This window comes from Rosa chinensis, chromosome 5, assembly GCF_002994745.2.
Source record: "Rosa chinensis cultivar Old Blush chromosome 5, RchiOBHm-V2, whole genome shotgun sequence".
Lineage (NCBI taxonomy): Eukaryota > Viridiplantae > Streptophyta > Magnoliopsida > Rosales > Rosaceae > Rosa > Rosa chinensis.
The window spans coordinates 20,048,026-20,120,114 of record NC_037092.1 but is presented as its reverse complement, the minus strand read 5'-3'; the positions used below and the strand labels follow the sequence as shown (position 1 = coordinate 20,120,114).

The window sequence follows — 72,089 nt, the reverse complement described above, 5'->3', positions numbered from 1 at the left end:
TTGAGATTCTATGCATTGTAATCCTCTATATAAAGAGACCCCTATTATCAATGAGAATACACAGAAAATTTCTCTTAAATTCAGTTTCTCTACAACAATATTATGATTATCATATATGATGATTTCTTGTCAAAGTAAGAGGTTAAAACAGTAATTTTAATTTTAGCCGAGTTAAAATGTAATTGACCTTGGTAAAAGATGATAGAGTTGACCAAAGAGAGAGAAGAAAAATTTTACTCGGATGGAATTGAGAGAAAAGAATCCAGATTCCACACCCAATTACAAAACCCTGCGCCTAGTCACAGCAGTGATCAATCTTTTCTAACATTAGTAAACTTCATACCACATTCCAAATAGGTGTCTAGAGATGAAGAACATCACGAGAAAGCCAAAGACTGTAAACTTTGGAAGGACTCAAACTCGACTTGCCCGGAAGGTGTTCGACATAATGTTTCAGACAAGAAATGACCTTTTTTTTTTCCAACTGAAATTTCGAGGTAAAGAGAAAGGGGTAGCTTTGAAATTGAGGAGGGTAATTTATGAGTTGAAAAGAAAGTGGGCTCTGCCGGGTTGCATGTGCTGGAATTTTCTTGGCAATGTGAAGGCGGACAAGGTAAGGATGTTCCTCTATCTTTATCTGTATGATTACAAATGCATTTAGAGGTAGTAATTGTTTTGGAAAAAGTTTCTAGAAGCAGGAATGTTTGTTGTTTGTGAAGAGATTATGTTGATCTTGAATATAAGCATAATATGAGCACAGAGCATAAAATATCCTGAAGGATTAATTTTTGCATCCAACTCATTTGAGTTTTGGGGAAAACCGCCAATATTCAGCTAGTTAATGATGATCTTTTTTTTTTTTCCTTTGTTTTTTTCTTTTGAACAATTGATAATGATTCTAAAACTGTGAGTTTGAAGGGGTTTGTAAATGTAAAGGAGACAGCAGTACTATGCATATAGGTTAGTAGTGAAGTAGACCAAGTCACTAAACTAGCAAATTGTCTTGATTCCCTTCACTATTATTCAGTGTGCAAGGTTGCTCCACCTTAATTATGGAGCACTATGAAACTTTTAAGTATACAGATATTAGGATAAATTTTGTTTATTTTTGTTTTTTCATTACTTATTTGATTATTGGAAACAAGCAAAATAGCAAATATAGAATGCCTAGTTCTCAAATAAACTTAATCTGTAAAATGTATTAGTGACTTGTGGATTGGGTTAAGAAATTTCTTAATCAGTATGGTTTCTTGTTAGTCTAGTTTCCTGGAATATATGTGCACAGTATGGTTTCTTGTTAGTCTAGTTTGATTGATGAAGAATCAAAGTTTGGTCAGAGTAGATGAAGAAAGTTGATGAGGCAAGATCAAGATATAAGCTAGCTGAAAACACATTCGACTTGTTTGAGTGTTGGAAAAGCTACCAGTATTCAATTTAATTGAAAATCCAGTTGAGATTGTGTTCTAAACACTTGGGTTTGAGTGAGCTTCTAATTGTAATAAAGTCTTAACAAAATGTTCTATGGCTACAGTCTTTCAAAGTCTGAGTCAATGGCTAAGAGGTCCCAGACAAGTTACAGATGTCTCAAGTTAGGTGGTTGACACTTTAAAGCTGTACTATGCATCATAGCCAGTGAAGTGGACCAAACTTGCATTATCTTGATTCACTTCAGACTTCACTCTCGTGGACACTAATTAGTGTGTACAGTGCCTTGCTTCATTTTGAACAGTCGGTGAAAGCAATGATGGTGAACTCTGAATCGCTTACTTTTTGAATGATTGAGAGATATTTCACCGAAAGTGCTGGGAAATTTCCTCTGTGCTAGCTTTTTACTTCTGACTACTTTCCTGGAAAATGTATGCATAGTTTCTTATTTAGCGTTCATTCATTCCGGTGAAGAATAGAAGTTTATTCAAAATAGATGAACTAAGTTGCTGAGGGCAGAAAGAAAGCTGAAAAACTGATTGGGTAGTGTCCAGTGGCGGATCCAAGATCTGAGTTTTGTCTAGGCTAATTAGAACAACCACTATTTTGTTTTTTTGCATAAACCCAGACACTATCACCAAAACTCTAAAAAAAATTCTCTAATCTGCATCACAGAATGCACATCTTGGAATAAAAAATAATCACAACATAATCAGAAGCCAAAGAAAGCATCAAGAAATTCCAAAGCCCAACAAAAGCTTGACTGCTTGAGCTGAAAAACCAGTCCATGTTTGATGTTTCCGAACACCCACCAGAAAGAACAATTCTTAGGTTCACCCCTAGGGTGAACGAGCATATTCACCCCCATTGTTGATTAACATACATTTATTTAATAAATTTATAATCCAACGGTCCATATCTTAAATAAGGCTTTAAAGATCATCTCTGTAAAAAATCAATCGAATCAAAAATCGTTTAATTATCTAATTGAATCAAACAAATGGATGGTTCTAACAACACTTACTACTATTATGATGAACCGTCCATGTATTTCATAAAAATGAATAACTAAAAGGTCTTCAATTTGATTGGTTTTTTACAGAGTTAATCTTTGTATTACGTTATACAACATGAATGGTCGGATTTGAAAATTATAAAGTTATTATGCCTTAATCGACAATAGGGGTGAATATGCTCGTTCACCCTAGGGGTGAACCTAAGAATTATTCCACCAGAAATAGTGTACACAAACAAACCCAAAACCGATAGCCCCCAACTCACCAAGCAAAACCAATAGTAAGAGCAGTCCCAACAATCCCAATCGTCAACTTATACACAAAAGCCCAACTTACAATTACATCTGCCACTGGTAGCAAACAGAATCGGCAAGCTTCTCCTTCTGCAATTTCTTTAAGAAAACCCCATTGGGAAAAAACAGAGCAGGAAGAAGAACAGAGATGTATCAAAAATTCAAAACAGGAGAGATCGATAGAGTTTCATACCTTGTTTACGAGAAAGCGAAAGAAACATTGTTGCTTTGGAGATTCCTTAGTCTGCGTCGCAGACTGAGGCTACTGGACAACAAGGGGTGAGATTTTCCACAAGAAGGGAATTTGGGTGTGGATTGCTTGAGGCATTTCACTTTCAAAGATAAGTAGTGTGACGCTCCATCGAAAGAAAAATTGTTGCTTTGGAGATTCCTTGGTCTGTGTCGCAAATGGAGGCTACTGGACAACAAGGGGTGAGATTTTCCACAAGAAGGGAATTTGGGTGTGGATTGCTTGAGGCATTTCACTTTCGAGGATAAGTAGTGTGAGGCTCTTGTTGCTTTGCTTTGGAGATTCCTTGGTCTGCGTCGTAGACTGAGGCTACTAGACAACAAGGGTGAGATTTTCCACAAGAAGGGAATTTGGGTGTGGATTGCTTGAGGCATTTTGCTTTCGAAGATAAGTAGTGTGAGGCTCTTTGTTGCTTTGGAGATTCCTTGGTCTGCGTCGCAGACTGAGGCTACAAGGGGTGAGATTTTCCACAAAAAGAGAATTTGGGTGTGGATTGCTTGAGGCATTTCGCTTTCAAAGATAAGTAGTGTGAGGCTCTTGTTGCTTTGGAAATTCCTTGGTCTACGTCGCAGACTGAGGCTACTGGACAACAAGGGGTTAGATATTCCACAAGAAGGGAATTTGGGTTGGATTGTTTTAGTCATTTCGCTTTCAAAGATTAGTGTGAGGCTCCATCGAAACGCACAAATCTGACCTACTGAGTAGTGTGCGGCTGTGAGCTGCTATGGGAGACTGGAAATACACGCAACTTTTACAGATAATTTCCTTCTTCTTTGGACTGGTATGAGCTAAAGATACATATATATACCTAAGAGTTTTTGGCCTAAAATATTGTCTAGGCTTGAGCCCATATAGCCTTCTACATCCTTCTGCCCCTGGTAGTGTCTGTTGATACATTTGCTCGTCCAAGTTCTAACCAGGTTAGTACAACTGCAGAGAACGCTAGTTTTGCTGTGCAATTACTTTATCTGTTTTGTATTCTGAAGCTTTATATTCATCGGAAAGGTTTGCTTCTTTTGACTTGTTGATCTTCAGGCTATAATATGGCTGCTGCTTCTTCTTCTTCTGATATCATCCCTCGGGAGAAGTATGATGTATTTCTTAGTTTCAGAGGCGAGGACACCCGGAATACTTTTACCAGTCATCTTTATGCGGCTTTATGTCAAGAAAAAATCCTAACTTACAAAGATGATGAGGAACTGCAGAGAGGAGATGATATCTCACCTGCCCTTCTCAAAGCAATCAGCGAATCGAAGCTCTCGGTTATCATTTTCTCCAAAGACTATGCCTCTTCCACATGGTGTTTGGATGAACTTGTGCACATACTCCGATGCAGAGGTGAACAGTTTGTTATACCCATCTTCTACGGCATAGATCCATCACATGTACGCAAACAATCGGGGAGTTATGCAGATGCATTTGTTAAACATGAGGAGCGTTTCAAGGACACGATGGACAAGGTGCTCAGGTGGAGACATGCTTTGACAACAGCAGCCAATATATCTGGGTTTGATTCCGAAAAAATTAGGTAACTCAGTCATTAACTCATGCTTCCATTTGTGACTTCTATTATGGCTATGATTGTTACTCCATCACTTACTAACTACTTTGTCTTTCATTTGTATGTGGCAGACCCGATTCGGATTTAGTTAAGAGGGTGGTCAATGACATTTTGGTGAAATTGGATGGCAAATCGCAAAACGCAGGTGGTTTGGAGCGCTGGGTTGGAATGGACAAACACATAATTCAACTTGTTGAGTTATTATGCCTCAACTCACGGGACGTCCACATTGTAGGCATTTGGGGTATGGGTGGTATCGGTAAGACCACCATTGCTGATGTTGTATTTCACCGTCTCTCTTTTGAATTCGAAGCTTGTTGCTTTATTAATCATGTCAGGGAAGCATCAGAGACGAAACATGGACTACTATATGATTTGCGAAATGATCTTTTTCGTACTTTACTAAAGGATGAAAAAATACGCATAACCACCCCCTCTATCGGATCAAGTTTTATGAGAGAGAGGCTTCGCCGTACAAAGGCTCTCATTGTTCTTGATGATGTGAGTGAGTTTTCCCAATTAAAATTTTTAGCTGGAGGTGATTTCAATCTGTTTGGCCCTGGAAGTAGAATCCTTGTAACAACTAGAGATAAACGCATATTTAGGAAAGGTGTTGATGATGATAAGATATATGAGGTTCAGGAATTAGACGTTGATGAAGCTCTTGAGCTCTTTCATTTGAGAGCTAATGTCTCTTTCCCAGGTGATTACACAACTTTTGCAAAACAGGTGGTAGATTATGCTGGGGGCAATCCATTGGCTCTTACAACCTTGGGCTCCGTATTCTCTCATTGCTGGAGCAAAGAAGACTGGGAAGGTGAATTAGAAAAAGTGAAAAAAATTCCCAACCGAAATATCCAACAGGTATTGAGGTTGAGTTATGATAGATTAGAAGAAAATGAGCAGGATATATTTCTCGACATCGCATGTTACTATAAAGGAGAGGATATAGATTATACAGAAAGAATGTTAGATGCCTCTGGTTTCTGTGCGAATGCAGGGATAAGACTTCTCATTGATATGTCTCTCATATCCGTGGATAAATGTTCAAGATTCATTAAGATGCATGATTTGATACAAGAAATGGGTCATAAAATTATTCGTGATCAAGATGCTAAGAATCCCGGAAAACGCAGTAGATTGTGGACTGCAGATGATGTTTGTCGTGTACTGAAAGAAAATAGGGTAAGAACCAAATGCAGTCACGTTTTTTGAAAAAAAAAAAATTAATTGAAACTCATTTTCTTGTAACAAGTTAGATGCACGGTGGTATAGTTTTGAATAAAGTAATTTTTGTTCTCCACTGTATGCTCACTTATATTTTGCTATTAATTTTCAGGGAACCGAAGCAATTGAATGCTTAGGCATGAGCATGGACCACATTTCAGATCTTGACATAAAACCTTCAGCCTTCAAAAAGATGGTTAATCTAAGATTACTTAGGTTACAGTTTGAGCGTTACTCTTACTGGGACTCGAAGTCATGGGTCAACAAAGTTCACCTTCCTCAGGGTCTCAAGTGTCTTCCTCAAGCCCTTAGAATCCTGCACTGGGATGGCTACCCTTTGAATTCTCTGCCATCAAAGTTTCGTCCAGAGAATCTTGTTGAGCTTCATATGCAAGGCAGCCGACTTGAGCGACTTTGGGATAAAGGCCTGAAGGTTTGCTTAATTTAATTCTCGTGTATGAAAAATGGTGTGGAAAATATAAGGTTCAGTTAGGCTTGGTATTAATTGTCTTTGATTTGTTACAGATCAATCTTGGAAGCTTAAAACGCATGTATCTTCGTCTGTCCAAGCACCTGGCTGAGGTTCCAGATCTCTCTGAGAGTCCAAAACTCGAGAGCATTGATCTTGAACGTTGTACAAGTTTGGTTCAACTTCCTTCGTCTTTTCAGCATCTTGCCAAGCTTACTTGGCTGAGTCTGGATGACTGCTCCAATCTCAAAATTCTCCCAGAGATGCCAGGCAATCTGGAAGTCTTAAAATTGGATGGGACTGCAATAGAAGAATTGCCTTCATCAATTTGGTGTCTCGAGAAGCTCCGTTATTTGGGTCTTGGATCATGTAAAGAGCTTAAGAATATTCCAAGCAGCACTTGTAGGCTGAATTCGCTCCGATGTCTTCGTCTTCGTCTAAGTGGCTGCCTCTCTCTTGAGGAGCTACCTTCTGGGCTGACATCACTGGACTTGAGGGGTTGTGAGAGTCTTGGGTCTTTGCCTGTCGAGCTACCTTCCGGGCTGAAAGATCTGTTCTTGGGCTATTGCAAAAGTCTTGGGTCTTTGCCTGACGAGCTCCCTTCTGGGCTGACAACGCTGGACTTGATGGATTGTGAGAGTCTTGGGTCTTTGCCTGTCGAGCTCCCTTCTGGACTGAGCTATCTGTACATGAGAAATTGCAAGAGTCTGAAGTCTTTGCCTGTCGAGCTCCCTTCTGGGCTGAGGGAACTGAGCTTGAGGGGTTGCGAGAGTCTGGGGTCTTTGCCTGTCAAGCTCCCTTCTGGGGTGACATCACTGGACTTGAGGGGTTGTGAGAGTCTTGAGTCTTTACCGAAGCTGCCATGGCTTCTAATGGAGAAATGTTTATTTATAAATTGCGTGAAATTGGATCAGAGTGCATGGAGCAACATAATGGCTGATGCACAGCTTAGAGTTATGCAATGTGTACGTCCCCTCGGTGAATGGAATACGATTAAAGTCTCTTGTCCGGGAAATGAAATTCCAAAGTGGATGAGGTATCGACGTAAGGGACATAAGATAAATATCAAGCTTCCTCCTCATCCGTTTCGTCAAGGCTTCCTCGGTTACGCCCTATGCATTGTGGTTGCATTCAACAACTATACGCCGCCACCCATTAATATTGGACCTACCTACTTTATTTGTGGAACCCATCACAAAACTAACAATGGTCACAAAGATCGGTGCGACCTCGATATACGCCTACCAGATGATATAATTCTCAATTCAGATCATTGGTTCCTTTGGTATTTCTGCCCTAACTTTGTTCGATTTGGAAGTACAATCAATCGCGAGGATTGGGTGAAAGCATCCGAGGCCTCTTTTAACTTCATGTTGTACCAAGATACCGGTCCGAAAGAAATTCCCTTTGACCTCTCCACTGTGAGGGTGAAAAGGTGTGGAGTCTCCTTGATGTATGCCCAAGATTTTGAAAAATTAGTTAGAGGCATTGATGAAGATGTAGTTATGGAACCAAAACAAGTAGTTGAAGAAGAAGATATCATCATCAAAACTAAGAGACGACGCGACCATTCTGATCCCGGTGGAAGAGGAATTGCAATCTTCAAAGAAGAAGATGACAGCGAACTACTTTCCGAGACTAGTAAAAGGAAAATCAACATCATGTGAAATATTCACGTTCATATACCATTTTATGAGGTATGTACTCTGACGCTCACATTCATAGCTTTGTTTTACATTTTCTAGCTCTGCTTAGCTTATCCTCAGAACAACTTGGCTCTTGTTGTAGCTAAAGCATCTGGAATTTCAATTTCGATCCCCAACTTGATTTGTTTCTTTTTCTAGCTCTTTTCTGAATTAAGCTTTGTAATGTCATAAATTCTTAGTTAATGACGAGGAAAGAAATGCATATAGCAAGAGTACCAGAAGAATCTGGCAATGCGATTTTAGAATCTGACAGTGGCCGTTGCTCTTCCTATAACTTTTACTTATGATGGTTTATGCTGTAGATTTACTACAAGTTCATAAAGAACATGTATTGTTCGATTGCATAATTTTAAGAAGAGAAAATTAGATAAAAACCCAAAAAACAAAGCTCCTATTAAGAAAAACCCATCCCTATATTTTCTTTAATCTACACCCAATTCACATAAGTGAACATTCCTTAGAGCAAGTTCACCCGTTGGGTCACCTACTATTCACTGCTTTTTAGTGTATATTTTCATTCTCTGGGTCACGAAATACACTGTGTCCGTGACCCAGGGCACGAAATACACTGTGCAGGTCACCATGGTGACCCAGAACACTGTACAGGGTGACCCAGGGCACGAAATACACTGTGCTCGTGACCCAGAGGGTGAAATTAACACTAAAAAGCAGTGAATAGTGGGTGACCTGGTGAACTTGCTCTTATAGGTTTTAAATCTATAATTAAGATTTTTCACGTTTTTTAGTTTGACTTTTTTGCCCTTCTGATTGAATAAATAAAATATTCCATCAAATATAACTGTTGACTATTTTTTGAATTTAAATATTTAGAATTTAATACAATCAATTTGATCCTTGATTTTTCTCTTATTTAAAATGATTAATTGCCTTAATTATCCTATATTTCTTCCTTTCTGATGTGATCCATATATTTGCTATTTTTTAATAAATATGTTATATTCCCATTATATAAATATTTCTCTTTCTCGACATGATCAGATTCTGTTATATTCCTATTATATAAATATTTCTCTTTCTCGACATGATTAAACATCCTCTCATTAAGGTATGTTATTTTGCTTATCCGTTCTAATAGGTGTAGTTATACAATCATTCCATATTCATTAATTTTCTAAAATGATCGAGTTAATGTAATTAGCCCATGTAAAATGTACTTGATGTAGATTGATTGCTTTAAGATTTTTTTTTTCCGCCCCTACATTTTTCTCCACATAGGTGCCTGATTCTATGGGGTGGTCAAGGACCACATAATAGTTATGTGTAACTGTAGAGTTTGCTTAATATATAATTATCCCTTAATTTTGGCACATTGAATAATTTTGAATGTGCAAGAGTTTTTGCACTATAATTTAGCAAACTCATTATTATCATTCATTGTTTTACAATTGAAAATGAACTTTACAATATTAAGAAATTTATTTCTAATATCAAGGTAATTTAAATACACATTCTTTTTGAAGGAATAAGCCTAAAAATTTATTGAAATAGGGACAATGAGTACAACCGTAAATGATGTTCATCCAGTATTGAAATAAACAATTTTAAATTTGTTTTTACAATTGAAATATAAACTTTACATTTTCGAACCTAATATAAAGAACATTATTGATAGGAGCATAATTATGCGATAATTAACAACATAATTCCCATATTTACTTTGTTAGTTTATCTTATTTTATGGTTAATTTAGTTGTTTTTATGTTTATTAGGTTTTCCGAAGTAAGGAAAGAAATAAGAGCAAAAGGAAGGAGATATGTGCAATTGATGGAGAATTGTGGACTCTTGATGAATCAAGGAAGCTTAAGGCAATATGGAGAAAAAGATATTCAGCAATTAATTCTCTTGGCTGCTCCTATTGGATAGAAGGATGTCAATGAATCCTAAATCAATCAGAACATTAATCAAGGAGTTAGAGTCCCAAAAGGCAAGAAGGAAAGAGTTACAAACTGAATAAAATCTCTCCTTGGACATTCAAGAAAGGGGGATCTCACATACGAAGAAGCCTAGATGCACCAGAGCTCAAGAAGAAGCAAGACTGCAAAACCACACCAGAAACGATTGATCGCTGGAATTTCCGAGATCGATCGCTGATCCGTATTTTCCAATTTTCTGATTCTTGTTGTCTTCTTCTTTCTCGATGAACTCCTTTGTGTTTTTGATTCCCATTATGTGTAACTAAATTTATAGTAGTTAGGGGGCAGTTGAAGCGCCTAGACATGATCCACAACATGCTTTGACATTCAATTTGTTTTCCAATTAATAAAGTTGAGGTTTTGTTTACCGATTTCTCATTGATGAATTCTATGTTTGTATGCTTTGGAGGCCTACTTAGTATGCATGCTAGGGTTCTAATACTTTGATTGTTTGATGCCTGGATCAATAGTTGGATTCCTCAAATTGTCTAGAGAAGTAATTGGTAGTTTTCACTAGCAAGTAAACAAAATCCTAGGTTTAGCAAGGCTCTAAGTTATTTGCGATGCCTAGTGATTGCTCAAACTCTTTTCAGACTTAATCATCTCTGCATGTTTAATCTAATAAACGTACCTTTAAGTTGCATTGCTTGGGAATAGTCTAGGTGTAGAGCACTTCCTGCCTAGCGTACAAAGTAAGAAAGAGTAATAGGTTGTGTTCAAGCGTACCGAGCCAATCTGAGCGTCTTCAACTAAGTTAATTGGTAATAAATTGGACAAAGTGTGTTGTGTGTGATTGTTGGGGGTGGATACTTCCTTCCTAGCTAGTTTAATTAACTTGATCTCAACCATTCTCAAATCAGCTTTTCTTTATTTTACATTCTGTTCTCTGTTTTCACATATTTATTTAATATAGCAATTCAACTCCAAAATTCACCAAATTTTGTATACTGGACGCCTTGTGTGTCTAGTACGTGTCTGTAAATTTTCGTATTTTTCTGGGTTGTTTTGGTTAGATTCTTAGTTTGTTTTTCGACTGCTGTTCAGTAGGAACTGCAGTCACGTTTTGTGACTTTTGTTGAAGCTTTTAGTTTAACTTAATCCTCTGCAGGAGACCCTTATTTCCCTATATTACATCCTCTGCAGGAGACCCTTATTTCCCTACATTACAATCGACATATTTGCAGGAGAATAAGGAAAATCAATAGCTTTAAATTTAGCTATCAATTATAACACTTCATCCGTCATCTCGACTAGCACTTTGCAATGTAGTCTTCAAAAATCTCCCAACTACTAGTGCCCTGCATGTTGTGATTCCTCATACAATTGCAAATTACCTTCATAGATCTATTTCAAAGGTAAAACTCTATTAGGATTTACTTACACATATTCAAAATATATTATCTAAATGATAGGTATATTAATTGTCAATACTATAGGTTGTGGAATAAACAACCTATGATATAGAGTCACACAAATAATTTAAAACTACAAAAACAAACATCTAAATCATAGGTATTACATATTAAAGCAATCTAAGTATTTGGTAATTAGAAACAACGATTCTATTTTGAAGGAATGAAACTAAGTTCTGTACCAGATTCATAAATTGAAATTTCTAATTACTAAACATCCATCCAATTCAAGCTTTACACAAAATCAAGAGATTAACAAAGATATTATACTAAATAAATCTGATGAATAGGTAATTTGAATTACGAATATGATATATGTACCTATTTGAAAGAAAGTCTCTAAGCCATAAGCAAATGGTGAAATAAACCTCATGAATAGGTCGTTTGAAATCATCCTTCGAAATCATATGCAACTTTGTGAAAGGTCTCCACCCAAAGTGTTAATGTCTAAAAGTCTAGCGGTAGCTGAACTTTAGTTAACGCTGATCCGGCGGGCGGATCGATACCTTTGTTGTGAGTGGTTCCCGTTATCTGTCAAATAAAATACAATGGGCGTCAGAGGGAGACCGCGCCGGGCGGTCTTCAACTCTCCGATGCCTAAGTTAGTCAATGTATTTATGTTGACAAAGTAACAGTAGGTAAGTATTGAATGCGTAATAAATGAGGAGAGAGGAGAGAACCTTTTATTGGTGAGGAAGAGGATGATCTTCTCTTTGTTTTCGATGTGGGACTGATGTGCTTCAGTTCCCAGTTTCAGTAGCTTCTGATGCCATCTTGACACGGCGCGTGGCGGCGCGTTGGCGGTGCTTTGGGGTTGATCCGGGGCTCAGGCGGTAACCCGGCTAACTGTCTTTACGCCAGTCACTCATATGGTGGGCGTTGGTACCCCTGGTGGTACCATGAGCGTGGCTCATTATAGCTAATTATGCTTGCAAATGGACATGTATGTACAATAAGGCTGTCAATTTCGACACGACCCGATAACACGACTCGAAACCCGCAAGAAATAAAGCGGGTTGAACCCGCACGATTAAAAAGCGGGTCAGCCGTGGGTCAACCCGCCATGACCCATTTAATAAATGGGTCGGCCACGGGTCAACCCGCCAACACGAAGTGAACCCGTATAACCCGATTATGTTATACTTCTTGAAATTTTGGACATTGGGAGAATTTGATCATAGGATTAGACAATTTGAAATATTTTGCTTTATAATTATTGAATTTAAATATTTATGAATATATATATATATATAATTATTTATATTCTTCGTCTTGTGGAGTTTTTAATGAATTTAATCAATTTATGCATTTTTTTAGTTAAATGGGTCACATTGTTAACCCTTAAATGAGTCATTTTGTCTAACACGACACGATCTATTTGTTAAATAGGTCAAGCGGGTTGGAAACGGGTAACCCGTTTAATAAATAGGTTGGGTTTGGGTTTAGATTTCTGACACGATTATTAAATGGGTTGGGTTTGGGTTTGTATCTTGCGACACGACAAATGCCTTGACCCGACACGAACCCAACCCGACACGACCCATTGACAGCCCTAATGTACAAGTCCCCCAAATCCCCAGTCAAGGAGGGCAATCTTGGTTGGGGAGTTGATCGGCGGTTTGAAGCGTTTCTCCCGCTAGACTTTGCAGAAGCATAATTAGCGTCAGTGCGTTGTCAACCATGGAATTACTGAGCAAACGCTTTGTGCCCTTTCGGGTGGGCCCCTGCTAGGCCCCCCAGGGAGTCCCCCACTCCCCGGCTAAGATGGACCTCCGGCTGGTCGCTGTTATTGTTTGTTGAGGGGGAGCTGCACGGAGCAGAGGGTGTTGGGTTGCGAGCCCAATCTTAGCACCCAGGTGACGGGGGTCAACGTACCTGATCAGGGCTGTCGTAGACTGTTGACTAGTCCCCGTGTCCCGTAGGGACATTCTGACCGTAACCCCGCGTGGCGGCGTTGTCAGAGAGGCGTGGCCTCGGGATCCGCCGCTGGCGGAAGTCCCCCCGCTAGATGTAGCAGGAAGCAGCGTCAAGTAGACGTGCTTGGTGGTATTTTATTGAGCGGTGTTGCGCTGAATAAAGTACGCAACTTGTCAGATGAGAAAGGGGGTCAGCTAGCGGTGCGCTGTGTAGCGGAGGACGCCCCGTTTACCAAATGAGGAGAGAAGCTCCGCTGGCGGGGTTTCGCTCAGCGGAGACTCCGTCACTTGGAAGATGCAAGTGAGGATCCGCTGGCGGGGTTTCGCTCAGCGGAGACTCCGTCACTTGGGAGATGCAAGTGAGGATCCGCTGGCGGGGTTTCGCTCAGCGGAGACTCCGTCACTTGGGAGATGACAAGTGAGGATCCGCTGGCGGGGTTTCGCTCAGCGGAGACTCCGTCACTTGGGAGATGCAAGTGAGGATCCGCTGGCGGGGTTTCGCTCAGCGGAGACTCCGTCACTTGGGAGATGTAAGTGAGGATGGATCCGCTGAGCGGGGTTTTCGCTCAGCGGAGACTTGCCATGGTTGGGGGTTTACTTGTCAGGTGGTGACTTCCCTTGGAAGCTAAAGAATGATGACGGTTGACACGTGGCTAACTCTCAGAGGGTTAGCGTCTGGGGGCTTGTCTCCTAAGCCTAGCCGTCTTCTCGTCATTAATGCGAGTAATGATGGATTTCGTAACCGAGGCGACGCCTCGGCTAATCCAGGGAGTTAGTGAAGACGTGGGACACGTGTACGGTTGGTACGTGATGTCGTTTTGTAGCGGACGGCTCAGGATTACTTGATGTTGACATAAAAAGGGGGGAACTGAGCGAGTTTCGACATTTCTGGAAAATCTTCAAATCTGAGTTGCCTGCTTCGAGCCTTGTTCGTCTGCGAATTGCGAAGGAGATCCCCGGGTTTGCGTGGAGTAGTCGGACTGGAGGGGACGAAATCTGTCAGTGAAGACGAGCTGCACTCCAAAGTCTTCGACGTGAGGTTGGTATTTCGGATCCTCTTCCTGTTTCATTGAATCTGCAATGGTGGTTTCTGGGTTTTGGTATTTCTGTTAATGGTATGATATTGCTTCTGTGTTGTTCTCGGAGGGTGTAGGGAGAGATTTGAGGGAGGTTATGGTGTTTGACAGAAAGTTGGGGTTTTGGGTTTTGCTAGACGGTCTAATCTGGGTTGAGCGTGCGGTTGTTTTTGTTTTGGTATTTTTGTGGGTAGTTGTTCTTGGCATCTTTGGCTGTATCTGATGTGAGAGTAGGTTAGATCTGTATTTGTGCTAACTGATGTGGGTTTTAGGGTTTGGGATGGCCAACGTCATAGATATTTCGAGCAGTGAGGATTCCGGGTCTGACGTGTCGTTCAGCGTGGCGGATATGACCTTTATTGACTCGTTGCGTCCGTCTGCCCATGCAGGAACCTCACTGCCAGAACCGCTTGAAGTTGAGCCACTTCGGACCATCCCCTGGGAAATAGCTATGGATCGTGGTTCGCGTCCAGAGAGCTCTAGGGCGGGTGAGGTTGCTAGGCGCGACGAGCGCTTGGCGAGCAATAGTGCTGCTAGCGGCTCCGCTGGCGAAGGGGAAGCGCCGGGCCAAAACGTCGAGTCGGCTTGGTACCTCTCAGATGGCACCGCCGTCGACGAGGCAGGTGGGCGGATGGATGCCGCCGCTGTTAACCGGATGAAGCGGACGTTCCGGTTGCCGGGCTCGGTGAAGCTGCGCCCCCCGACAGCGGATGAGAAGGCCTCGATGCTCCCAGCGGGATGTGCAGCCGTGCACGAGGCCATATTCCGCCAAGGAGTGACATTCCCGCTAGTGCCCAATCTCCAAATTCTTGTGTGCGAGTTTGGCCTTGCCTTTGGGCAGATCTGTCCCAACATGTGGCGGTTGATGTTGGCGATGAACTCCTTGTGGCGCTTGTCGGGGTGCGAGGGGCCTACCGTGGCGGAAGTGCTTCACTTCTACGAGCTAGTATATGTGAAGCGCCGAGGTTGCCGAGGGTGCGTGAACCTGAGCCGCCGCCAGGGAGCGCCCAAGTTGATTGAGAATCTGAGGGACTCAATGTCCTACTGGCGGGGGACCTTCTGCGTCGCCACAGATGGCTGGGAGTACCACACCAGGTCGAATGTGGAGGGGCCGACGTTTAAGACTAAGTCGGAATTCCAGCCCATCCGAGGTTGGCAACTGGTTTCCGCTAAAACTAACTGGCGGGTTCAAACTTTTGCAAACCTGCGGTTTTTGCTAATGATTATTGTGTTTGTGCAGCGGGACTAAGGTACATTTTGACGCGCGAAGAGGAGTGTCGGGTGGCGAGGATCCGCGGCTGCTGGCGGAACCGCAATTTGCTTGACTTCCGTCTTCTGACCGGTTGGGAATTGCTGGTCGACCTGGGGCTAACTCGCTCTATTGGTGAGAGCAATTCCGCCACACCTCTTTTTTTTTTTTTTTTTTGTAAGTGATCCGGACTGACGGGTGTTTGTGGTTTTCTTTTCAGAAACCCCGCCCGGTAACAAATCTAGTCGCGACGCTTTCGAAAAAGCAATGGATCGTGCCGAGATAGAAAATTTTCTGGAGGCTATGTATGCCGAGGGCTGGCGGCCCAGCAGACGGTGGTGAACCCGGAGACGCTGGTGCTGAGCCAGTCCGAGGTTGCGGTGGAGCTGCCGATGCCGCACCACTCCCATCTGGGTGAGGATGGCCTGCCGGTAGTGCAGGCGGATACCCAAGCGGGCGGCGGGGAGAGGGGGATTGTTGGTACAAGGCCGCGGGAGAGGATGCCTACCACCCGGCGCGGTCCTCAAAAGAAGACGGTGCAGCCGACGGAGACTGCCACCGAGTCCCGGGGTGAGCCGCCGGTGCGGGTGACGAGGACCGCTGCTGGGACACAACGGGCGCTGGAGAAAAAACACCGGCAGCCTGACTCCCCCGTCGAGGAAGAGGAAGAAGAGGTGGTGATCGGAGTCCGCCAACAAAAGAAGGCTCGACAAGCTGCGTCGAAGGTTGCAGTGGGGGAGGGAGAGGCAGCAGCCGTCAGTGATCTGGACTCCTTTGCCGAGTATGCGCCATTCATGACAGAAGGGGAGCGGGCATTCCTTTTCCATCTGTGCGAGCGGCTGGGGTTCGGGGGTCTGGCGGGCATATCGCGCCCGACGGCAATTGACCAATCGCCCTTCAGCTCGGCGTTTGGTCAAATATCTGCGGGGTTACATGATATGTTCGAGGCGGCGTCTAAGCAGCCCCGGATTGAGGAAGAGCTCAGGGGAGAGATCGGAGGTCTCCAGAGGGAGTTGGCGGAGGCCAAGGAGAGATTGGCGGAGGCCGAGCGGGGGCTGGTCAAGGCGGAGTGTGACTATGCGGACGCCCGCGGCAAGCTTAATGCGGCCATAAGGCGGGACCTGGAGAGGAATGAACGCGTCTCCCAGTTGGAGCAGGAGATCGCATTGCTGCAGGAGCGGATAGCCGCTAAAGATAAGAAGCTCATTATTGTGCAGCGGGAGTCTGCCGCCAGACTGGGTGAGATGCAGCGGCTGGACGGGGAGGTGAACCGCCTGAAAAATGAACAGAGTTCTTCTGCGGCCGCCGCCATTGAAGCGTTCAAGATGTCGGCGGAGTATAAAAAGACATTGACCGAAGCGGCGAAGTCTGGGGCCCGGGCCAATATAGACATGTTGACGCGGAAGGGCGCCATTGACTTTGTAAAGGCGTCACAGCCCGACGTGCCGGTGGTCGAAGGTGTCCCGCCGGAGACAGAAGTCGTGCCTCCCCCTGCGGCGGGTACTCATTCGGGCAGCGGGGAAAGTGGCTCCCATCCGCCAGAAAGGTCCCAGCAGACTCCCCAGCAGACCCCGTCGGAGGTGTCACGTGCCGGATTTCTGGAGGCACACACTCGGGCGGATGGTACAATGGAGACTCCCAGTCCGACAGCTCGAGGGTCCGATCAGGCGAGCCGATCGGTCGTGCCGCCGCCAGTTGAAGCCGGAGAAGCCGAAGACAACCGCTGAAGCTAGCTGAGACTTCCATAGGTTTTTTTTTTTTTTTTTTTTTGACATTGTAATAATGAACTATTTTGGGTGGGGAGTCCCAGCCCTGAAATGAAATTTCAGAGTTTGACGTTTGTCATGATGTGTTTGTACCGCTAGAGTTTTGACGTAGAGATTTTTCTTTTGCCAAGCAATGAAACATTAAAGGAATTAAAATTGGTCCAAGTGCACCACGTAGCGGACGTGGTCCGCTGACGATTCCTGGCGTTGCCAGTTGCCCTCAGTGCTAGACTTGGTAACAATGGTTTGAATAATTCCTCGTTTCATTGATAGCTGACTGATCAGCGTTTACAAAAGAGGGGTAGTACCCGTTGGGTAGCTTCCCTTAGCTAAATATTGAACAAAAATTTAGCTAAGTCAAGATGCTCTTGGGTAGCGGCATGACTATTTGTAATAATACCGAAGGTGTTCGGTATTCCAAGGGTGGGTCGTTGTGACGCCATCCTTGTCCATTAAGTAGAAGGTGCCTGGGCTAACGATTTCCACAATTTTGTATGGACCTTCCCAAGTTGGGCGAAGCTTTGTTGGCGGTGGAATGACTTCCTTCATTACCCAGTCCCCCAGTTGGAGGTTCCGGGCCTTGACTCTGGCGTTGTAGAAACGCGATACCCGCTGCTTGTTTTGCAGGTTGCATAGGTGGGCCTTGTGTCGCTTTTCCTCCAGGAGGTCCTTGTCCAGGTTGATGCCGTCAGTGTTGGTCTCTGGGTGGTAGCCCTCGACTCTGGCGGTAGGTTGAGAGACCTCAATAGGCAGGACAGCCTCCGTTCCGAACATCATGCAAAAAGGAGTTTCACCAGTTGCGGAAGTTGGGGTTGTTCTGATGGCCCATAGAACTTCCGGGAGTTTCGCCGCCCATAGACCCTTTGCCTTGTCGAGTTTTTTCTTCAGCAGCTTTTTGATTATCTTGTTTGCTGCTTCGACCTGACCGTTGGTCTGGGGGTGGGCGACAGATGCAAAACTCATCTTAGTACCCAAGTTGGCGGTGAAAGAGATGAGCTCCTTGTTGTTGAATTGTGTGCCATTGTCGGTGATTATCGTGTGTGGGACACCGTAACGGCAGTAGATGTTCTTCCAGAGGAAGTGAATTACCTTGGCGGTAGTTATTGCTGTTAGTGGTTCCGCCTCTATCCATTTGCTGTCGTAGTCGATAGCCACTATGATGTACTTGAACTGGCCCTTGGCGGTTTGAAATTTTCCCATCAGATCCAGGCCCCAAGTTGAGTGGATCCATGGAGCGACGATGACCGATAGTGGTTCCGCCGGTGCATGCGGGATGTCAGCAAATTGTTGGCACTTGTGGCATGATCTTGATACCAGGCGGGCATCGTCGCCGAGAGTAGGCCAAAAATAGCCTTGTCGCATTGTGCGATTGGCTAAGGATCTGGCGCCTGAATGGTTTCCGCATTCTCCGCTATGAATTGCTGCCAGAACGACCTTTCCCTCCTCTGGGGTTAGGCAGCGGAGGTTGGGATGGGTGAATCCCTGGCGGTACAGCTTGCCGTTCTGGATGTTGTAGCGGGTTGCCCTCCGCTGGAGTTGTCGCGCCTTAACTTTGTCGTCCGGCAATGTGCCGTTGAGCTTGTACTCAATGACTTCGTCCATCCAGCTGGTATTGACCTCAATGTTGAAGATCTCCGCCAGGGTTTTTGTGATACTTGGCTTGTCAAGACATTCCACTCTTGTGTCCGCTGGACTCTGATGTGGCTGGGCGGTTGCCAGCCTTGCCAGTGAATCAGCCTTGGCGTTCTTTTCCCTGGGGATTTGTGTGATGTTATGAAATTTGAATTTCTTGAGGAGTGTCTTAACGTACCCCAAGTATGCCGCTAACTGTTGGTCCTTGGCCTGGAAGCTGTCATTGACCTGGTTAACGACCAACTGGGAATCACTGAAGATGTTGACGCTGTCAGCCCCTGAATCGATGGCGAGGAGTAGGCTGGCAATGAGTGCTTCGTATTCCGCCATATTGTTGGAGGCTTTGAAGTTGAATTTTAGTGCGTATTCCACATTCAGCCCCCCAGGGCCTGTGAGGATGACTCCGGCGCCGCTGGCCTTGGCGCTGGCGGAGTCGTCCACATGCAGGTTCCAATCTGATTGTAGGGGAGCTGGCTCCTTAGCGGTGACCATTTCCGTCCCGGGCTCATTCTCCGTACTGGGACTGGGCTGACGCTCAGTGAGCTCGGCGATGAAGTCCGCTACCGCCTGACCCTTCATGGCGGTTCTTGGCTTGTAGTCTATGTCAAATTCACTGAGCTCGATGGCCCACTTGCTGAGGCGCCCTGAATGTTCAGGGTTCTGCATCACCTGTCTCAGTGGCTGATTGGTCAGCACATGGATTGTGTGCGCTTGAAAATACTGGCGGAGGCGCCTGGCGGCAACGATGAGTGCAAGAGCTAGCTGCTCTAAGGGTGGATACCTTGTTTCTGCCCCGTTCATGCCCCTGCCGGCGTAGAAAACTGGGAGCTCGTCCTGTCCCTCCCGCCGGACAATGGCGCAACTCACCGCTGATACCGATACCGCTAGGTATATGAACAGTGTCTCTCCCTGCACAGGGATAGAGAGTAGTGGGACTGCCGCCAGATAATCCTTCAAGCCCTGAAACGCCGTCTGACATTCTGGGTTCCAGTTGATGACTTTCTTGTGAGTTGTTTTGAGGAGTTTGAAAAATGGGGCACACCTGTCAGTGAGCCTGGAGATGAATCGAGAAAGGGCGGTTAACTTGCCTTGGAGGCACTGGACGTGTACCTTATACTCAGGGTCTGCCAGGTCGAGTATGGCCTGCACCTTGTCCGGGTTAGCCTCGATGCCTCGTTCACTGACGATATAACCCAGAAATTTGCTGGCGGTGACGCCAAAGAAGCATTTTTCTGGGTTGAGGCGCATGCCATAGGCCAGGAGGATGGTAACTATGATCTTGAGGTTTGCCACGTGTCCGCTGGCCTTTATACTCTTGACCAACATGTCGTCCACGTAGACCTCGATTATCTTGCCCAAATGTTCAGCGAACATAGCATTCATCAGCCGCTGATAAGTTGCACCGGCGTTCTTCAGACCGAAAGGCATAACATTGTAGCAGTAGAGGCCCTTGTCGGTGGTGAAGGTGGTGCACTCCTGATCGCTGGGATGCATCTTGATCTGATTGTAGCCGGAGAAAGCGTCCATCATGCTGAGGAGTTCATGTCCGGCGGTTGCGTCAACCAGCTGATCAATGCGTGGGAGAGGGAAACTGTCCTTTGGGCACGCCTTGTTGAGATTTTTGAAGTCGACACACATCCGCCACTTGCCGCTAGGCTTCTTGACCATGACCAGGTTGGAGATCCATTGGGGATAGATTACCTGGCGGATGAATCCAATGCCCTGGAGTTTGGCGACCTCTTCTCCTATGGCGCGGTATTTCTCCTCGTCGAAGGCCCTTCGCCTCTGCTTGATGGGATGGAAGGATGGCTTAATGGTTAGTTTGTGTGTGATGATTTCGGGAGAGATACCTGGCATGTCCGCATATGACCATGCGAAAACGGCGGCGTTGTCCCGCAGGAATTGAGTGAGTTCTGCGGCCACTTCTGGGTCTAGCTGAGCTCCTATGCGGACTGTCCGCTCTGGGTGCTCGTCAGAGATGCTGATGACCTTCAACGATGTTTCCGGATTGACCGGTTCCTTCCTCACGTATTTCTCCTCCTCATCCCTAGGATCCTCGAAGATATCTGGTGGCGGTGCCTGATTTCCTACCGTTAGGATTTCGTGGCGGCGGGTTGACCGCGCAATGGTGGTAGAGTAGCATTCTCGTGCCAGTTGCTGACTTCCCCTGACACAGCCCGTGCCGTTGGGTGTGGGGAACTTCATGAGAAGCATGTATCCGGCGATGATGCATTTGAGCTTGTTGAGTGCCGGCCGTCCTATGATGGCGTTATACGAACTGAAACAGTCCACAATTATAAATTCGGTATGTACCTCCGCCATACATGGACTGGAGCCGATGGTTAACCGCATGTAGTCAGAACCCAGCGGCTGAGTGATATCGCCGGAGAAGCTAAGCAATGGCTCATGGTCTTGTAGTAGTTTCTTGTTCCGCTTAAGGTTGTTGTAACAACCGCTGAATATGACATTGACAGCAGATCCGCTATCCACCAAGATTCTTCCTACCGACCATCTGTCGAGAATGGCATCGATCAGGAATGGGTCGTCATGGGGTAGATGTACTCCGCGCTCCTCCTCCTCTGAGAAGGTGATGGGCTCCCAACCAGACTTTGGGAGTTTGGTGGATCTCTCGTAGCGGATGTTACAGACTTCCTTTGGGTGATTGGCGCGTGCGTAACGCTTTCTTGCCCTGTGAGACATGTTGGTGATTGGAGCCCCGCCGTCGATGGTGTTGATGCGGCCCAGTGGCTCAATGTTGGCAATCACAGGTGGCGGTTGGCGCACCTTGAACTGATCCATCTTGCCGTCACGGTATAGGGTCTCAATGGTTGTTTTGAGAGCGTTGCAACTGTTGGTATTGTGGCCGCTGTCCTCGTGGTATTTGCACCACATGCCGGTGTTTCTTGGCTTACCCTTTTTGGGGAATTTCGGTGAGGGTGGCGGTGGTATCTGATCCTTGCACTGATTGTAAATCTCCTCGTACGAGGCTGTGAGGACGGTGAACACTGCATACCGCTGAGAGGATTCCGTCTGCTTGTTGCGATTGTCCCCATGGGATTGGCGGTTGCCCTTGTAGTGGTTGTCTTTCTGCCTCTTGCTTTGGTAACCGCCCTGCTGCCACTCCCTCTTCTTGTCAGCTGGCGGTGCAGTGGGGGCTTTGCTGGCGGTCTCTTGATGGCTGGAGGAGGGTTGAGATGACTTTGTTGGTGTTGCTGGTGGTGGTGGGGTTTCTCCATATGTGATAAACTCTGCCTGGGCATGAATGACCGCCTCACTCATAAGGTGATCGTACGCCGCATTTGGATGATTGTAGTTGAGGTGATAGAGGAATGGTCCCTTGAGGAGTCCCTGCTTGAAAGCCGCCGAAGCCATTGTTTTGTCGAGATCGCGGCACTGAGATGCTGCCGCTCGCCATCTTGTGACGAATGCCTTCAATGATTCGTCCCCTCCCTGCCTGACGCCAAACAACTGGCTCGTGTTGTGATGACCGGCGGACAACAAGATGAATCGAGAGAGGAAAGCATGAGATAATGCGTGGAATGAGTCGACGGACCCTGGCGGACACTCGAAAAACCAACTCATTGCCTCACTATCCAGCGTTTCGCTGAACAAGTGGCACAGGGTGGCGTCATCAAATCCCTTGTTGTTGGTGACCTTCTTGAACGTGTCCATGTGGACGAAGGGATAGGTCTTACCGCTATAATGTGACATTTTTGGGGTCTTTGCAAACGCTGGTCTGACGGCTTGCAAAATTGTAGCGGTGAATGGGCCTGGCCTGGCCGCGAAGAGTGGGTTTGGGGCTGGCGCCGGGGTGCCTGCCTCCGCCAGGATTAATCTCCGTTCTAACTGCTGCATCCTCTCCAAAATTTGGGTGGTTACGTCGCCAGCGGGGCCCGCTCGGGCGTTCCGCGGAGCGAACCCCCGCCCGGGAATGGGTAGATTACCCTCAGTCCTTGTTCTAGTCCTCGAGTGGTGGGTGCGCAGCGATGACTCCGCCTCCTGCTCCGGCAGTTGTGGGATAGGGGGTGGTCCCATTCCTGCCAGCTCAGGTGGGCTTAGCGGTACCTGCATTTGCACGATGGGTCCTATACCAGCGGTAGGCCGGCTGTGTCTGGTGCTGTGTGACTGCTCACTTCGTGCAGGGTTGGCGTTTGCGTCTAGCGTTCGCCTTAGCTCGTCGAAACGTGTCATCAGCGTGGCCACTTGGTTTTGGGCCTCCGCCTTCTCCTTGCGTTCCTGCTCGCGCTCTCTGTTTGCTTTGTGGAGGTCCGCCAGCGCCAGCTCATACAAGGCGGTGAGGTCCTGACCTGGGGGACGGCTGCTGCTTGGATTTGTTTCACCGCCTGGGTTGACCGGGGTGTTGAATAGTGCGCGGTTGATGCTTACCGCTGGGCGGGTGGGTTGGGGAACGGCGGACTGGTCTGCCTGCTCCCCGATATTTCCCCCGCTACCGTTAGTCATGGTAATTGTGATGGGATGACCTTCTGTTCAAGGATTCCCACAGACGGCGCCAATGTTAATGTCTAAAAGTCTAGCGGTAGCTGAACTTTAGTTAACGCTGATCCGGCGGGCGGATCGATACCTTTGTTGTGAGTGGTTCCCGTTATCTGTCAAATAAAATACAATGGGCGTCAGAGGGAGACCGCGCCGGGCGGTCTTCAACTCTCCGATGCCTAAGTTAGTCAATGTATTTATGTTGACAAAGTAACAGTAGGTAAGTATTGAATGCGTAATAAATGAGGAGAGAGGAGAGAACCTTTTATAGGTGAGGAAGAGGATGATCTTCTCTTTGTTTTCGATGTGGGACTGATGTGCTTCAGTTCCCAGTTTCAGTAGCTTCTGATGCCATCTTGACACGGCGCGTGGCGGCGCGTTGGCGGTGCTTTGGGGTTGATCCGGGGCTCAGGCGGTAACCCGGCTAACTGTCTTTACGCCAGTCACTCATATGGTGGGCGTTGGTACCCCTGGTGGTACCATGAGCGTGGCTCATTATAGCTAATTATGCTTGCAAATGGACATGTATGTACACAAAGAAAAAATGACGAATGAATTCACTAGCTTCTATATATAGGAAGAAACATACCAAAAATTCATCATTATATGATAATAATGAGATTAATGTAAACACCTAAAATTAAGTACTGATAAAAACCTAAAGTGAAGGTAATACCAACAATAACGTCAATCAAACTCCATAATATTTTCTAGATGATTTTGACTATTAATCCTATTTAATAGGTGAATGGGGAATTTGATAGTAGCAGCTTCAGTAATTCTTAACAACATTGAGTTTTAATATTTATCCTATTTAATAGGTTTTTTTATTTTGAATAAACATAATTAATTGGTTTGGGTGTATATTAAAACACTCTTATGGATGGGTTTATTTTAAAAGGGGTGTGTGAATTTGGGTGTAGAATGACAAATACTTTTACTACAGTCACAAGCTACAGCCTTGAGATCATTGGAAGGAATCAAACCCGACTCACTGGGAAGGTGTTTGACGTAACACCTGAGATAACGGAGTTAAGGAGAAATAATTATTTGATAATTTTTTTCTCTACAGAACTTGATGCTTTGGCCAATAACCATGAAATTATTTCCAGGAAATATAGTGTATTGCAACCATCTACTTGTTCTTGTGCACCATTGAGTTTAGACTTCAGAGACACCATGTAGAATGTGGTATATTGTAGCTTTGAATTGGCGTATATTGCTCAATATTGTTGTTTACGTTCAGGTGGAAGTAATCTCTGTTTCTGTTAAGTGTAGAGGCTGTGAAGGAGCTATATGATAAAATGCTGAAATCTGGAATGCTAAATGATGTAAAGGGGAATGACACTTTTAGAGGGGAATGACTTACCTTTGGAACTTGGTACAGCAGATATCGTTTTCAGGTATCTAGGCTTCTAAGCTAAGACTTGCTTGGTAAAGCTTTTAATTATGAACTTAGAAAAAAAAAAAAAAAAAATCTAAGACTCTTAGTAGAGCTGTTAACTCATTAGAAACCCCAAAAAAATCTCTCCATTATATGAATGAAGCAACCATGTTTCATCTTTTCATTTATTAATCTGTATAGATGATTACATTGGAAGGATAGGAAGGTATACTATTTCACCTTTCAATGTAGTTACTGTACTAAAGAAAATGAAAAGTAGTTTTCTATGCTTGTTCATTAGTCCATTTGAGGATTTTACTTACATGGTTTCTGTTTGGTGTCTAGGCATTAGCTGTATCCTTAAACTCTGATGAACTCTACTTAGAAGTTTTGACACTTACCAATAGCACTTGTTGGTTCTGTAAATTCTAGGAATTTATCTTCATTCTAGGATGTATGTGTTGATAACTTAGCAGACTTGTGACCATCTATTTATTAATGTCTTATTCAATATTGCCCAGTTCCAACTTCAATGGGGACACAAGAAGCATCTGTAAGTGTTGAAATTTATCATGAAGATCCAAAGTGAAGCTGGTCTCTTAAGAAACAAGATGTCTTTCAAGTGGAATGTGCTGTGTTGAGGCAATCCACCCCTATGTACCTTAGGTTCATTTTTTTTATTGGTTTTGCTATAAGCTTCATTTGTGATTGCTTCACAACATTTGTTTGTATACTACTCAACTTTTTATATAAGTGAAGGTTGTTTTCAACAAGCAAAGAATTAGACATATTTGTTATTCTTCTTATTTATAAAACTTTTGGGTGATATTGGAACAATAGAGAATTGATTTTTTTTTTTTAATTTAAAAAAAATTAAATTTACTGCGGGCAAAATATGCCTTAAACTAAGTTTTATGGCGTGCAAAGCATGCCTTAAATAAAAATTTACGGCGTGCAAAGCAAATTGTACGGCGTGCTTTTGGGTCATTTACGGCGTGCATAAAAAAGTTAAATATATATTTTTTTTACGACGTGGTCTATAAGGGCGTACTTTTGCACGGATTTGCACATCTTAAATTTTCATTTACGGCGTTTTTAGCACGTCGTAAATGACTCATTTTCCTGTAGTGTAAGATTGATGAGGCCAGCTGTAAAGTCTGACTCTGGTTCTGCTGCAACTGTGACAAGGTAAAAATGTTCACCTATGCCCATCACTATAATCACAATATGTACAACAAGTCGCATGAGAACATAGATTCCCGATTGTGGAAAGATATCCTCTTAAAGCTACCTATGTTTGATCTTTTTTCTTCCTTGGTCTTTCACGTTTTCTGCTGGTGGATGAATTACATTCATACATATTTTTCTCACATATGCACATTTTATGTCAATAAAAACCTGCTGGCGGGTGAGACAGTCGACAATGGTCTATTCAACTACCCTCACCATTACACAACTAAATTAGAAATCGAGTGACATATCCATGTAAAGCCTGTATGGTTTCTTGTCAAGTTGCCAATGCTGCTACTGTAGTTAGAATGGTGATGTCATGGAGATTTTTAGCTGCAGACAGAATTTGACCAAAATAATGCCACAATTATCCATCTTCTAATAAAAGTCGGACAAAGACAAGTCAAAATCTAAATTATGCAAGCTAATTTAAAGAAAGTGACAGGGTGCAAACTTAATGCCATTGAAGTACACTGGGATCAAATTTCCAAGCACCAAACAATCCTGGTCTAACACAAGTATGAACCTCAAGGAATGTGAGATGTTGTGTGTGAAGAAGTGCTCCTGCACAGCTAATGCAAATTCCAATATCAGGGAAGGTGGATGTGGGTGCTTGCTGTGGTTCAGTAATCTGATTGGCATAAGAAATCTCACTGAAAATGAGCAAGATATCTATGTTAGCTGTATCAGAGCAAGGTATGTAATCATCTTGATTCCTCAAGACTTTGTACAAATACAAAACATCTCCAATAGTGATAGCTATCTGCTTCATAGCTGAAAGTAACTAAAACTAAAATATAACTAGTTACTAGTTGAATTTGCTCCAGCAGAATACCTAAATCCTAAGTTAAATTTCAGTTTTAGTTAAATTCTCTCTCCTCTCTAGCTAAATATAGCTAGGTTTTTTAGTTAAAGTTAAATTTAGCTTTTGTTTAGCTAGTCTGTTGGAGATCAAACTTAGCCTAAAATTAGTTAAATTTCATTTAAAAAAAAAAGAATATATTATGTTGGAGATGCCCTAATTAGAATAGGAAAACAGAACACCCTACTCCCAATAAGAACATGGTTAAAAGTGTTCACTTGATTGTTAGTCTTTAATTTAAATTATTTTCTTCTTTCAAATATAATTCATTCATCGATAATGAAGAGACTAGTACCAGAATCAATGCTAAACCCGCTAAATCCATTGTGAAGAAAGTGAGAATCATAGTTAGCATTCTTGTTTTGTCTACTGGGCTGCTGATACTGGGTGTATCTCTGCTCTTTTATGTTTGGAAGAAAGATGGTAAGTTGTAGGGCTGGCCTGAGTCGGTTCTACACTTTCAAGTCCAGAAACCGGAACCGGAACCGAGATGACATAATCGGTTCGGGTATGCTGTTTTTTTTATTAAGAACCGATATGGAACCGAACCGACCATATTCGGGTCGGTTTCTCGATTTTTCGGTTCCAAGATCAGTTCGGGTCCTGTGAAGGTTTTTCGGTTTCGGTTCCAAGTTCGGTTCGGGTCCAAGTTCGGTTCCTCGGTTTTTCCATACAGAAAAACTGTTTTTCAGCATTTTCTAGTCTGCAGCTTCCAGTTTTCCTGATTTCCATACATACATTCAAATGATTCAATATTGCAAATACCATTCACTCATAAAACTCAACAATCAACATCAACATAACAAATTAGAAATTTCTAGCAAACTCCCAAACTCTCAAAGCATGAAACTGATCGAAGCATTAAACCATCAAACACACAAAATATTGAAACTGCATCAATTTGCAGCAAACTAAAATACTGAAACAAACCAACTAAAATGAATCAAACCAACTAAAATTGAAACAAACTGAAACAAACCAACTAAAATTGAAACAAACTGAAACAAACCAACTAAAATTGAAAAAGTTCATGAATGATCAATATTTCATCAAAGTGCATTACTGCAAACAATCAAACATTTCCAGCATGGCTTCCTTAGTTCCTCTTCATCAATGCAACAAGGCTTCCAGCCTTCCATCAATAGATTCAATACCAAATCTGCATACAAAATAACAAATCTAAAATCAATGATATTAGGATAACTTAAAAAAAAAATTGAACTTCAAATGAAGCAAAAATGTTCAGACCTTTATGCATCCTTGATTGTTGATGAATTGCATCATTTTTTATGCCTTTCTTCTTGATAAAGGCAGCAAGCTGCAAGCGTATGTACAACCTCAATACCTTCTGGCCTGAAATGAAGACACCAAGCAATTTTGTTAAGCAATATTTCCTGGCCTCAAAACAGATGCAATATATTTTTTTCATTAACAGTTAACAAACAAAAAAACTGAGCAAAACAGATGCAATATATTTTTTTCATTAACAGTTAACAAACAACAAAACTGAGCAAAACAGATGCAATTGTTGAAGGAATATCGATTTAGTGTGCCTTATCAAACTAGGAGTAGTAATAGGAGAGAAGGTTCTAGATTTCCCAATCCTACATGGATTGGTATTCCTTGTAACATTAGAACTAGTACTTTGTAATCCCTATATATAGGGCTCCTATTCTCAATAATATGACACATCTCTCTCATCAATCTCTCTCAAATACATTATACTTAAACACGTTATCAGCACGACTCTAACCACAAAACAGAAAACCAAAACTCATTCACAAAGCAGCCCCTAGCCCGAGCTAGCCGAGCCTTCGTTGCAGCCCGCGCGCCCGTGCGCTTGCAACCTTGCACAGCAGCCCCTGCTGCACCCTCCCTGCAGCCCTGCGTTCCAGCCTGCTGCCATCAAAGCATCACTGCTGCGCAAACAAGCCAACGCACACCCACTGCATCTTTTTCCCGTTCCTGTGCACATCCGTCTTCTTGCAAGCCTCGAAACGTCTAGTTCGGAAGCTCAGATCGAAAAAATTTCTTCATCAAAGTTGTTCGTCTCTGTCTCTTCCATCTAACCTCCGAATTTCAGCCTTATCGGAGTTATATTGAGATCTGTACACCAATCGAAGTACAAGCTGTTCAGAACAGAATCTGCTCCGAATTTTCAACAAGTAAGTATTCAAAAGAGTAAGTTTTGAAGTTCCTATAATTCGAAATTTAAATATTTCTTCTTTTCTTGGGGACTTAAAAACCTCCCTTCTTCTACATCCCACCTTTCTTATAACGTGGGTTCGATTCTTGAAAAGCGGAATCGTGGGGATTCACGCAATTAACGAACTAAGAGCGTTCGTAAGACTTCAGACTAAGAGCGTCCGTAAGCATCGATTTAACGAACTAAGAGCGTTCGTAAGCTACGGACTAAGAGCGTTCGTGAGCATAGATTTTGACCATTTAAACATCATTGTTTCGGTCTAATCCAAATATTCTTGGAAATCGATTTCTTGGTAGCATTAAGGCTCAGAAATCTTATATTAGTTTTCGTGGAAGCATTGACTCCGAAACTAATACGTTCTTGCTTTCCTTTCAGGATGTAAGACTTGAACGAGCTCGATTTTACTCCATTGGATTCAACGGGCACGGGATATTTATTTGCCTACAATCCAAGAGCCCTGTTCTAAAGGAACCGCTCAAGACTCACAAACTGAGATAGAAGATTCCAGGGCATTTACCCTGATGAAGCGCCACATGAAGATGGCCCTCCAGTTTGAGTACATGAATGAGGATAACGCTAACAACCTTTGGGTTGCGCCTAGTGAACGTTTTAGTAACATTCACAACTTTCCGAACATAGAAGCACGATGGAATAATATCTGCTTCACTATAACTTTGAAAGAGTTATGAAATATTGTTCGGAGGCTCTCTGCATCATATTATTTATGCATGCTTGTGGAAAAACACAAAATAACAAATTGATTGAGAAAACCCTAACATGACCATAGGAGTCATGACGTTGAGGGTATAGGGTTGGACACCATGGCGCCATTTTTGGCCATGATTGCACTATTCCAACGCCATTGGTTCTAGGGACCATATGTATTGTGTCAATACACCTCAATCAAGAGAGCATCCTCTTCATGATATTTTATGGAGTACCTGATCAATGGTAATACATCGAGCTATAAAAGACTTTAAATCTGGCGATGAAGATAGAATGCCGCAGATTTTTATTTAGAATAGTCTTTTAATTTCCAAGAATTATGTAATGGCAATTATGCCTTAATCAATAAAATGACTTATTGGATTATCTCTTTTCCTCTAGGCGTACTCAATTAAGTATGATGTCTAGGAAAGTAATTGAGATTAGTGGTACTTAAGAGAGCTTTGCTCCACCGACATCTCTCTCTACTTCCCTGGTCATATTTAATTGGAATTACCGAACGAATTGAGTGACTACAATTTGTCTAATGTTTGATTTTTCTTTGGATTAGATTATGGTCATGAAACTTTGATGTAATCATTGGATATTATTAATAAAGTATCGATTTATTTTATCTCATGTCGTAGACATGTTTTTCGAACTTTATTATTTCAAAGATATAAGAGCCAATGGTTTTCATGTGGAAACACATTGTGAGAATGGACAAGAGTTCCTTTGCATCACCTCTAATGACTACGGACATAAACGAGTATTAGAGAAACTTATGTGTCGATCTAGTGGGTTGTATGCAACCACTATTCGCATAATTGAATCCAATCATGTTATGAGAGATGATTTATGGGATTCTGACACATATAGGCTTTGGCATGACCGTCTGGGACACCTAGGTCGTGATATGATGATCCGTATATTAAAGACTTCACACGGACATCCATTCTTCAGAACGAAGAGAAGTAAAAACCAAAAATTGGTTCGAGGAGATGCACCTGCGCCTCACGGCGCCAAGACTGTGCAAGACCGGCCACTTAGGGCCGGCGCCGTCTACCCCCTACGGCAACAACATGGCATTGACGCCATGGATCATTGTTTGACTCCTCCTTCTACTTCTAAAGTCAATTGTGACTTCATGGCTAAACCAAAATCCTCATTGGTTGTCTCTAAAGCCCATCATTCGTTCTGCAAAGCCTGCTCTTTAGCAAAATTAGGATCGAGACCATCCTATGCAAAGGACACTAAAGAAAATATACCATTCTTGCAAAGAATCCACGGTGATATTTGTAGACCTATTCAACCACCATGCAGACCATTTAGATATTTTATGGTGTTGGTTGATGCATCGACACGCTGGTCACATGTCATGCTATTGTCCACAAGGAACGTTGCATTTGCTAAACTCCTAGCACAAATAATTAAGTTAAGGGCTCACCACCCTGATCATCCTATTAAGTCTATAAGGTTAGACAATGCTGGGGAGTTTACATCAAAGACTTTTGATGATTATTGCATGTCCATTGGGATAGAAGTTGAACATCCAGTTCCTCATGTTCACACCCAAAATGGTCTCGCAGAAGCCGCCATTAAACGACTACAAATGGTCGCTAGGGCATTGGTAATGCGCACCAATCTCCCTATTTCTGCTTGGGGCTATGCAATATTGCATGCAGCTGTGCTTCTTCGTCTGAGGCCCACTGCCACTCAACCCTTTTCTGCGTCCCAGATGGTGACTGGGTATGAGCCTAATGTCTCACACTTACGCATATTTGGGTGTGCAGTTTATGTGCCTATTGCGCCGCCACAGCGCACCAAAATGGGTCCTTAACGACGATTAGGCATTTATGTTGGATATGATTCTCCAACCATTGTCCGCTATTTAGAACCCTTGACAGGCGATCTCTTTACCGCAAGATTTGTAGATTGTCACTTTGATGAGACAGTCTTCCCGTCGTTAGGGGGGAGATAGGAACATAAATGTTCAACAGGAACGACAGGAATTGTCGTGGTCTGTCCCCACTCTGTCTCATCTTGATCCCCGAACCGCACAGTCCGAAATTGAAGTGCGCAGAATTCTCGATCTTCAGAACGTAGCAGAATCGATGCCTGATGCATTTTTTGATATCGCTAAAGTGACGAGATCACACATACCTGCTGCAAACGTGCCTGCAAGGATTGATGTCCCTAAAATTAGAGGACATGACACCACCTCAAGGGCACTTGAGCATGGCGCCAACGTCCACAGTGGTAGTGACGTTGTGGCTAGGCCCACGGCTCCTGCCAGGAAGCGCGGGAGGCCAATAGGTTCGATGGATTCTCGCCCAAGAAAGAAAGCGAGTTTGGCACAAAATAATCCCTTAATCATCGATGTAAATAATCCATCTCATGAGAACATTCCGGATTATGGTTATGTCCAAGAGACATCATTGGGGGACGCTCCAATGTCAGAACCAACTCCAGAGAATAGAGAGATCTCCATGAATTACACTAGTGTACATGAGATGATGGATAGAAATTCTATGGCAATTGATGATGCATTTGCATATCATGTTGCAAAAGGAATCATAGAATATGATGATATCGAACCTTGCTCTGTCGAAGAATGTCAACGAAGAGCGGATTGGCCTAAATGGAAAGATACGATCCAGGCTGAATTGAATTCACTAGCAAAGAGACAAGTATTTGGGCCTATAACGCAGACACCCCCAAATGTAAAACCTGTTGGCCATAAATGGGTCTTTGTTAGAAAGCGTAATGAGAAAAATGAGGTGGTTAGATATAAAGCCCGCCTTGTGGCGCAAGGTTTCTCACAACGCCCTGGAATCGACTACGAGGAGACATATTCTCCCGTAATGGACGTTATAACGTTCCGCTACCTTGTCAGTTTGGTAGTTTCCGAAAAACATGACATGCAGCTTATAGATGTGGTTACAGCATATCTCTATGGGGATCTAGATTCAGAGATATATATGAAGGTTCCAGATGGACTTCAATTACCCAAATCAAGTGGCTCTAAACCACGGAGCGCGTTTTCAATAAGATTAAAACGCTCACTATATGGATTAAAACAATCCGGACGGATGTGGTATAACCGTCTAAGTGACTACTTGATTGGGAAGGGATATATTAATAATGAAATATGCCCATGCGTGTTCATTAAAAGAACAAGTTCCGGATTTGCAATCGTAGCAGTTTATGTCGATGACATGAACCTAATTGGAACTCTAGATGAGTTGAAGGAAACTGCTAAATACTTGAAATCCGAATTTGAGATGAAAGATCTTGGGAAAACACGGTTTTGTCTCGGTTTAGAACTCGAGCACCGTAGTGATGGCATTTTGATCCATCAGTCTACATATACTTAGAAAATCTTAAGGCGCTTTAATGAAGATAAAGCAAAGCCTGTGAGTACTCCCATGATCGGTCGTAGTCTTGAGCCAGGAAAAGATCCGTTTCGTCCAAAGGATGAGGACGAAGAGCTATTAGAGGCAGAAGTGCCCTATTTAAGTGCAATAGGCGCATTATTGTACTTAGCTCAATGCACAAGACCAGACATCTCATTCGCAGTGAACTTGTTAGCTAGACATAGCTCTGCGCCTACACGTCGCCATTGGATTGGTGTAAAGACAATCTTTCGATACCTAAGAGGTACGATTGATATGGACCTATTTTATCCCTACAGAGAGAAGGGGAATGACGGAAGAATGGGATCGGACCCCATTAGGCATGGAGCCACCGTCCACCATGACAAGGTGGCTGGCCATGTTGCCGCCAACGCCGTCATCACCACTAGGGGTGGCCGACCTCACCCTATCCCCCTTCATCAAAATGACAATGATGTCTTGATGGGTTTTGCTGATGCAGGGTACCTCTCTGACCCTCACAAAGGTCGCTCCCAAATGGGTTATGTCTTTACCATGGGAAGCACTGCGATATCTTGGAGGTCTACGAAACAGACCCTTGTTGCTACTTCCTCAAATCATGCAGAGATTATTGCTCTACATGAAGCCGTACGTGAATGTATATGGCTAAGGTCTATAATTAGACATATCCGAGGAAGTTGTGGTTTGAAGTCTACCACAGATGAACCTACATGCATTTATGAGGATAATGCAGCTTATATTGAACAAATGAAGTTAGGTTTCATCAAGGGCGACAACACCAAGCATATATCGCCTAAGTTCTTCTATAATCAGCAACAACAATCACTTCTAAAGATTGAAGTGAATCAAATCTGATCAGAGGATAATGTAGCGGACTTATTCACTAAGTCGCTACCTAAATCCACCTTCGAGAAACATGTGAAGAGCATCGGATTGAGAAAGTTATCCGAACTCCCACGATTGTAGCAATCAGGGGGAGATATCAACATCAGGGGGAGTTATGATGTCTACATGTTCGATCTCGAAGAGTGAAGGACATGTTGTGCTCTTTTTGTCCTTCGACCAGGGTTATTTTTATCCCACAGGGTTTTTGTTACCTGGCAAGGTTTTTAACGAGGCAACGGATGAAGCGTCACCACCAAGTTTGAGCGGCACAAGGGGGAGTGTTGAAGGAATATCGATTTAGTGTGCCTTATCAAACTAGGAGTAGTAATAGGAGAGAAGGTTCTAGATTTCCCAATCCTACACGGATTGGTATTCCTTGTAACATTAGAACTAGTACTTTGTAATCCCTATATATAGGGCTCCTATTCTCAATAATATGACACAATTCTCTCTACAATTTCTCTCGAATCTCTTTTTCCTTAAACAGCAATATATTTTTTTCATTAACAGTTAACAAACAACAAAACTGAGCAAAACAGATGCAATATATTTTGAATTAATAAAAACAATTTCTTAAGTACAACCAAACCAAAATTTAGATCAATTTTGAAATCATAAAAAACAATGGATGAGCTTAGCTACCTGCAATGATGGTGGCTTGAGTTGAGCTCTAAGATCCCGTTTTGCAAATGTAACTATGAATGCAGCTTCCTTTTTCTTTGCTTTCTCCAACTGGTGGGAAAAAAAATTAAAAATTAAAAGATGAACAAAAGCTGGAGATTACTGATGACTAATAAAGGAACGATGAACACAAACCTGAAATGCAGAATGCCACTTCTGAACCTCAGATTTTGCAGCATCATATTCCATCTGTAACCAAGAAGATCATAATTTAATATATGAGAGAAGAATTAGAATGTAGGTACAACCATATAACACATATAATGGTGGTGCATGCATCAAGAGGTGCCATGAATCAAGCATGTGACTAGAAGGAATTACATTTGACATGATTTTTAAAATTACACACTAGTAAGCATTAGATTTTCCAACTAGATGGAATTTGATGTCACATGAGTGATATATCACTAACTGTAGAAGGATAATGAAGAGATAGAAACGAGGGAAAATGAAATATGATACATACTTGGCACTTCGCAAGATCATCCTTAGATAGTAATGAAGACTGCAAAACAAATTCATTGTCATAATCAATTTAGGCCCTCCTGAATATTCAATGCAAAACCAACTGCCCAAGGTATAGAAGTTTGATCAGTAAACTATAAACCATTCTAGATTTCAGAGTACCTCTCACGCAGAGACAAAATCATTCCTGTTGCAACACCGGGAGCAATTTCTTCAACTTTTGCTTTAACCTACATTGTAAATAAGTCACTATCTTTCTCTAAGGGACTAAACAATAACCGAACGATAAGCAATGCATATATCAGATGGGTGCTCTAACCCAGTAAGCAAAAACCATCAAAAATTGAAACTTTGAAACAAACAAGAACAAAGTTTGAATTTTTATACCACAAATCTTGATGGGTGCTCTAACAAATTGGGTTGTTGCAAGAAGATATCTTTAGAGGTAGAGCAGAGTTGTCGGATCTCGGACTCCAATAGCTGCACACCTGCACCTGCTTTCCGGGTTGGCCTCGGACTTCAAGAAGACGGCTGAAAGATCAAAGACTGAAACTTGAAGAGAGAAGAAGAAGAAGAAGATGAAGGAGAAGGATAAGATAGGGAGTGAAAGAAAAGCATGAGACTGGGGTCCAGACTTACATTGATGGAGGTCGAAGACGGGGATGCATCAACCAAATCGCAGATGGCTAACAGCCCAACACAAATCGAAGACGCGATGGTCTTGCTCGTCGGGGCTGCATCCGATCTTTGAGGGCGATCGTCTTGGTCGTCTGGGTTTTGAATCTTTTGATCGCCTTGGTCGTCTGGGTTAGAGAATGGAGAGTTGGGGTTTTGAGAGGCAGTGAGCGATAGAGAGAGGCAGTGAGCGATAGAGAGAACTAGAGAAATTTTAGGGTTTTGAACTTTTGATCGAATGGATAGATCGGAATCATCGGGGCCTGATCAAATGAGAGTGGGTTTATTTTAGAGAAATAAGCTCGGCCCTTATATCCACTTATACACTGACATATGTATTTCGGTTCCAAGGGTGTTCTAAAAACAAGAACCGGAACTGAACCGATAATACTTCATTAGGAACCGAACCGAGCAAAATGTAAATATATATACCCTAAAACCGAACTGAACCGGGTTTTTCGGTGCGGTTCGGTGCGGTTCCTTCGGTTTTTCGGTTCGCCAGGCCAGCCCTAGTAAGTTGTTTGTACTCTTCTGATGGATCCCTCCATTTTCCAGTGAAGTAGTTGAGTTTTGTAGTGAATTATTGATTGCTATTTGATTCTATAAATGAAAAAGGAGCAGTACCATTTTTCTTATGTATAAGTTTATTGAAAAAAGAAGCAACAAATCATACCTCCTTTACTTCATTTCTGCAGGAAAACTGAGCCGCGGCCACAAGGAAAATCTGGAATTACGTGACTTGACTACTGTTGTTAATGAAACCTGTAACTTCTCAAACGACAACAAACTAGGAGAAGGTGGCTTTGGATCTGTCTTTAAGGTAAAAGCTGACATTCATATCAGTTTGGTACATGTAGTTTTGGTTTTAACCTGGACTGATGGATAATTGTACTAAATAGTGTAAGTGAATTGTGAAGACTAAACGAGTATAAATTTTAGTCACAATATACATGAACTGATGAATTTCAGGTGTATGTTGAAAGATGGATGAGAAATAGCAGTGGAAAGGCTTGCAAGAGACTCTATGTAAGGAATTAATGAGTTCAAAAATGAGGCTGTACACATATTGCCAAACTTCAGCACAAGAATCTAGTGAAGCTTCTAGGGTGCTGCTTTCAACAAGATGAAATGATGCTGATCTACAAATGCATGCCCGACAAAAGCTTGGACTTCTTTTTATTTTCAGTTTTATCACCGAGGAAGTTTATATTTGGTTTTATTGGTCCATAGTAAGTAAATACCCCAAAGAATAACTAGTTTTAGTCTACTTTCTTTTGTTACAAAACTAATCCTTGATTCATTGGTTTGCAGTGGTTACATGTCCCCAGAATACACAATTGATGGTTTCTTCTCGATAAAATCCGATGTCTACAACTATGGAGTTTTGGTGCTAGAGATAGTGAGTGGGAAGAGAAACTGAGGATTCTCACATCCATGCCACAATCTCAACCCTTTTGGACATGTGAGGTACAACTGTCAACTTAAAAGAAATTTATTGCTGCTTGATTCTTCTTCTTCTATATATACAGTAAAACTGAATGTTTTGATCTTTCATGCATGGAAGCCGTTCATAGAAGGCAGGTCCATTGAATTTCTAGATCCATTGGTGGAGGACTCCAGCACTCTACATGAAGTTGTGCAATCGATTCATGTAGGTCTTTTATGTGTGCAACAAAAACCACAAGATAGGCCAAGTATGCCAGCTGCTGTTCTAATATTGAGTGGTGAAGGTGCATCGCCTCAACCTCAGAAGCCTGGTTTTTTCAGTGAAAGGAATCTGACAGAACCTGAAGATTCTACAGATGAGGCTACAGAATGTTCAGCTAATGAACTCACTGTTACACAAGTGGGGGCTCGATGAATGTTGATATCATGTTGAGTATTCTCTACCCTTTATCCGCCTGCTTTCCTCTGATATGAGTTGGGGTTCATTTGAATGATGAGTAGCAAACACAGACTTTTGATATCACTTTAGGCCTACTTAATTATCTTCTCATTGGTACCAATTTGAGTCTGAACTAACGTCTGAACTAACCACTGGGTTGAACCAGCCAACTCTTAGTAAATAACTTGGTGTAAAACTGTAATTGGATGCCTAACCAGCCATTTCAATTGAAACTTCCACTGCTACTCTTATATTCCAAAAGCTACACATGCTACAATACATTTTCTACAACTTATTTATGTGGATAGTTGAACGCCGAACCACATTTAACATTGGAAAGAAATATGTCACGATCAATAGGTAATTGGCAAGCAAAGTAACATAAAACATACAATTGAAGTGAAAATTTTTGTAATATAATAGTAGTGGTATTCTACTTTTATCCTATTCCTACTTTAGTCTTTCAATTCGGTATTGTAATACTTCATCTTTTACTAATGTGTTTTCCGTCTTACTCCATTGGACTTTTGTTATATTTAGATATTAAATGGTACTTCCAAGTCACCTCCCCATTTTGTCATTAAAGCTTTCTTGTTAAACAACTGCTCATATAGTCATTCTGACATATTCTTCCAAGCTTGCAAATGGGAATGCTGCAACCTTCCCACTCTTCTGTTTACTTTCTCTTTGAACACTCTCAATATGGAACCAGGAAGTAGGAACCCCCTCATCCTCGTCATCTTCAGTGTCAATAAAATCATTATACGTTCGTTTAGATGTCTTTAGGAGTTTAGGTTGATAACATCTAAAAGAAAGTTTTGTCGGGTGCCTTCTTCTTTACATGCATATGTAAAGATAGATGCTTTGATATATAAAAGAGGAAACGAGTTGTGTTTTAGCCTTTTAGGTTTGTACAATACCAACTGAACTCAATTATGATTCTTTAAATGGTCGTATCTTTTGATATTCCTAGTGTGTGGGAATTCCTCTCATTAAGACAAACGAAAGAAAGATAGTTTGATGATTGATGATGCTTCTTTTTGTTGTTTCTCGTGTTTGTTTTTGTGATATGACGCATGTCAGTTTGTAAAATATGCATTTGATTGGATAATACCTCTGTTCAAGATGGGGTATAGGCAGTATTCCAAAGGAATTTATGGCAGGTAGTGGCCTGCCATCTCTCGGTCGTGTGAGGCTGGCTGATCTCGTACCTTCTGAAGGCCTTCCATCAGATTCTTACAAACTATCTGTTTCAACTTTACATTGGCGCAGTATTCCGCTGCCATTATTCAATTTTCAGTGACATGCTTCTATGACTAGCAAAAACAATGGATAAAGTTACAGCTAGTACGGACTTTGATGTCCGGGCGGCATATACTGTGAAAGCATTGATCGACTGTCAGGTTTTGAGCATCGTAGACGGGAGGATCTCATTCATCATAAAGGAAGCGTTGAAACGAAACCCAGCACCAGAGGCCGAGCCGGCCGACGTGAACGTAAGTGCATGGCATGCATTTCTTTGTTCTTTCTTGCTTCGATGGTCTTTACTTTTCACGATACCACCACCATCCACCTTCGCATTGCTCTGAAATGCCTCAGCGACTTCTTTCTCTCTTTTATAGTCAGAATACTTCTTAAACAGATCTGTTGGCAGCTCCTCTGTCAAGTACGGCTCATCGACTTTGCCTGCTTTCTTTTCTTCCTCGGCCTGTCTGACTAGGGATTCAACAGTTTTGGCCAATTCCTGGAGCAACAGGGAGCGGAAAAAGTCAAAAACGAACTGCAAGAAAGAAACAAGGGAAAGTGACAAAAAATAAAAGAAAGTAGAAAATGTTAACGTTGGTATATTTTTTTATAGTTGCTTCTACTTTGTATTTGAACAAAATATAATCGAAACCACAATTTTGTTGATTTGATTAATTTGTAGTAGCAAATGAAGCATGAACAGATCAACTTAACTCAGCAAACTTGTGTACTTGAGTTTCTGAACTTGTTCATCCTTTTACATCAACCATCTCTTCCCTTATATAGGGTACAAGATTAACCTATAAAATATCTAAGATGAAAGCATATTAAACTAGATTAAAAGTATTTTAGATATAAAATATCTAGCTTAAATTTGAGTGGAGCAAATAGTAATGCAAGTGGCTGTAAAACATCTTTCACCGCAACTAAGACTTTCACCGCAGCAAGTTTCGTGACAGCGAACGGACTTAACCCTTTAGCAAACAGACTTAGTTATTCCGCGAACTATTATACGCAAACACTACTTCTCAGCAAACTAGCTTCTGACTTTTCCCCGCGGTGACCTCATCTCGTGAACACACTTTAGGGAACATTCGCAGCAAACTCACTTAGCGAACGCACTCATCTTGCGAACACACTTTAGTGAAGATTCGCAGATGGAGCAGGAAAGCATTAATTCTAACACTCCCTTTTAATGGTTTGCTTCTTCATTCCAAGTAGGCCTCTGAGGTATTCAAACCTCTCTCTTGGTAGAGCTTTGGTGAAGATATCTGCAACTTGGTCTTCAGTATTGCAGTAGACCAAATCCACTTCATTCTTTTCAACTACATCCTTGATGTAGTGAAACTTCAAGGCAATGTGTTTCGCCCTATTGTGATACACATGATTCTTGCTTATGGCAATTGCAGACTTTTTATCGCAGAGAATGGTTGTTGCAGATTCTTGTTTCTCACCAAAATCTTCAATGACTATTCTGAGCCAAATTACTTGCGAAGTAGCTATAGATGCAGAAACATACTCAGCTTCAACTGTAGATAGGGCCACTAATTTTTTCTTCTTTGAAGCCCAAGAGAATACACCAGTTCTAAGTGTGAAAGTATACCCAGATGTGCTTTTCAAGTCATCTACACTGCCTCCCCAATCACTATCACAGAAACCAAAGAGTTTTAGTTCCACATTCCTCTCATACATGATTCCAAAGTCAATTGTACCTTGAATGTATCTCTGGATCCTCTTTGCAGCTCCATAGTGTACTTTGGTTGGCTTGTGCATAAATCTGGATAACAAACTTGCAGCATACACAAGATTTGGCCTTGATGTTGTCAAGTAAAGCAAACTTCCCACTAAACTTCTGTATATATTCTCATCTGCACTACCACTTCCATCTTCTTTTTAAAATTTTTCATTGACAACTAGAGGTGTTGCAACATATTTGCAACCAAACATTTTGAACTTCTCTAGAATTTCCTTTGGATATTTTTTCTGTGTAATGAAGATTCCCTCCATTGATTGAACTATTTCAATTCCCAGAAAATAATGCATGATTCCCAAATCACTCATTTCATATTTCATCATCATATCAAACTTGAAATTTGAAATCATTTTTTCACAACTTCCAGTAAATACCAAATCATCAACATATAAGGAGATAATAAGAATACTTGATTTACCTTCAGTTTTGGTGTAAAGGGCAGGTTCATTTTCACTCCTTTGAAACCCTTTTTCTGTGAAATAGGAATCGATCTCACCGTACCAAGCTCTTAGGGCTTGTTTCAAACCATAAAGAGCCTTCTTCAGTTTGTAAACCTTCTGCTCTTTACCCTTGATGATGAAACCTTGTGGTTGTTCCACAAACACTTCTTCTTTCAACACTCCATTTAGAAATGCGGACTTTACGTCTAACTGGTGTAGAAACCAATCTTTTTGTGTAGCAATGGAAATCAGACCTCTTATGGTCTCATGCCTTGGCACTGGTGCAAAAGTTTCATTGAAATCGACTCCAAGTATCTGCGAGAACCCTTTTGCTACCAATCTTGCTTTGCTTCTTTGTACAGAACCATCAACATTTAGCTTGGTTTTGTAAATCCACTTTAAACCAATAACATCTTTGTTATCTAGTTTATCAACCAGCAATATGATGTTTTGCTCCTGGATGAACAGGTATTTTGAATTTATGCGCTCATTGTCGGCGGATCAAACCAATATGTTACTCGATTACTCTGGGAAATTGTAGCTGATGAACTTCAAAGGATGATGCATACCTATATGTCCTTCTTCAAAGGTGACAGAAGAGCTGAAAGAGAAACACTTGGAGAGGCTGAAGTAAGAGAGGGAGAAGGGATGACACAAGACTCAAATGCAACGACTGCACAGAGTTGGGTTTCGGAATCTGAAAAGAGGGATGGGCAAAAAGATTCGAAGGAAGAAGCTCAGGCAGTGGATTATTCAGATTCAAAAGAAAAGCCTCAAGGAGAGGAGGATTCAGAAGCACAACAAAAGCAGTAGGACTAGATGATGAAATCCAAAGGAGCTAAGAGTTACTTTTGATAGCTGCTAATATTGTTTAGTTGTTTAACTGGAGTGCATTACAATTGTTCTACAAATTTGGTGAAATAAAATGATATGTCCTAGTTTCTACTTCTTGCTCTAATTAGCTTATTCATGCTTAAATAAACTTTAATTTGCATGTAGACATATATATGCTATGATATCCTTTCATTTCTATAACTATTTCTCATATTAGCAATCATCAATCATATATCACAAGTTAAATTTAAAGTTCCCTACTATCCTAAGCAAGTTTGGATCATACAACCACTTATCACATCATCCCTCCAACTACAACTAAACTCTATTCTAAAACCATTCAGTATCTACCAATTACACAAAAGTTATATTGCTTGTTTGCTTTGAGTCTTCACTTTTCATGATATCACCACCATCCATCGGAGATCAGCAAATCACAAGTACGACAAACAAATAGTACACACCTGCACTAAAATATAATACTCAGCTGGTTAACCATAAATGTTGCAGTAATACCAAAGCGTATTAAAGCAGATTCAACATGAAGAATAATGCAGAGCTAATTGAGTAGGCGGAGCACGAGATGGGTCGTCATTAGCAGAGGGCTCCGTAACCTTTTTCTTTTTCCGATTTGGAGGAATCATTTGAGGGAGCTCCCTCACAACTGATAGGAGCATTTTAATGTGGTATTTTAATAGTTAATTCCTCACATTTTGCTTAGTTAATTCCTTAACGAATCGATTTTTAACTCAATTTCTATTTTTTAGGTACATTGGAGTAGATGATGATGAAATGAGCTGTTTGGCCCCAAAATGAGCATTTTGGCCTGACAAAGCGTGTCTTGGAGAAATTGAGCCAATGAGAAAGCGAGCTAGACAAGAAATGAGGAGTGGCAGACTAACTATCCGAACTCCAAATGAGTTGAAACTTTCCAGATTCATTCTAGAAAGCCCAAGGATCATTTCTTATGAAGAGTGCCAGAGTAAACTATAAGTGGAAGGCCTTCAAACAATCAGTCCAATTTTCTACATAAACAAAACTGGAAAACTGGACCTGTAAGAGGTCCAGCAGCATTTTCGGCCCAACCTCATGGAATAAAACTCTGAAAATTTGTCAGGATGATCTATACTCATAGTGTAACATTTCATATGAAGAAGTCGAAGGCATATAATGAAGTCTTGTTAGAGAAATAATTGAAGGAATAAAGGGGCAGAAACTGACCTAAAACCAGCTCAATATTCACATGTTCATGTTTCCTACCCACATGAAGAAAGCTAGATGCTTTTCTCTTTTTCCTTGGATATATTTTTCTTCTACAATCTCTTTAATAGATCATCATCACTTCCATGTTGCTGCACCTTCATGCTTTGCTTTCATTTCATCATTTCTCTATCTTTTCCATATTTTACAAGTGAACTTAGATCCACTTTCATTATTTTTCTTCCACTCATCATTTCACTCTTCTTTTTCCTCCCTATATAAACACCTTCTCCTCTCATTCTAAGACACACATTCCTTGATCCATTTTATCTCCTTGTCTCACCATTTCTCTCCATTTTCCTTAGTTATCACTTCCTCTCTTCTCATTCTCTCACACATCTCTTCCATCACATATACACACCATCCACTGCCCTAAATCAGAAACCACACCTCCATACTCTCCCCTCATCATAGCTCATGAGATCCCTACTCCAAGGAGAAGCCGTAGCCTCCATCTTCCATCAAATCATCTTCCATCATCTTGTCGTACTCCTACTTTGAAGACGCCTCAAGCTTTCTTGAAGAATAATCAAAGTGAGATCGTGATACCCTCTACGGTTTATTCCTTTTGTACTTTTTGAATTCAATATGTATATGTTTTTGGATTTCCAAACTATGAGTGAGTAATTTTCTTGTTGAGAACTAGTATGAAATCCTAGTTATGTGATGGATTTTTAGCTTTTGAATCTCTTTTTCGATTACAAGGTTTTGTGAATGCTTTGTTTGATTTTGTTTTATAAAATCTTTTATATGTTTATGTCTTAGATTGATCACCTAAAATATGAGCATGTAATTTGGAGCTAGTTTTAAGGTGCAGTGCGTTCACGGTCTTAAAACACTAAAGTAGTAATGCCTACATGTTAGGTGAAATCAAACAAATAGAATACATGCCAGGATGGCATTCCTCACTAGTTTTGTACTCTAAAATCAATCTTTCCAAAGAGCTTAATGTGTTTATGTGTGCTTAATGAGTTAATTTGATAGGGTAGCGTTCTACACCTTGATTGCATATAAGCAAGCTTAGGATGCAGTGCGTTCACGGTTCTAAGTAATTTTGGGAAAAATAAGGCTTTAGCGGCGATCCTAAAGTTCTTGATTGGTTTCATTCACATGCCTTTGTAATTGAAGATTAGGTTAAATTGTCTTTCTCTGATCATAACTAGTGGTGGATTACGAAGTTCTCAACATCCATACATCTGATTTAGAATCCCTAAAAATTGCAATATTTTCTTTCCTTTATTATTGCTTGCATTTTCAAAACCTAAACCCCCCTTTCAGTTAGTTTTTGTGTCAACTTTATTTTCCTTTTCTTTCTTTACTTTTTGATAGTTTTGTTCAATTAGTGCAATTTGTGAAAGTACCCTCAATCCCCGGACTGAACGATCCCTGCTTATCCTATACTAACAATTGTCTTTTGCAGGGTAATTTTGTGCGCTTAATTCAGGCGTACCAACAACAAGGAGCGACCTTCCTTCATCAGTGTCCTCACCCTCATGGTCATCCTCAAATCCCTCGGAGTTCACACCGTCGTCATCCTCCCCTGCTATCGAAATCTCTGAGCAAGGAACGATTGATTTGAAGGCAACCTTAGCCTTGAGGTACTCGAAAAATAGGGACTCACTAAGGTCAGACCGGTAAAAGTGGCTTTCTAACTTCACAAAGGAGAATGCCAGGGCTGTCCCTGACATCGCACCATCCACATGGCTTTGATAGCGGCCTAATAGGGTCGAGGGGCGGCTGGTTGTAATATCAAGGAGATTCCTGAGAGTCATAAACTGAGAGGGATACCATCCGTGACCAATGAGGTGACGCTCCAGCCACTCTACACGGTTCAGTGAAATTTTGGCCTTTGCTTGGGAAGGTTTGTAAGCTGCATGGCGAATGACCAAAGTTAGCGCGCGAATAAACAGTGCAGTGTAAAGGAAATAAAACCTAGTCACTTACCAAGATCATCCACGAAAGCCCTTGGGGGAAGGAGGTCCAGTTTGGGAGAGTGCCAACCGCCATTAATCATCATAGCCCTAGATTTCCACCCATGACAATTATTGGAAACTACTGTGAACGTCTTCATCTTCGGGAAGGGGGTGAAGTTAAAATATCGGAATTTAATAACCCTGGAGCAGTTGTAGAGATAAAGAAAGTCGGATAATCCCAGTGAAACTTCCCATTTCCAGCATATGATCAGGAAGGCCGACAAGAGAAAATAAGAATTTGGGGTAAGCTGAAACGGGTGTAAACCAAGCACAGCCCACGTTAGCTGGAAAATAGGATGAATAGGGAATCAGATATACCGCAGCTGCTCAGGGGCCAATATCAGGGCATCTTCAAGGATGCTCCTGCCGGTGTAGATGTCCGCATCCGCAGTAACCGCCGAAAGCTTAACTCCAGGCGGCATGGAGAACACCTCGACATATTTCTCCAGGACATGATTTTCCGGCTGCCAGGGCGTAGGTTTAGTAGTTGACTCCGTGTTCGTCCTTTAACTCCTTGACGAGTCAGTAGTTTTGATTCGAGCCTTGAGGGTACGAAGGAAGAGCCTGCGAAAAGACAAGTGAAAACCCAAATAGCGGTGGAATTAGAGGAATAAAACCCCAAATGCACCACTACCATCATGCAAGATAGGAGAAGTCAACGAAAAAGGCTTACGATTAATGCACGGTGGCAGAACTAAGAGGACTAGCTAGTGGGGCCGCGGTTAACGGAACTAGAGGAAGAAGAAGAGAAGTCAGCGCAAAAGTAAAAAAACAAAAACAAAAAAAGAAGCAGAAGAAAAAAGGGAGTAAACAACAAACCAAAAAACAAAAAGGAAAGAGAGAATGCAGAGGGTACTAGGTCGGGTCTGAGCTAGGGAACACAGACCGGTGAGGAAGGCCAACCGGATTTGCTGCGCCGAGGCCATGCCACAAGCGGTTGGAACCGGGGCTGGGACGGAGCTAGAGCGGTGACTCGACGGCCACGTGAGATGGCTCGGGCTAGGGGCGATCGATGTGAAACTGAGCAGCTTCCGACAACTTCGAGAGGCGGAGGTGGAGAACTAGCTGTGGGTGGGGACCTTTTGTAGGGAAGATGCACCAAAAATCACTGGGTAATCAAGGGGGAGTGCAGAGATTCTCGCGGTAGCAAGAGGCTGGAAAATCCGGCCGGAATCATGCCAGAATCGGGTTGGGCGTGGGCCGGATAGGGCCAGAGCTGGGTCGCACTGGAACTAGGGGTGAAACCGGGTTAAGATCGCATCTGAGTTGGGTTGAGGAAGGTCTGGGTAGGGGTGAGCATATCCGGGTCGAGTCTGACCCCTTACCAAAAGAAAAAGACAAAAAAAAAAAAACGAAAATTGGGTTTGGGCCTGAGGGTTAGGAGACTAGATTTGGTCTTGAAGGCAGAGTTGGGCCTTGAATGGTGCAGTGGAGACCTCATTTTGGATATCTTCTCAAATGGGTGCCCAAAGGAAAAGCTCGAGTGACCTATTTTTGAAGTTCAAGATTTCGGAAATTTTCTCTTTGGTTGGGTATCCAAAGAGAAAATAATTTCGGTTGGGTGTCCAAGGAGAAAATTTGGGGGCATTGTGGGGTGGTCAACAAATTTGACCCTACAATCAAGGCAATTAAAGAGAAGTAATGATAGCAGTAAATGCAACAGTTTATGTAGTTATGAATGCGGCGATAAATGCGACATTCAGTACGGCAATCATGATCGCCAATAAGTGACGGTTATTGGAGGAGTGAATATGGCCTTAATGGTGGTGTGCCGCTCAAGTCACTGCGACTTGCTGTGCAAGTTTACTTGCAGCCCACGCCGAAATAAACCTATAAATAGGCTGCTCGACATTGAGGTAATCCATCGAATTCCAATTCTCTCTAATCCACTACTAAGAAACGTACTGACTTAGGCATCAGAGGGTTTTTTTGTAGGTAACCCCCATTCTCCTCGAGCTGACAATCAAACTCCAGGTCAACGCTTGAAGGAAGCTTCTAGATCATTCCCGGTCAACTCCCACTCTAGTCTGCATTCATTGGTGAGTCAAACTCCTCTACGGAATTTTTTCGTCACAACAAGTGGCACTGTCTGTGGGAACACTTATCCCTCAAAAGTGTTGGCGGAATTCATTGCCGGATTAGGCCAATCCAAAAGGGCTAGTGAAACCGAGCCATGGAAACGCCAGTGACTACTCCGGCCGGATTCATTGGTGAGTCAAAGTCTTCTACAGAATTTTTCGTCACCAACACCAGACATATTATTAAAAGTAGGAACAAAGTACAACGGGGAGGACATAATACCTAAGCCCTGTGATAAACTACATATATCTTCGTAGAGTATATCCCGAATAATAACGATATCTTTGTTTTTCATGTTGGAATTCTTATCGATAAATGTATAGGAAAAGTATATTTAATTTACAAATTTGTAAATGCCATATATACAAATTGTAGTATTGGCCTCCGTTATCTTGTAATGCCCTGTTTGAGATAACAGATTCAGTACTAATGAGAGATTCGGGACTTGGTCATACTAATGACCAAGAATTCCATGGCCAATAGTATCCTTCTAGATCCTTTTGGATGCCGGTCTCGACGTTGATGATGTCTCTCTAATAATCTCGGCCCTAACCTCCACGTCGGTGTCAACCTTGACGTCGGCGCCAACCTCGATGTCAGTGACGTTTTTCTCAATAACCTCAGCGTCAACCTCGACGTCAGTGACTTCTTTCTCAATAACCTCGGCGCTAACCTAGATGTCTGTGTCAACCTCGACGTCGGATCCAACCCCGACGTCAGTGACGTCTTTCGCAATAACCTCAGTGTCGACCTCGACGTTGGAGTCTCGTCGTCGGCCCTTGGCGTCAACGTCGACGTCGCCGTAGGCGTTTTCCTCGACTTAGGTGTCGATCTCGACGTCTTTCTCTATACCCTCGGCGTCAACCTCGACGTCGGTGACGTCTTTCGCAATAACCTCAGTGTCGACCTAGACGTCGGTGTCGACCTCGACGTCGGTGCTAACCTTGACTTCGGCGCCAACCTTGACGTAGGCAACGTCTTTCGCAATAACCTAAGTGTCGACCTTGACATCGGCTTCTCGTCGTCAGTGTAGGCGTTTTCCTCAATAACCTCACCTCAACGCCGACCTTGACCTCGATGTCTGTGTCGATCTCAAAGTCAGTGACATCTTTCTCAATAACCTTAGCGTCGACCTCGACAACGGCGTAGGCGTTTTTCTCAATAACCTCACCTTAGCGCCGACCTCAATGAGGGTGTCAATCTCGGCTTCGTCAACATAGGCATCCTCATAATAACCTCAGCATCGACCCCGACGTCGGCCTAGATGATGACGACGACTGCCGCAATGACTGTCACCGGCGTTTCCATGGCTTGGATATGTATTACGTTCCCCTATTTGCCCCCTTGTGTTTCTTGTCTGTGCTCGCAGACGCTCAGAAAGAAAAACAAAACAAAGGTAGAATATTCGAGGCACAGAGCCCTTCAAACAAAAATGATACATTAGAGGATTTGAAACCAAACTGTATTGGAGGGTCTGCCCTCCGCGCATTTCTTCTTAACATCTTCCGGGGATGGAATTGCCCCCATTCCCTATGGGGGTCGGATGTAGTACTAGTTGCATAACCTCTACATCCTGCAAGTTTAAAATCCATCACGCCATCCCACCCCCGCCTACAGCGAGGGTGTGGTCCATCATCGCACCCCCGCCCACGGCAAGGGGTGAGGTACGCCATCCCACCCCCGCCTGCAGTAAGGGTGTGGTCCATCGTCTCACCCCCGCCTATAGCGAGGGTGAGGCACGCCATCCTACCCGAAGCATTAGGGTAACCGTCCTACTTGAGGAACCAGCTCCTATAAATCAAATGTTACCATCCTACTCGAGGAACCAGTTTCGAACCATTAAGGCAACTGTCCTACTCAAGGAACCAGTTTCGAACCATTAAGACAACTGTCCTACTCGAGGAACCAATCATACATATTAATAGGATTTTCCTACTCGAGGAACCAGTCCCAGTGATATTATTCACGCGAGAAATACAAAATACATAATTTCAATAATCTCTCGAATGAGATATCAACACGCGCAAAAATCACTTAAACTCTTTTATTTTTCTTACCTGAGTTTTACGAGTTATGCCATCTTTTTATCAAAACGAAGTCACCATATTATCGTACCTTCTCCATTACTCGAGATGAATTTCGGCGCGTGGACTTTTCCATGAACCCTCTGATTGCCTTAATTTATATCATTTTATACTAAAGGAGTTTACCAACCTTCATTGTTGTAACAATTGCTGGTCGCACTCCCTGACACTTATATATTCCGTGCCCCCTTGTCTCGTGGAGCGGGCAATATCGATTTCTCTCATCCTCGTCACTAGCCTCCGGTTGGGTGGGGGGGGCGGCTTCTCAAATATTGCTTCATGACTATGTCTTTTGTATATGGTCATGGGGTGAATCGTAAACCATTCTTCAAGGGAATAATCTTGAGGCTTCCCTCCTTTATCACTCTGAATGTCATTCTTTGCATTATTCCATTCAACTTCTCTCGAGGTGACAACGGTAGTGAGTTGGACTTCGCGTGCTTCTTTGGCTTTTTCAATTCTGATCTCCCACTGAACCCTTTTAATGATGTCGTCCATGTCCTTTGGCAGATCACACAGCAAACTTTCACATAATAGCGTCCCCAAAAGAAATCCTTCTTGGAAGGTGATCGCGGCAAATTGGGGATCACAATTAACATGGTGCATTACAGCTTTAAACCTTTCGAAAAATTTCCCTACCTTTTCCCCCGGCTTCTGCTTGGTACTGAAAAGAGTTGCCATGTCCTTCTTTTGTTTGCAATTGTAGAAGTATTGCGAAATGAAAGCACGGCTTAATGTGTTGAAATCCGGTATGGAATGTTGTTTGAGGTCTTGGAACCATGTCGACGCTGTCCCCGTGAGATTGGAAGGGAAGATCTTGCACATTAATTTCTCATCGGTCGTCTCGATGGACATCTGTTGTTTGTACCCCTTGATGTGGTCCACTAGGTCGGTCGTTCCGTCATATTTTTGGAATACTTGCGTGGTAAACCGGCGAGGTTTTGTCGTATTCAAAATGTAATCGGTAAACAGAGACTTACCGACGTCCTTAGGGATTTCCGTAGCCAGCTCACGTGGGCTGACATGCTTGCATGCATCAATCATTTTTTCCATCTTCTTGCGCCACAATTCGTTGTGCTCCCATTTGGATTGGCCTAATCCGGCTTCACACCCCCTCGATTCCACATGCCCCCCATTCCACGTGCCTCCTACCCCTCGATGAGGGGTTCACCAGAGATTCCCCTAATAAAGCCGTTGGCGCTTGCGTTTGCGACTACGTTGTTAGTTTGATGGAGATTGCCAATGGTGTCGTTGTCTGACGAATCACTGTCAAGTTGTAGGAACCTTTCAAGTTTTCATATACGATGAGCCTCGCAGTCCCACTTATCCTTCCAAAATTGCTCGAGTTCCTACCTCAGCCTTTGCGTCTTGTCAGCTGGAGGCAAGTTTAGGTCACCGATGGAGCTCGAGATGGACCCATTCAGCAGCTGGTGGGGAGGAATTTCGTCACTGCCAGTCCTCAGTGACAGAAATAGAATCCCGTCAGGGGCAGCTCCCGCCATCACTTTTTAGGGATAAGTGTTTCCCACCGACGACACCACTTGTTGGTGACGAAAAATTCCGTAGAGGAGTTTGACTCACCAATAAATGCGGACTAGAGTGGGAGCTGACCGAGAATGATGTAGAAGCTTCCTTCGAGCGTTGACCTGTAGTTTGACGGTCGGCTCGAGGAGAAGGGGGGATACCTGCAGAAAACCCTCTGATACCTAAGTCAGTACTTTTCTTAGTAGTAGAGTAGAGAGAATTGGAATTCGATGGATTACCTCGATGTTGAGCGGTATATTTATAGGTGCATTTTGGCGTGTGCTACAAGTAAACTTGCACAGCAAGTTTGCAGTGACTTAAGCGGCAAGCCACCATTAAGGTCGTATTCACACCTACAATAACCACCACTTATTGGCGGCCATGATTCCCACACTGAATGTCACATTAATCATCACATTTATGACTATAATAATAATCGCATTATTACTTCTCTTTAATTGTCTTGATTGCATGGTCAAATTAAATTGACCACCCCCACATCTGAGTGTGGGGCTGAGTCTCCCAGCTAGGCTGGGTTCCAAACCCCGTTTCAAAAAAAAATAAAATAAAATAAAGACGACTAAATAAAAAGCATAGGTAGAATGAGGAAGTCATGGGCACTGTTGCAAAGGCTTCAAAAAAAAATATCTAGGGAAATAATTTGTTTTCTAGGGTTGCAGGTAGAAAACCTTTTATGGAAATATACATTATGGGGGGTGTATTGTATTTGGATTTGTGCAGACTTTTTAAAAAGTCCACAGACTCTTTAAAAAGTTGATTGACTGCTATTGATTTCTTAAAACCATTGATTTTAGCAATAGACTTTTTATTGATTCTTGAAAATCTATATACTTTATTATGAATGACTTCTATAGATTTTCTAGTAAATACAAATAAAAAATAAAAAACACAACAAATGCAAAGCAAGATAATAACTCGTTATCTCTTCAATGGTGAATTATCTTTTAGTAGAACTTGACTCAAATGAATTATTATTACTCTATCTAGCTAGTTTGTTCTCATTTCTAATCTCCCAATCAACTTAAAGATACAATATAGATCACTTGATGCTTATGGTTAATTATTCTCATCAATTTTGTTTGCACCTATTAACATATATCATAAAAATATTGATCAATGTCTTGATTTATGATCAATCAATCGAAATTCAATTGTTTAAGTTTTCCTTGAACCATGATATAAATTCAAATAGATGAGAATAATTAATTAATAAGACAAAACCTAGTATTTCATAGCAACATTATTCAAGGTTTTAGGGGTACACCACAATATTTGAGTCGTAGGGTTTCATAAATCATTTTTTATTGCTATTAGGGTTCCAAGTATCACAATTGAACAAAAAAAAAAACATATTCAACAACTACAATGAACATGTTGGGTATAAAAAAATATTGATATCATGAAAGATTAGAGAAAAGATAAGAAGAAACAAGAAAGGGAGATGATATCATGATAGATAACCAACCTCTTTGCGCGTAGAGAGAAAACTTTGATAGATTTAAAAAAAAAAAAAATCTTTGATAGACTTTTTGAAATCTTTGTTCTGGTGACAAGAAAATTTTTGAAATTTGGTATGTATAGTTAACACTGCAAAGTCCATGATTATCCTTGATTTTCTAATTTCATAAGTATGAATGAAATTTTGAATATCTCTGAACTTTTATTCATTTTTAAAAGTCCTAATTGAATACCCCTAGATTTTGATGGAATTCATGAAGTCTTTAAAAATCCTAATCGAATACCTCAAGACTTTCATGGACTGCTGAAAGTCTATATTGAATACACCTAGACTTTTAAATTCCTTAGGGGTGCGTTTGGATGAGAAAATTAAAAAATTCGTAGGAATTTATAAATGATGGAATCTTTAATTCCATCAATCTAAAATTCCATTAATTGCAAATTCTATTGTTTGGTTGCATCTATTTAGGATTTGAAATGTGTAATAAATTAAGAAAGTTTAAAACAAATAAAAAGATAAAATAGAAGAAAGTCTTGTTTTGGAAATAAAAATTGAATACAGCAAAGGAATTCGGAAATGACACTTATTTTGGTGGAAATTGAAGTGAGGAATTTAAATAACAAATTCCTTCGTTTTTTTTCCACAAATAAATTTAAAATTTCCAATCTGATAATGCCAAACGAGGGAATTGGCTTTTAAGAATTATGAAATCCTCACTTTCAATTAAATTCCATCATTTTTTCTTTCATCCAAACACACTCTAGAAGTTCCACTAATTCCATATACAATAAGTATTTAAGAATACATTTAGAGTGTGTTTGGATGATAGAAAAAATAATGGAATTTAATTGAAAATGAGGATTACATAATTCCTAAAACCCAATTCTGTTGTTTGGCATTATCAGATAGGAAAAAAAAACGAAGGAATTCATTATTTAAATTCCTCACTTTAATTTCCACCAAAATAGGTGTCATTTACGAATTCCTTTGCAGTATTCAATTTTTATTTCCAAAACGATGCTTTTTTCTATTTTATTTTTTATTTCTTTTAAAATTTCTTAATTTATTACACATTGCAAATCTTAAATAAATACAACCAAACAATATAAATTACAATTAATAACATTTTAGATTGATGAAATTTATAAATTTCTATGAGTTTTATAATTTTCTTACCCAAACGCACTCTTGGGAAATAAAATGTATTTTGGCGGAATTTATTATAACATCTATTTTCACGGTTTGTCCCTAAATTTCTTATGTAAGTTCTGTTAGAGCCTGTTATTCATGCCTTGATTATAAATAAAATCAACCCTATTAAAAAAAACTGCAGAATATTTAAAAGTTAATTCCCTTAAAAGTGAAAATTGACATTTGACTCATGCCCATTATTACTTGAAGGATTACCATTTACGGCCAATTACTGAGATATTAATGACACGTTTACTTACTTGGAATGGAAAATAATCATGAATCGGAGACAAGTGGAATGGGAGAAGAAAGGAATTGGTATTGATTCCGGAGGAATGATTCCTAAACCCATCTCTCCCCTTCGTAATCGAATTCTTGAGTATTCATGAATCGATTCCTGATAAAGAGGTGGGACCTACATCCATTCCGATTCCTTCATGTGTTAGTAAACGCATGAATTCTTTTACCCGAAATCATTCCGATTCCTTTATGCGTTAGTAAACGCAGGAATGTTTTTACCCTGTAATCATTCCCTCCCATTCCAAGTAAGTAAACATGCCCTAAGAATCGATCAACTACCTCTCTTAAGGGGTTTGCGTAATTCATTAATTTATATTACGAACCATAAATTAATAAGTTATGAAGTAAGAAACTTACGTCCAATTGACTTTGGACGAGTGTGCCCAACTGAAACATATAGACTTGATTAGTGATTATTGTTTTTATCTTTTACGATTTGGTAAAAAATTAAGATTGCATCTACTTAACAGGAATATAAACCTTACAATCTCTTTCACATAGAAAGAGTGCTAAAAGCAAGCAAATTGAGTAGCCATTAGAGCACTTTTTGCTAGTTGATGAATATTTGTATAGACTCTTGATATATATCATTTCAAGATGTTCTCAAGAAAAGGTTTAGTCTCACCGTCGCTCCTCTGTATTTAGCAGTTTCATTAATCAAGACTTGAGGGCAGCCGCACTAATATATATATATATATATATATATATATATATATATATTTTAAAGGGTGATCAAATTCATATTGATATTAAAAGATTAATATCAATAGGCAGATTTCTTATATTGATATTATAAAAAAATAATAATTAAAAAAGGTGTGAGAGAGAAGCAGAACCACTAGTTAAATTTTTCAGTTGGCAAATCTGGCCGTAGCTAAGGACTCCATGCTAATTGAATAAGGGTGTCTATCCCCCCATTTTTGTTAGAGAGAGAAAATAGAGAGAAACCAGTTCCCCTCCCCCTCCACTCTTGCCCAGATCTTGATCCCTCCGCATCTAGATCGAAGGCTTGAGGGTTGGGGGCGGCCTCCTCGTTTTCCTTGTTTATTCTTTACTTGTTGGGGAGTGGGTCTTCCTGGAATAAGCTCAATCGGAGTGGAGTTTTTGTGGTGTTGGGTTCGATGTCCAATTCGTTTGCAGGAGAGGTAGGGTGGAAGCGGCGGTTTGTTGGCCAGTAGCAGGGATGGTGTTGTTGCGGCGTCTTCTTAGGGCAGATTCGAGTTTGGTGGCGCTAGCAGTGGTTGGTGGTTGGATCCATCCGGATCTCGTCGCAAATCCGGTGGGGATCGGGTGGATCTTGGTGTTGGATAGAGCAGCAGGCGGTGACGGGAGTTCCAGATCTGGCGACAGCGGCGTCTGTGCGACCGAGGGCAAGGTTCGACAATGATGGTGGCATGGTGAATTTGAGGGTGAGGTGGTGGTGGCGGGGATTTCTGTGCAAACGGCGTTTTGGGCTGGGTCCAAGGCCTCAAACCTCCTGGCCTTTCTCTGATTTTATTGCTTGTTTGGTTGTTTTTTTCCTGTTGTTGCTTTGTCGGAAATAAGCTCCAACCGTATTCTGGTTCGAGGTAGTGGCCTGTGTGCCAGTCTTTGCACCTTGTGTGCCTGTTTTGCTCTAGGTAGGCGGCGAGTTCCTTGTACTTGTAAATGGTCGCTGCCTCCTAGTAGCAGTGTGAAACTAAGTGTCACTGGATTTTGTTTCCAGTGGCATCATGATGGGAAAGCTGCGCGTATGGTAGTTATGCTTTGCTGTAATCGTGTTGCAGACTAAGTTATCTTTCCGTTGTGTCACCATTGCGTTAATGCAGCTAAAGAAAATAGAGTCGCTAGTAGAGCGCTCTTTGCTAGTCGGTGCTTTGTTGAGGACAAGCGTTTAGTAGAGACTCAGGATAGTATTTCATGATGTTCTCTAGCTACTTATGTAATCAGGGGTTTAGGTTCAATGTCCCCCCCTTGTATTTGACAGTTTCTTTAATTAAGGCTATCAAGGCTTGAGGGCTGCCGCACCACCCTTTTTCTCAAAAACAAAAAGGAGAATTTGATTCTACACCCAAATTTAGACACCCCTTTTAGAATAAGCTCATCCATAAGAGTGTTTTAATACACCCAAATCAATTAATTAGGTTTATGCAAAATAAAAAAACCTATTAAATAGAATAAATAATGAAACCCAATGTTGTTAAGAATTACTAAAGCTGCCACTATCAAAGTCCCCATTCGCCTATTAAATAGGATTAATATTAAAATCCAGTCTTGCTGGCAATGGAAGTTGATCATGAAACGGCTGCCCATAGACATGGGCGACTACTCAACCCTTGATTTCAGCAATTGACAACTCTCCTCTGGATTAAAGGTTACGTAATCTCCACATTGAATAGCCGAATCTCTACATTAAAAGCTAGTGTCAATATCTCCACAAGCATGTGATTTTGTGTTTGATTTCAAATTGTGATTGTGATATAAATGGATCACACAATTAGTGACATTATCTATTCGTTAGGTAGGTTGTTTGTATTTTTCTCTGAAATGAATTCATGTGTCTTAGGATGATATGAAAGGCAGAGAAACAAAACCAGGAGTTGAAGCTTACTGTGAACCTTTGTTCAATAATGTCTGCAATATGGACTTCGTTTTCCTCCCAATTATACATAAGAAACAGCAACAATTCACCTTGTTAGTCCTAAACAAAGAACTTCAACGCTGGGAACACTACAATACTCAAAGACCAAAGCAAACTACATTAGTGGACCCTTGCTTTGAAGATGCATCCAGATTTTGGTAGGTCATTGTTATTTTGTTGATGAGAGATTATTCAGAGCACCGCCGTGCACTTGCACCAACATAAATGAATGGTTAGATTGCATTAAATACACTTTTTGTTTATTAAAAATAAAGTTGATAATAAATATCAAGGGTTGAGATTATTTTATAAGGGTTAAGTCACTTACACCGTCGGTGCATAGAATAATTTCCAATTTTGTTGATAGATATTTGACTCATACCACATTTAATGCTACCTCTATGAAGCAAACTACATTAGTGGACCCCTGCTTTGAAGATGCATCCAGATTGGTAGGTCATTGTTATTTTGTTAATAGATATTTGACTCATACCACATTTAATGCTACCTCTATGACAACATAATGTGCAGCATGTTGAAATCTCAAAACACTTGGCATTTTTGAAAGATAAGGGTAAGTCAATAATTAAGAGCAAGATGATATGGAAGCATGTGAAAAGAGAAGGGCAAGTGAAGCTATTTACGTTCACGCTATCAAACAAAGACAGGGAGTTGCTTACCTGGTTGGGAAGGAATAATGTTGATCATTTTCCTACGAAATCTAATAGGAATATCTACACAACCACATCTAGTAAAAAATAGCAAATATATAGATCAAATCTGAAATGAAGAGATACACAATAATTAAGGCATTTAATCTTTTTAAATAAGGAATATCTATACAAACATATCTCCTAAAATATGCATCAGTTATATATAATAATTAAGGCAATTAATCACGTTGACATATAATAGGAATATTTACACAACCATATCTACTAAAAAATGGCAAATATACAATAATTAAGGCAATTAATCGTTTTTAAATCAGGGAAAATAAATTGATTGTATTAAATTCTAATTTGTGTTTATAATTGATGCCATATTTAAATTCCAAAAAAAAAAATTATATTTGAGGAATATTTTCCTTATTCAATCAGAAGGGTAAAATAGTCAAACTAAAAAACCAGAAAAAAGTTAATTATAGACTTAAAACCTATACGGAAGGTTTAATTATGTGAATGGGTGTAGATTAAAAGAAAACATAGGATTTGTTGTAAATATTATTATCTATGTGTATGTCCATGTAAATACACATTAGTTATGTACTTTGATGTAAACCCTACCTCTATATAAAGGAGGCTAATGAGACTGAATGAGAACACTTCTACTTCCTCCCTACTATTCTCTCTCCATATTCTCTCTACTTTATAACACGTTATCAGCACGCTCTGCTATTATTTTTTGAAAACTCTATGATGATCTACGAGTTTATGGTGCAACGTTGTTGCTATTAACTATAACTTATGATCTATGAGTTTATTCATGATCTATGTCATTTATGCATATCAGTTTATTTCTTAAGGTGCCATCGATTCCTGCTTTATTTCATGAGTTTATTTCATGATCTATGATCTATACTTTAATCTTATATATAAACATTACGGTGCCATCGATTCCTGCTTTATATACTGATATACATATGTTCTTTTTCTCATATATGAGTATAATTGCTTAAAGTTTTGGTTGATCACGCAAATAGAATCATACCTGTTTTCCTTTCTGACAATCTCAATTTTTTTTGTCAATAATCATGCCTCTCTCCTTTATTTTTGGTTTTGCAACCAAAACCCAACGTATTATCCCATAAGGTGCAATAGAGGCATTAGTTTTTACTTGTCTATTTAATAGCATTTTTTGGGGTTTTTTTTTTTTTTTGTCAGTATACACTCATAAGATTTTTTTGGGTGTTTCCCTCAATTTGATAAGCAGTACGCTTATTATGACCCTTTGCTTTTGAGATTTTGCTTTAAGCAATGTGTCTTTAAGATCTTCATAATATACAATGACAACGTGCCATAAATCTCTCGTCAATATAACAGCTATATGTAACACTGTACTTATAGAAAATTGTCATTCGTATAAGGGAAGATATTCTTAATCTCATGTCTCGATAAATAGACATTGTGTCATAGTGATTTATCTTCACTTTTGATAAATACCCTTTTGTAACTTGTAGGGTTAGAGGTCCAAGTATTTCATCGCGTTTCAAATATTGAATTTCATTGGAATTGCCTCTTTCCAATTTGGCCAATAATATACTTTGTCGACATTCATGGTGAAACGTGGTATAGCGTCCATACAGCCCTTAAAGATTTTTGGTAGCTACCAAATGTAAATTATCATCGATGATCAACAATCATAGATCCCACACATTCTTATATGCATGCATTAGCTATAATAAGTTTATTAATATTGGGTACCCATGCCACTTCTAGGGCATACATTGTCGCTTCTAGGACAATCATCTCTCATAGATGAATTATGTAGCGAACTTGAGTTTCTCCACATGATGAAGTTACTCTATTATTATAGATTATAGTCTTCAACTTGAAATTCGGAATATATCATTTTGGCCAGCAGTTCAAAATGAAGTTGGTCCATTCCAATTATCAGTATTCCACAATTAATATTTACTGAAGCTAAGGTAACACTCATATCAAGAGTTGTAGATCTTGATCTATGACTCCAAATGAGCTACTATCATGTTACTAAATTTGAAATATTGATGTACAAAGTACCTTAAATATGGTTGGAGAAGATTTGTTTTCCGCTATCTGATATAGACTATGTCAAGTTTATACAGTAAATTTAGGCATATAATGTCATGAACCAGAAGTTCATTGAACCAAATACACTATTTTGGTTTGACCGGTTACTTCATCTTTGTTGACCATGTTGCATGGAATCACTTACAAGTTTTGATGACTGCTAACCTTACTCACAAGCAAATTGTTTTTTTACTGCATATTTGTGAGTTGTCACTTTAATGAGATAATCCTCTTGCAATGAGGGGGAGAAATATTGTTCCTGAAGAACAATATGAATTTGTGTGAGATATTTATCCACCGTCTCATCTTGATTTTGAGAAATACCTACGTTAGTGAATTGATAAAACAAAGTGACAATTATATGCTTAATGCAAAGGCATATGCATGCTTGGGTTAAAGTCCCTAAAACCAACCATATTAGCACAAACAATCTAGATCCCATTTGATTTGTGGGATGCATGTATATCCAAGTGACATGGTTCTCCGGAAGAGAATGTCATTAAACAATATCAAAGCTCATTATATGGCTATACATACAAAGGGTGTAAGAACGCCATTAGGAAATGATGTCTTGGTGATACAATAATAAATTAATATGGTTGATGCTAATGAACAAAAAGCATGTTTTGACCTAAATCTTGGTTTGGGTTCGCCACCAACCAATGAACATCTTCACTCCAAAGAAAGTGATAGATTTTTGAATGCATCTTTTGAGCATGGTCATAATAAGACAGTCTTCCCGCCGTTAGGGGGAGGAAATACTACTGTTATTTGAATAACGGCGTGAATTTGTGTGGATTGTATCCATTGTTGAGTCACAAATTACTTACGCAATTGTGCCCCATAATTATGAAAATTGATTTGTCTTCCATGCTATTTTACTTTTTTTAATCCATTTCCTTTTATTTGTAGGAAACCTTGCATTGAGAATAAAATGACTATTTGAGGCTTGAAATGTGGAGATTTGAAGCTAGGGGAAGAAGACACGGAGATTGGAAGAAAATTGCAAATCGACTTTTCCGGCGACTTTTCCGGCAAACTTTTCCGGCGAGCCGCCACTCATGGAGGGTCTTTTCTCCAGCAAAGGAGGACCATGGTGGTGACAATCTCCCATCACTTGAAATTCAAATATCTCCCTACACCTTGTCCTTTTATCACCTTACCAATTTGGGACCATTTGGGGGACAATGGTGTAAGAGCATCTCTTGCACACTTGGGGACCAAAGATGACACACCTAGCTGATCAAAAAGAGGCAAAAGACCAATTATTCAGCATTCTTGACTCCATTCAATCATCTTCATCCTATCCAAGATCCACTTTTCTCTCTAGAGAAGACACCACCATTTCCACCACTAAAACCACCATCTCCACCTCTAAAACCTCCATTTCCACCACTACAACCTTCATTTCCTCCACCATTCAACACCACAACTCATCTTAGAGATCCCAAATTTCACTATTCTTACCAATATCAAGAGCTTGGAGCAAGGAGAAGGAGGTGACTACCACCACATCATGTTCTTGGAGACCCATCTCCACCACCTCTTCCGGCATCATCAATAGTCACCCTTTGCTCTCTATCTCTTTATGTATTTGATGTTTAATAGAATGTTGAAGCTTGTGTATCTAGCTATGTGTGAGTAGTGAACTAGTTGGGGCTAGGGTTGAAAGCCCTAGCCAAACTTGCTTGGATTGATGCTTTTGTTTATAAATTGATGCAAATTCATGTTGTCATTCTCACATGCTAAGTCAATAGTTGAATGCATTACTTAGACCTAATCAATTTGAGTTATGTGTTTGCCATGACATGAAGTTTTTCCTAAAGATTGATTACCTTTAGGCAAAAAGGGAGCATGAAAGCACACCATGTGTGCATGTGAGGGTAGTGAGCTAAAATCACCTAGAGATAGGATTGGTTTGCTTGCTTGGTTACCTAAACTCTAAGCTTTATGCATTTAGGGGCAAAGGATTGAGACCTATCCGGTAATTGAATTTGTCTCTAGGTAGTTAGCTCTAGACTTATCCGGTTAGAGTTAATAAAATGAAAGGGGTTTAAGCCTTAGTAGTCCTATCCGGATGCTAAGAGGGTAGTTGGACAATTAGCTTTGCATCATTCATATTCAATTTCTTTAATGCTTGCAAGGGAGGCAAAAGGTGAAACCCGATGCCCTAACTCCCATCCATTTGATAACAACTTGTTTTGTTTAGGTTAGTTTATATTACTTGCTTTCATTGTTTCAATTTGAATAGAAACCAATCTCAAAATCAAAATCAAATCTCTACACACCATCTTGCACATACTCACCATGAACTTTGGTTCACTTGTGAGCCTTTGTTTGTGATTGTACATTTGCATATTCTTCTAGTTTTTCCTTAGGTCTTCCCTCGCTAGGAAAGGATTTACCAATCCTCATGGCTTCGACATCCTTACTTAATCCCCTATTCTATAACTTGTACCTCTTGCACTTGAGGGTGGCTTTAATGCTAACAAGTTTTTGGCGCCGTTGCCTGGGATTGGTGTGAAAAACCAATCCCTAGCTTGGGTAGCCTTAGGGACTAGCTAGAAATTTTTCTTGTTTTTATTTTATCTTTGTTTGCCGACCAGTCGTTGGTCTTCGCCGACCAGTCGTTTGTGTTAATTTCGTGTGATTTTTGTCTCACCGACCAGTCGTTGGAAATTTCCGACCAGTCGGCAAGTGTCATTTTAGGGGTCAGAAGCTCACCGACCAGTCGGCAAGTGTCGTCGACTGGTCGTTTCCCCTGTTTTCAGAATTTTTCAATTTCTTGTTTTTGGTTTCTTTTTGTATTTTGACTTATTTTCTTACCTTTGTTTTGAAATTTTATAGGTGTTTATGTCTCACGAATCACCTATAAGTAGTCCAAGGATCAATTCAACATATTCCACTCCATTATCTCCAAGCACACCAAGTGGAGACAACATATCTATTGATCAAGTTCTTGAAGATAGTGGTGAAGAAACTCGGATACCGCAAGAAACTCTTGATCTCAGAAAGAAATTGGTAGAAGAGTTGCAAGCTAAAATAGCCCGGATACCCACAATGGATGAACCACGCCCCATGAAGGAGTACGCTTTACCAACAATCTCCAATCATCCAAGTTGCATCGTGCTTCCACCATGTGCCGTTGCTTTTGACATAAAGCCGGGGACTATTGCAAACTTACCCCTCTTCTTTGGCTTGCCAAGTAATGAGCCATACTTGCACCTCCAAGAGTTCAATGAAGCATGCTCAACCGTTCAACTTTTGGGTATTGATGAAGGCAACTTGCGTCTTCGGCTCTTTCCCTTTTCATTGAAGGACAAAGCTAAGAAATGGTTGTACAAGCTTCCCCCAAGTAGTATCCACACTTGGGAAGAGATGCAAAGGGTATTCCTCAAGTTCTATTTCCCTCCTCACAAGTCTAATTCATTGAGGAATGAGTTGATGAACTTCCGAGAGCTACCAAATGAGTCATTCTATGAGACATGGGAGAGATTCAAGGATATAGAAGGTGGTGTTCCCAATCATGGCCTCTCTAAGGTAGCGGTTCTAAGTGCCTTCTACACGGGGCTTTCACAAGACACAAGGAGGAGAGTTGACAATGCTTGTGGGGGATGTTTCATGAACAAGACTGAAGATGAAGCGATGAAGATCCTAGATGAAATGAGTGAGTCTTCTCAACTCTATGATAGTGCCTCGGATAGAAAGCCAATGATGATGAAGAGTGCACAAGTACCTATGAGGGAGCAAGAGCAAAGGAGAGGCATGTATAATGTTGATATTCCAAGTGTTCAAATGCAACAAGAGTTGAAGCGGATAGAAGGACAAATGCAAAAGAAACTTGACATGATTCTACAAGCACAAGGAAGACCCTTCAATCAAATGGCATCACCAAGCCAAATTCGGGAGCCTAGTTTGGGAGTCAAATCCATGGAGCAAGCTTGCTTGATTTGCGAAAGTGTGTACCATAGCACAACGGAGTGTTCACAAAGTGACATGTACCCGGAATTGATAGAGCAATGCAATCTTCTCAGCAACCAAACAAGGCCAAAGAATGATCCTTATAGCAACACTTATAATCCTGGGTGGAGGAATCACCCTAATTTTGGTTGGGGTGGGAATCAAAACCGTGAACAAGGTCAAGGTTACCAAAGGCAAGGAGGTGGATTTCAAGGTGCAAGTAGCTCACACTTCAACAATCAAGGAGCAAACAATGCTTATCATGCTCCTAGACCACCTTATCAAGCACCACCTCAACAACCTCTACCTCTACAACAACCCCAGGTGCCAATTCAAGAAGCAAGAAAGGCACCTACCCTTGAAGAAATGATGGCGGCCTTTGTGAACAATCAAGCAAAGCAAGATGAGAAGATCAATGTCATTCAACAAAGTGTGAGCAAGCTTGAGGTACAAATGGGGCAACTAGCTAGTGAGTTAAGTCAAAGGAGGCAAGGTGTGTTTCCAAGCCAAGTAGAGACTAACCCAAGACATGAAGCCAAAGCTATTACCACCTTGAGAAGTGGAAGGCAAGTGGAGAACAATGCGTACATGCCTACCAATGAGGAAGATGTAACTCCAAGGGAGCCACCCGGTTTTGAAAGAAGATCAAAGGGGAAAGCAAGAGAGTTGTCACATGGAGAAGTCATCTTAGGCTTCAATGATGGTGAAGAAGAAGCTTTGAATGACAAGATGAATGCTTATGCCGATGAGAAGCAAGTAGAAGCCTTGAAGGACAATTTCAATGCCAAGGTTGGAACTCATGATAATGAAGCCTCTCCTTCTACTCTAATTGAAAGGCCATTCAAAAGAGGTATCACCTTCAACCCTCCTTTGAAGATTGTTCAAGATAAAGAAGTGTCTCTCCCTTACCCTCAAGCTATATGGCAACAAGAGAAAAAACTCAAGAAAGAGAGCCAATTGAGGGAGATGATTGATTTGTTCAAGAAGGTTCATATAAACATTCCACTCCTTGAAGCCGTGAAGACAATCCCATCTTATGCTAAGTTCTTGAAGGATATGTGCATGAAGAAGAAAAAGTTCAAAGAAAATGAGCAAGTGGCTCTTTGTGAAGAAGTGAGTGCTATCATTCAAAGAAAGCTTCCACCAAAGCTCAAAGATCCGGGAAGCTTCACTATTCTAAGCAAGATTGGAGAAACTACTTTTGACAATTGCTTGATGGATCTTGGGGCAAGTATCAATTTAATGCCCTATTCGGCTTTAAAGAAGCTTGGTCTTGAAGGAGCTTTGAAACCAACTTCAATCACTCTCCAATTGGCGGATAGAAGCGTGAGGTATCCTAGAGGAATCTTGGAGAATGTGCTTGTCAATGTTGCAAGGTTTGTGATACCGGTGGATTTTATAGTCCTAGACATGGAGGAAGCCCCCATGGTTGACAATGAGCTTCCTATCATCTTTGGAAGAGCTTTCATGGCCACTGCCGGTGTCAAGATTAATGTGAAGAAAGGCACCATGAGCATGAAGGTACTTGGAGACAAAATCAAGTTCCAAATCTTTCCTCCCCTTCAAATTCTAGATGACATGAATGAATGCTATTTTTTGGGTTACTATGGAGAGGCAAGAGTAAGGGGAGATGAGAAAAATAAGAAAGAAGTTTGGGCACCTCTTCCGGTCTTACCATGTTCACAAGGCTTTGAGTCACTTCTCACCCCTATCAAGAAGAAGAAACAAATTGGAGGATTGCTCAAGGGAGCACTTGTTGACATGGGAGCTTGCTTTGGAAGTTCAAAGAAGGTAAACAAGGGAGATGGTTGTCTCAAGAAGCCCCCTTGAATGAATGAAGAATCAACGGACCGGCTAGAAGTCCTTAAAGCAAAGCCCTACTTGGAGGTAGCCAAGCTCATAATGCAAGTGAAGGAGGAGGAAAACCCTTGGAACCATTCTTGAAGAAATGACACCATTAAAGTTTAGCTTGGAAGGCAAGGGCTTAAAGCCTTGCATGTTGGTGATTGTTGGTGAATTGAATGAACTTCATGGTCTACAAGGGGGAGCATTCCTAAACCTTTTTCTTGCTTTATGTACTTCATTGTGTTTAAATTCCGGTCACTTCTTTGTTTTTGTGATAGTTTGCATGCTCCTTCTTACCATGCTTGACTCTTTCATTGCAAAACTTTCAAGAAAACACTTTTTAACATTGAGGACAATGTTAAGTTCAAGTGTGGGGGGAAGGTCTAGTTTAAATTCAATAAATTCAAATTGTTAAAAAAAAAAAAAAATTATTTTTAGCTTTTAGTTGTTTCTAGTTATTGTGTGTTTTGTTTGTGTTGAGTTCCTTCCAACTCCTATGATGAAACTTGAACTTGATTTGTAAAGGGATAGAAAGCATGTCTATGTCTTGTGAACTCAATTTTTCAAATAAAGGTTATGGGACTTATGTTTAACTTCATTGGTACCTTTGATTGTCAAGTTGATGCATTGAGATATGGTTGGCATGATGAGATTTGTGAGAACTATTTGCACCACAAATGTGAGTTTTGAGCCTAATAAAAGTGCATCCAATAGCTCTTAGCACTTTATTCTTCATGTGTGTTCCATCTTTTGTGAATTGTATCTCTAGAACTTGCTTTATATCTCTCAAAACTTTTGTCAAGCATGAATACATCGCGGAAATGATTGAGACAATAGGAATTCCACCATGGCCAAATAAGCTCTTGTCCTAAAAAGATGATTATCCTTAGATTGCCAATTTGTGCCTTTTGTTAGCCTTTCATTTCTTTGCACCACAAATGTCTTACCTTCTAGCTTAAACACTAGCCTTACCCTTTCCAAGTTTTCTTAGTGAGCAATGTAAGATTGTATATGTCAAGATGCTTCAAGAAACAAAGTTTGGGGGTACTTGAAAAGAAATAAGTGTGGGGGAGTATTATGTTTGTTGTGCAATTGTAATTTGTCTTTACATTTCAAGAAAGTCAAGAAAGAAAGTAAAAAAAAAAAAAAAAAAAAAGAAAGAAAGAAAGAAAATCCAAAAAGAAAGTTTCTCTAGTTGATCAATAAATAGTTTTTAGTTTAAAGTTTGGGGGAATGGTTAAGAGAGTGAATCATATGAAGCATCTTAAGGTCCTAAGTTCGTAAAATCTCAATAAGGGAGTTGCTTGCTAAGTTGCTTGGAATTTGTGATTTCCTATCCACTTCATTTCTTTAACCCCTTGCCCTAAGCCTCATTACAACCTAATAAAAGTCCTTTTTGATCCAAGATGGTTTGTGCATGACCCGTGGAGATGAGATTGAAAAGCAAGCATATGGCGGCATTTGCATGAGATTGTTTGAGTGATAGTGTAGCTAACCTTTAAACACTTGTGTGAAAATTAGAGTGAAAATCTAGTGAGTTTATGGTTAGCACGGTTTTGTTGTGCAAGCTTGGTTTTGGTGCATCAAAGTGACAATCATGGCATGACATACATTCTACTCTAGCATTTGTCCCATAGCTTCATAAACTTTTGAGATATGACTTGATTTTCTAGCCTTGAGCAAATTGTGTTCTTTGAGGATAATGTTGGAAGGATTAGGTTGTGTTAGTTTTGTTATGTTTCGGATTGGGGTTAATGCTTTTGCTTGAGGACAAGCAATATTCAAGTTTGGGGGTATTTGTTGAGTCACAAATTACTTACGCAATTGTGCCCCATAATTATGAAAATTGATTTGTCTTCCATGCTATTTTACTTTTTTAATCCATTTCCTTTTATTTGTAGGAAACCTTGCATTGAGAATAAAATGACTATTTGAGGCTTGAAATGTGGAGATTTGAAGCTAGGGGAAGAAGACACGGAGATTGGAAGAAAATTGCAAATCGATATTTCCGGCGACTTTTCCGGCAAACTTTTCCGGCGAGCCGCCACTCATGGAGGGTCTTTTCTCCAGCAAAGGAGGACCATGGTGGTGACAATCTCCCATCACTTGAAATTCAAATATCTCCCTACACCTTGTCCTTTTATCACCTTACCAATTTGGGACCATTTGGGGGACAATGGTGTAAGAGCATCTCTTGCACACTTGGGGACCAAAGATGACACACCTAGCTGATCAAAAAGAGGCAAAAGACCAATTATTCAGCATTCTTGACTCCATTCAATCATCTTCATCCTATCCAAGATCCACTTTTCTCTCTAGAGAAGACACCACCATTTCCACCACTAAAACCACCATCTCCACCTCTAAAACCTCCATTTCCACCACTACAACCTTCATTTCCTCCACCATTCAACACCACAACTCATCTTAGAGATCCCAAATTTCACTATTCTTACCAATATCAAGAGCTTGGAGCAAGGAGAAGGAGGTGACTACCACCACATCATGTTCTTGGAGACCCATCTCCACCACCTCTTCCGGCATCATCAATAGTCACCCTTTGCTCTCTATCTCTTTATGTATTTGATGTTTAATAGAATGTTGAAGCTTGTGTATCTAGCTATGTGTGAGTAGTGAACTAGTTGGGGCTAGGGTTGAAAGCCCTAGCCAAACTTGCTTGGATTGATGCTTTTGTTTATAAATTGATGCAAATTCATGTTGTCATTCTCACATGCTAAGTCAATAGTTGAATGCATTACTTAGACCTAATCAATTTGAGTTATGTGTTTGCCATGACATGAAGTTTTTCCTAAAGATTGATTACCTTTAGGCAAAAAGGGAGCATGAAAGCACACCATGTGTGCATGTGAGGGTAGTGAGCTAAAATCACCTAGAGATAGGATTGGTTTGCTTGCTTGGTTACCTAAACTCTAAGCTTTATGCATTTAGGGGCAAAGGATTGAGACCTATCCGGTAATTGAATTTGTCTCTAGGTAGTTAGCTCTAGACTTATCCGGTTAGAGTTAATAAAATGAAAGGGGTTTAAGCCTTAGTAGTCCTATCCGGATGCTAAGAGGGTAGTTGGACAATTAGCTTTGCATCATTCATATTCAATTTCTTTAATGCTTGCAAGGGAGGCAAAAGGTGAAACCCGATGCCCTAACTCCCATCCATTTGATAACAACTTGTTTTGTTTAGGTTAGTTTATATTACTTGCTTTCATTGTTTCAATTTGAATAGAAACCAATCTCAAAATCAAAATCAAATCTCTACACACCATCTTGCACATACTCACCATGAACTTTGGTTCACTTGTGAGCCTTTGTTTGTGATTGTACATTTGCATATTCTTCTAGTTTTTCCTTAGGTCTTCCCTCGCTAGGAAAGGATTTACCAATCCTCATGGCTTCGACATCCTTACTTAATCCCCTATTCTATAACTTGTACCTCTTGCACTTGAGGGTGGCTTTAATGCTAACATCCATCAGGTCTAAAGTTTTAAACTCCCAAAACATGGAAAATTATACAAGCTCTATAATTCTCTATATGAGATTATAAGTAAAAAGATCCACATTCGCTACATAATTCATCTATGAGAGATGATTGTCCTAGAAGCGACAATGTATGCTCTAGAAGTGGCATGGGTACCCAATATTAATAAGCTTATTATAGCTAATGCATGCATATAAGAATGTGTGGGATCTATGACTGTTGATCATCGATGATAATTTACATTTGGTAGCTACCAAAAATCTTTAAAGGCTGTATGGATGCTATACCACGTTTCACCATGAATGTCGACAAAGTATATTATTGGCCAAATTGGAAATAGGCAATTCCAATGAAATTCAATATTTGAAACGTGATGAAATACTTGAACCTCTAACCCTACAAGTTACAAAAGGGTATTTATCAAAAGTGAAGATAAATCACTATGACACAATGTCTATTTATCGAGACATGAGATTAAGAATATCTTCCCTTATACGAATGACAATTTTCTATAAGTACAGTGTTACATATAGCTGTTATATTGACGAGAGATTTATGGCACGTTGTCATCATATATTATGAAAATCTTAAAGAGACATTGCTTAAAGCAAAATCTCAAAAGCAAAGGGTCATAATAAGCGTACTGCTTATCAAATCCTCAAGGGATTCAAATACATCAATGATTCAAGTTCATGAAAGGTTGAAAGATCCTGAAGCTCACTCATAGAATCAAAGAGTCTAAAGCTAGCTCATATGTACTCATTTCGTTCTAGTCAACAAGATCTAAATTGCCTTAATGAATACTATGACGAGACTACTATCGAATTCGAATTATGATTATAATGTTGCAACATATTCTAACTTTCGCAAAGTTATGAATTATTTAGAGCTCTTGAAGAAGCTTATATGAGACATATCAACACACAAAGATATTGATGTGTATATGGCTAGGTATGCCATGATGATTTTTCAATGTTTTAAACTATACAAAGTTAAATGTGTCAATTTCTTTATATTGTTTAGCTATTACTTTGTATATGATTTTAAGCATATGAGATTGTTTTCTAACCTTATCATATGAGGTAAGGCTTATTGAAAATCGTCTGGTTTTGTTGGTATTGCTTAAACTTTGCAGGTATGAAAATTTGTGATGAGCCCCTATATGCAAAGTACACATGGTCTTACTTCAGTGATAGACACATCAAACTACTATACATGTAGGTTATTGCATACATAATTGAGGCTTGCAACAATCAGGGGGAGATTCTCATCAGGGGGAGCATCCAGAAGTATGCTACCTAGGACATATGCGCGTTGTGCTCTTTTGTCCTTCGACCAGGGTTATTTTTTATCCTTCGACCAGGGTTATTTTTTGTCCCACTGGGTTTTTGTTACCTGGCAAGGTTTTTAACGAGGCAACAATAAGCGCGTCCAATACCATCATTCATTGGTGGACATCCAAGGGGGAGTGTTGTAAATATTATTATCTATGTGGATGTCCATGTAAATACTCATTAGTTATGTATTTTGATGTAAACCCTACCTATATATAAATGAGGCTAATGAGACTGAATGAGAACACTTCTACTTCCTCCCTACTACTCTCTCTCCATATTATCTCTACTTTATAACAGGATTGGGTTTTTCTTCAAAGGAGCTTCTTTTTTTGGGTTTTGTTCTAATTTTCTCAATAAAAAAAAAAAGGACTCCATGCCTAATTTATTTACTACCGCCAAATCCGGAAAAGATCATCGTCAGCAGGGGATTCATCCTCCTCCTCAGTCGTCAGGACAGGAGGTGAAACGCTGCGTTGCCGATCTGATCACTCGACGGCTTGAGCTTGCTACCCACCTACCCACCCTATAAACACTTCTAACTACAAATTCAGTACATACAAGCAGCAAAAACAGTGCAAGTACTACAACACCGAATAAAAACTCACGAATCAGATCCCAACTAGAAGGAGCTTTTTTTAACCCTACATTCTCCCTCTTCTTCTCTGCACTTGCTTCTCCCGGGTGACTGACGACCCTATAAATTCTTTTGACCACATATTCCACATACGTAACCGGCATGACCACAGCTGGTAGTATAAGACACAATACAAACAAACTAATCAGAAACTCCGGCCAACTAAGTGTATCTTCTTCTATAGATGTCTCCGTCTTCTTCTTCTCTTCTTCATGATCTGCTTCTTCTCTTCGATCTTCGTCTTTTCACGATGCCTCTTCTCCATCTCCATCTTTTATGTGTGTTCGAACTTCGAAGCCAAGGACCAACAAGGAAAAAATATTGCTGTCAGTTCATAGCAGGGTTTCTATATTACATTCGCATATATAAAGGACGCTAGTTCCCATGGTCAAGGTCTCAAGGAGGAGGACCTGGAGATTGTATTGTAAGAGGACTAGGAGATTGTATTCCTGGAGGACTAGGACTATGTAATCGCTTATTATTGAGGTGGCGTGTTGATTACGTATTTAGTTTGATTTTGATGTTCCATTGTACTACTAAAACAGCGGACTTTTGCGCTAAACAACGACATCCCTTCATCCTCCAATAAGTTCTTATTGAGGCTCTTCTTACACCCTTTGAGTTTTGGACGTTGACAAGTCACATGGCTCTTGCATTCCTCAGGCAAACCTTCTTGCTGCTAATTAACTGCTTTTCCAACTTGCCTTTCTTCTGGTGATCTCAATTAGTGAAGATGAATTTTATTCGACTACAATAGCAAGTCAAGTCAGACAATTAACTACGTGCATGTCACTAAGAAACATTTAGTTAATTAGTTAGAGTAGCCAATTAGTTAGAAACAAACACGTAGTTATACCCCTAGATGATGTCAAGTCATATATGTTTCGTACATAGCGATGAACGGTAAGTCACGAGTATAAAGTAGAATGGCATGACTAGTCAGATGCGAGAGTTTATTAACTCGTAACCTTATCAATCTGAAAATAAACAATATTTTGCATGTTATTATATATGGTTGAACGAACTGAAAGTAAAATGTCATGATATATATCAAATGATAATGTGCACTAGCCAACAAAGGGTAAGTTTCTCGATCCCTTTGATTGATTATCTCGTACGAATAGTTGAGCCTTTGGAACTTGGCATTAACATTGGAATCATTTGACCTCTTCTCTTGATGCAACTGCAAAGCCTTCACGTGTATATGCCTTTCACTACAACAAAACTGATCTTTTACAACACACAATATGTGCCGTCAAAGACAACTTTACGGCACAAAGAAGGGTGTTGTAAAAAACCATGTCGTAAAAGATATATTTCTCTTGTGACACACAAAATGTGCGCCGTAAAAAACATTTTTTGCATGTCGTAAAACACCATTTTGTGCGCCATAAAAGATATTTTACAACTTTGATTGTGTGCCATAAAAAACCATTTTGCATGTCGTAAAAAACCCTTTTGAGTGTCT

The 72,089-nt window shown here is 41.0% G+C and overlaps 2 protein-coding genes and 3 long non-coding RNA genes across 5 annotated transcripts; 3 read left to right on the top strand and 2 right to left on the bottom strand.

The window, feature by feature from the left end:
• The first annotated feature begins 3,713 nt into the window (after positions 1-3,713).
• LOC112166422 (disease resistance protein RUN1) lies at positions 3,714-9,703 on the top strand. The gene is made up of 6 exons (XM_024303258.2): positions 3,714-3,904; positions 4,020-4,512; positions 4,617-5,730; positions 5,885-6,205; positions 6,298-7,938; positions 9,678-9,703. Exons 2-5 carry the CDS (start codon positions 4,028-4,030, stop codon positions 7,906-7,908), a joined length of 3,531 nt encoding a protein of 1,176 aa, XP_024159026.1. The 5' UTR covers positions 3,714-3,904; positions 4,020-4,027; the 3' UTR covers positions 7,909-7,938; positions 9,678-9,703.
• A 14,798-nt stretch (positions 9,704-24,501) lies between these two features.
• Positions 24,502-25,598, top strand: LOC112202524. Its single transcript, XR_005799118.1, has 3 exons — positions 24,502-24,617; positions 24,705-24,829; positions 25,332-25,598. It is a non-coding gene; the product is annotated as an uncharacterized LOC112202524 (long non-coding RNA).
• A 342-nt stretch (positions 25,599-25,940) lies between these two features.
• LOC112202523 lies at positions 25,941-36,917 on the top strand. Its single transcript, XR_002937410.2, has 4 exons — positions 25,941-25,998; positions 26,486-26,736; positions 36,610-36,734; positions 36,884-36,917. It is a non-coding gene; the product is annotated as an uncharacterized LOC112202523 (long non-coding RNA).
• On the bottom strand, positions 34,916-35,743 carry LOC121049005. The gene is made up of 3 exons (XR_005799119.1): positions 35,627-35,743; positions 35,402-35,469; positions 34,916-35,279 (listed from the first exon to the last, which is right to left on the bottom strand). It is a non-coding gene; the product is annotated as an uncharacterized LOC121049005 (long non-coding RNA).
• A 12,682-nt stretch (positions 36,918-49,599) lies between the features above and the next one.
• Positions 49,600-50,322, bottom strand: LOC112203387. Its single transcript, XM_024344362.1, has one exon. It carries the CDS (start codon positions 50,320-50,322, stop codon positions 49,600-49,602), a length of 723 nt encoding a protein of 240 aa, XP_024200130.1.
• Positions 50,323-72,089: the final 21,767 nt, after the last annotated feature.

Bases quoted from the DNA above. Each gene is read 5' to 3' on its own strand.
- LOC112203387 (XM_024344362.1), bottom strand. From the start codon at position 50,322: ATGTCCATCGAGACGACCGATGAGAAATTAATGTGCAAGATCTTCCCT.
- LOC112166422 (XM_024303258.2), top strand. From the start codon at position 4,028: ATGGCTGCTGCTTCTTCTTCTTCTGATATCATCCCTCGGGAGAAGTAT. The intron at 5,731-5,884 runs GTAAGAACCAAA...ATTAATTTTCAG, and splicing joins GTGTACTGAAAGAAAATAGG to GGAACCGAAGCAATTGAATG. The intron at 6,206-6,297 runs GTTTGCTTAATT...GATTTGTTACAG, and splicing joins TTTGGGATAAAGGCCTGAAG to ATCAATCTTGGAAGCTTAAA.